At 37.4% G+C, this 72,089-nt stretch overlaps 2 protein-coding genes, 1 non-coding gene and 1 pseudogene across 4 annotated transcripts; 3 read left to right on the top strand and 1 right to left on the bottom strand.

The window, feature by feature from the left end:
- Nucleotides 1-1,289: 1,289 nt before the first annotated feature.
- On the bottom strand, nt 1,290-4,583 carry LOC107609899 (replication protein A 70 kDa DNA-binding subunit C-like). Its single transcript, XM_088493863.1, has 11 exons — nt 4,434-4,583; nt 4,053-4,320; nt 3,862-3,966; nt 3,650-3,763; nt 3,467-3,551; nt 3,239-3,371; nt 2,950-3,104; nt 2,697-2,830; nt 2,404-2,600; nt 1,964-2,269; nt 1,290-1,857 (listed from the first exon to the last, which is right to left on the bottom strand). Exons 1-11 carry the CDS (start codon nt 4,581-4,583, stop codon nt 1,753-1,755), a joined length of 1,752 nt encoding a protein of 583 aa, XP_088349989.1. The 3' UTR covers nt 1,290-1,752.
- Nucleotides 4,584-10,797: 6,214 nt separating this feature from the next.
- Nucleotides 10,798-23,261, top strand: MUS81 (Restriction endonuclease, type II-like superfamily protein). Of its 2 annotated transcripts, XM_016311722.3 has the most exons (15): nt 10,798-11,235; nt 11,493-11,581; nt 11,701-11,779; nt 11,881-11,967; nt 12,062-12,187; nt 12,700-12,910; nt 13,683-13,884; nt 13,967-14,082; nt 18,508-18,656; nt 18,823-18,880; nt 19,856-20,014; nt 20,196-20,275; nt 20,661-20,898; nt 22,636-22,722; nt 22,891-23,261. In XM_016311722.3, the coding sequence occupies exons 1-15, from the start codon at nt 11,042-11,044 to the stop codon at nt 22,993-22,995; spliced, it is 1,980 nt and encodes a 659-aa protein (XP_016167208.1). In that variant the 5' UTR covers nt 10,798-11,041; the 3' UTR covers nt 22,996-23,261. The 2 variants fall into 2 exon arrangements, with proteins under 2 accessions (XP_016167208.1, XP_088350383.1); XM_088494257.1 differs by lacking the exons at nt 13,683-13,884; nt 13,967-14,082 and having other exon boundaries at nt 10,844-11,235.
- Nucleotides 23,262-31,341: 8,080 nt separating this feature from the next.
- On the top strand, nt 31,342-31,445 carry LOC148552802 (small nucleolar RNA R71). Its single transcript, XR_015893326.1, has one exon. It is a non-coding gene; the product is annotated as a small nucleolar RNA R71 (small nucleolar RNA).
- A 17,765-nt stretch (nt 31,446-49,210) lies between these two features.
- LOC148552803 (uncharacterized) lies at nt 49,211-50,908 on the top strand (annotated as a pseudogene).
- The last annotated feature ends 21,181 nt before the right edge of the window (nt 50,909-72,089 follow it).

The raw sequence follows: 72,089 nt of genomic DNA on the forward strand, positions 1-72,089 counted from the left end.
ACCTCTACTCCTTGTGTATGTTTGAAAGAACTATATAAATTAAACCTATCTACTGATCTAAACGATTCAATAAAGAATTTTATAATGGCATTAATTATGTTTACTACATACGATAACTGGTCTGGCTTACGGTAGCTAATCTAATTACCTTCAATAACTGTGCGCTTTGAATCAATTATTAAGTACTTCAATAACTTTCAGCCATGTAAACAACAACAACTAAACAATTTCACGATTACGTTACCTAATTTAATAACAACTTATCACAATTTAGGGTTATTATAATTACCTTACATCACGTTTGATTCTAGAAATATTAATTGAGTTGTCAAATTAAAAAGAGACCAAGTACAGAAGTCTAAACATATGTTTAATTATAAATTCTCTGGGCTACTAATAGTTAAAATAACCCTTTTAGGTGTAACAGCATAAAAAAACAATAATAAATGACTTAAATACATTTGCTATTACATATAAACCAAAGAAACTTAAAATATAATTTAACAGAAAAGAATCGAACTGGGATAAAATACTTAAATATATTATTATACCTGACAAAATAAGATTTGAACTCTGATTAACATTCTGGGACACCTCAAATAAATTTTCTAAAACATAAGAAGAAATAGAGATATTGAAAACATATAAAATAAAAAGATAGATTATTAGAAACACAAAGATTAAATACAAAAATATAAAGAGAGCAATAAAAATTACCCATATAATCATTCAAAGAGAGAACAGGCATCGAGGAATCAAGGATCTCTAAAGCATTACAAAACAAAACAAAAAAATTACAAACAGTCGCATATATATCAAATCACTAAAAATTGGAGTATAAACCACTAAAAATATCATGAAAGTCAATTCAGAACTGACCTCTTGCATTTCGATGATGAGTTTGTGTTCGCTTTCTTTTCAAACAAATTCGCCTATACTCTCTAGCACGAACTGAGTTATGAGACATCTTTGTTACTCGTACTAAACAGAAAAAAAAGGTTGAAACATGAAAGCCAAGGAGTAACCCTAATTCATTGAAAAGAGAGATGCACATCGTTAAGTTCCTATAAGCAACAAATGAAAAAAAAAAGGGGGAGGAGGAGGGGAATGAATGGGGGCAAAAGATGTGAAACACACCAACAAAAAACTCATATAACCATGCACACCTTTGATAACAGACAAAATGAAGGAAATAAAGTATTATAATGAACACCAATAACTAATCGACATCAACATGAAAAGATAAAATTGTACAACAATAAACAAATACAAAATAAGAACTGCTGCATTTCATTAAAATTTCACTGATAATGATCTACACAAATACATATGGCTATCTCCCCTATGATAAGGAGGATTCCAACATCTGACTACATATCCTAGTATGTAACCTAAAGAGGGTACAACATTGAAAATGTGTCCAATCCCTAGCAAAGTCACTATTACAAAAGGAGGAGTTGAGAATAGACATACTTGGCACATTACCCGAGCCATCACAAAAGGAAAACCCCTATATCTGACAATCCTATTTGTTGGACACAATCCAAAAAAGTCAAATCAAAATACCATCCAGCCAGCATGATTACATGTCCATCTATTTGGAATCACAAGCCTTCCTAAATACTTATAGATAAACTATATAAGACACCTACACCTAGACACAGCAGCTCAATTCCACACCTTCAATCAAACTCCATTAACCTTGGCAACCTTGAACCCACGCCCATCTGCATCAACAGCAGCCTCTTCAAATTAAGGATTCAAATTCCTCTTACTCTTGGAGGTGACAACATGATTTTCATGGGTAAGCTTTTCTCCATTTTGTGAAGGTGCTTCAAGAACATCGGACAACAGCTCCTATGACAAAGAAATTGAAAAAACGTATGAATCTCACTCAAGAATGCAAAATACAATTAGAAACAGCACACATAAGAATGAGGAAAAAAATATTATACATAAGCACCTGAGTTTCTTTTTCTGCTGAGCTAAGCAATATATCTAGTTCAGCAGAAAGATCATCACTAACAGTATCATTGCTGGGAGTTTTATCTTCTTTTCCATGCTCACCATCAATTAAGCCAACAAACTCAGTCCCTCCGGAAACAACAGGCTGTTTTTCAGCCAAAAAATCTATAAGAACGGGAGATTTACACAAAATCCCAGAACACTCACAAGCATCTTTCTCACTTTTGATAAAACTATTAGAAGACTCCTTCTTAATACCAACATCCGCTTTTCCACGAGGAACAGATTTGTGTAAATCATGCTCCTATTCATATGCCATAAGAGTTTAAAAATACATAAGACCATAACAGAAATTGACCATAGCACAATAAAGAAACAAAATATATGAAATTAATGATGAATTAACAGGATCTATCAACATTTGTATGTATATGTAACCTTTTTTGGAGTAGACTCATCATCAGCATCATAATTGGGAAGTTCAAACATCGCAATAATGGTAGAATCATCACAAATTCTCCTAACTCGGAAAGTCCCATAAAATGTATCATGTGGGACACCTTTGGTATCAACCTTGAGCAGCAACTTCTTTCCAATGAGCCCTTGGAGTATGGGAGGATAAGTATCCCCACATATAAGATATTTTGAAAGTAACACATAAGAAATATAGAGTTTGAATAAGGAACATGCCATCCCATAAAGTGAACAACACATGAAAGAAAACTAACAACATACACTTGCATCTCTTTGAACCTCAGTAAACAAGTCAGCACATGATTTCTTAAGCAAATAAGAAGCCTCACGATCAAAGAGAAGGAAAATACCCTCCCCAGTATGATCTTCAACTGTTACTTTAATTTTAAATCTGGAGAAAGAGAAAAAAAGGGGGAACACAATCATTCAAATACATAATACCAAGAAACCTTATTTTTATAAACAATCTACTCTACAAAATGAGAACACATTTTCAACAAAAATTCTGACCTTGGAGTGACATTAGTTATGTGCTTCAAACAAAAATCACAGTAATAGGCACCATTTTGAGGATAGATACCCTTTCCACACACACAAGCAGAATACCACCAACCTCCATCCTCAACAATACCTTGGATTGCACCAAAAATGATAAAAGAACCCTCCTATCTAATGGGCATTTCAAAGTTAATTAACAACATGAATGAAAAAACAGATCTGGAAATCCTTGTTTGATTTTCTTTTTCGCTCACTTGTGTATAAAATAAACAGAAACACAACTAACTCAAAAGAAAATAACCTGATTGTTATCTTGAAGCTCTTCAATAGTGCATTTTCTAATTAAACGCATGAAATCATCTTCCAAGGAGAGAACTTTACCCTCATTTGCAATAAACAGTGGCTGGGTACCACTGACACCTTGCTCAATCATACTAAAAAAAAATTAATGCAAATAGTTGTACTTGTTACTCCAGATTGCTTGTAAATAAAAAATACAATAAACATCAACAAAATAAAGCATGCTAACCTTTGCCTGAATTCAACAACTTCAGGAATGTCAGGATTAAATAACATTTGAGTGGCATACATCACATTTTGAAGACCTACTTGACCTACACAGAAACAAAGAAAGAGTCTAGCAAAACTTTATTGGAGACAACACCTAGAGCAGCCATGAGATGTACAGAAAAAAAAAACAACAACAACATACCCCTAAAGAACTTGACTTTTGCAAGTTGAATGACTACAACAGGCTGCTCCCCATACCCAGAGGCAAGGAAATGATTTACTTGATTAACATAATCCCCAAACAATGCGCATCGCACTGTAAGACTGAAACTCAAAAGACGACAAAGAATCAAACAGAAAATAAGCAAAAAAGATAATTAAAAGATAAAGAGAAAGCACCATAAATGACTTAACGAACATACTCTTTTGAAGTTAATTCCAATGCAATCATTTTCACAATTTTCCCCTCTTTTGCATATTCTTTCTCTTCTCCGACTGAAGTTAAAAGACCAATGACATCTATTCCAAATAAACACAACCTATTAACTATTCAAAGGATTTGTTTAAAAAACTTCAATAACAGAACAGCAAGAAGATATACACACCAACTAAAAAGTCATAATCTTGGGTCATGTTCAGCAGCTCAGAAAAAGGAAACATGTTGAAACAAGTCTTAGGGATAACATCTTCATCAACAGCTACAACAGTGGTTCGGTGAAGGAAAACCAATTTGAATTCATGAGAAGTTGCTCTATAACTACCATGATTTGACACAACAGCAAAATATGCCATTCTATAAACTTGTCCTTCAACTATATGATCCCTAAACCTATTAAGGAGTGGTTTCTTGACTGTAGCTTGAATTTTTCCACACTAGAAATGGAACAAAAGAACAAATCAGATTAATGAAACACATAATTTAAATTTGAAAACTTAAAAAACAGCAAGTAAGACCATATTTAAAAGAGAAGCTAATAAGGGCTAACATGCTCATCAAGGAGAATCATCTCCATTGAGTTAGGAACCTCATGGTTACCAAAAGAGGGTACAACCCAAAGCCTTAAAACCCTAACTTTCAGCCTCCAAGCCTCTCTAGGAGGATGCATCTTAGAAATCATATCAAATGGTGGAGGCATTACAGTAAAAAGAAAGGAGATAAAGAGACTTGATGAAATAGATCAAAATGTAAACAGTAAAATTCTGAAATAAATATAGCTTAGGAGCAAATACAACACATCAGAATGTTTGTGCATTGAATGTGCTTCACCAACCATCCTTTTATAGAAAAAATCCAGGACACAATCTCACCTTTTTGAATTCAAATCAAATTGAGGAGGGAAATGGAGGGTAGTGGAGTTGAATAACCAAATTTTTCATTTAATGAGGAAGAAGAAATGAATCAATTGATATCAATCACATCACCACTAACCAAATAGGTTAGATAGAAAGCCCATACCATGATAGGCATTCCCACATTCTCATCCCCATTTAATGGAACATAGACAACTAATCATAGCAGCAAAAGATGAAACAACACAAAAACAGGAAAAAGAAGTGATACTTTCAAGAAATAATAAAATAGGCAGTCACCAACTACCCTCAACAATGATTCTAGTGATGGCAATTAGAGTTGGTAAATGTCTTAGGTAGGGATACATTGGAAAAAGCAGCTAAATGGGAACAAAAGTATAAACAAACATGAATAAAAATCTGTCAATCACATCAACATTCATGAAATGGATGATAATGAAACCTCATACTAGTGCTGGATACTTTTTTTTTTTGGCTAACGACATGTGGTAGTTAGACAAACAATAACATGAACCCATTCTACTTGCACAAGCGCATTCTTTTCTCAATGAACCTCTTAACTTAAGGACAAGGAGGTGTATGTCCATCCAACAGCTGAGATATGAAACACATTTAACACAATCAACAGAAAATGTAATCCAATTCAGTTGAACTTCAAAAAGAAATAAATAAACAACAGGCTACACATCAATTTTTGTGATTCACATCACCACTAATAGAATAGATTAGGTACGAAACCCATTCTTTCATAATCATCGAGACAACCCACATGCAACCAGAAACACAAATAGTAGAGTATGCCATAATTTTTTTCTCTAATTATCAATAGAAAATAGGCATGAAAAAAATTGTGAAAATTAGTTAAACTTTGGGGCAGTCCTAGTAACACAAATAGTGGAGTGATACCATCTTACTCTAACAAAGCCACTTCCTTTGTGAATTACATCTCAAATTCAGCACAAAAATCCCATGTCTTTTCAAGGGGTGAAATACAAAACAATTTTTACATAAATAAATAATTAAAAAAATAGACAATGAAATTGAATTGAATAACCAAATCTTTCATTCAATCAGGAAAAAGCTATTAATCAGTTCATATCAATCACATCACCACTCACCAAATAGGTTAGATAGAAAACCCATACCTTGATAGGCATTCCCACATTATCATCTCCATTCAATGGCATAGAGACAACTAATCATAGGAGCAAAACCTGAACCAACACAAAAACAGTAAAAAAAAGTCAAACTTTCAAGAAATCAAGAAATAGGGATCAGAAATTGAGATATGAGACCACAACTACTACAGTAAACCTACACGTCATAAGACCATAGGGAAGGCAGTAATCATATACCCCAAACAATGATTCTACTCATGACAATGAGAATTGGTATAAATTGGTTAGATAAGGATACATTCAAAACATTAGATGAGTGGGAAAAAAAAGTATAGACAAACATGAGTAAAAATCTCTCAATGACATAAACATTCATGCAAGGGATGAGATTGAAACCTCATACGTTGATAATGATTCCCAAATTTCGAATTATCAAATGAAGAATATACAACACAACCTTATTATGTATCCATACCACATTTTCATGCGAATACTACATCAAACATAGATAACGGGACATGTTTCTATATACAGAAAACAGTTTAAAAACTCAAGGGATTTCTTGAACATACAGAAACTAAAAAATTTAAAAAGATATTCATGAAAAAAACAAAACACATGCAACAAACAATATAACAGGTAACAAAATGGAGATCTGATAATGAGTTCAAACTAAAAGTTAACACCAACTCCCAATAATTGTAACCAAGAAGATAAACCCACAAAAGAATTGAATAACCAAATCTCTCATTTAATGAGGAAGAAGCTATGAACCAATTCAAATCAATCACATCACCACTCACCAAATAGGTTAGACAGAAAGCCCATACCTTGATAGCCATTCCCACATTCTCATCAACATTCAATAGCACATAGATAACTAATCATAGTAGCAAAAGCTGAACCAACACAAAAACAGGAAAAATAACTGAACCTTTGGAGAAATCTAAAAATAGGGACCAAAAATTGAGAGTTGGTAATCACTAGAGCACATGGAAGGCAGTCACCAACTACCCCAAACAATGATTCTAGCGATGGCAATCAGAGTTGGTAAATGTGTTAGGTAGGGATACATTCAAAGCAGCAGATAAAACGGAACAAAAGCATACACAAACATGAATAAAAATCAGTCAATCACATCAACATTCATGAAAATGATCAGACTGAAACCTCATACCTTGATAATGATTCCAAAATTTCCAGTTTCCAATAAAAAATATATAGCACAACCTTATTAGGTGTGGAGAACACAGTTTCATGGGAAGACCAACTGCTGGATACTTTTTTCTTTGGCTAAACACATGTGCTAGTTAGAAAAAGAACACCATGAAGCCATTTTACTGGCAAAAGGGCATTCTTTTCTGAATGAACCTCTTAACTTGGGGCCAAGGAGGTGTATGTCCATCCAACAGCTAAAATATAAACAAATTTAACACAATCAACAGAATTTTTACATAAATAATAAAAAAAACTGACAATGCAATTGAGTTGAGAAAAATAATCTTTCATTCAATGAGGAAGATGCTATGAATCAATTCATATCAATCACATCAATAGTCACCAAATGGGTTAAATAGAAAGCCCATACCTTGATAGGCATTCCCACATTCTGATCTCCATTCAATGGCATAGAGACAACCAATCATAGGAGCAAAACATGAACCAAGACAAAAACAGGGAAAACAAGTGAAACTTTCAATAAATCAAGAAATAGGGACCAGAAATTGAGATATGAGACCATACCAACTACAGTGCATCTACACGCCATAAGACCATAGGGAAGGCAGTAATCAAGTACCCCAAACAATGATTCTACTCATGACTATAATAGTTGGCAAATATGTTAGGTAAGGATACATTGAAAACAAGAGATGGGTGGAAAAAAAAAGTATATACAAACATGAGTAAAAATCTATCAATGACATCAACATTCAAGAAATGGATGAGATTGAATGTACAAAAATTAAAAAATAAAAAATATATTAATGAAAAACACAACACACATGCTACAAAGAAGTGAACAAGTAACAAAAGCACATTTGATAATGAGTTCAAAATGAAACTTAACAGCAAATCCCAAAAAATGTAACCAAGAACATGAACCCACAAAAAAAAAAAGAAATCAGAAACACAATTTGCAAATTAGAAATTTCACAAATCCTACACATAACATGTGCGTTAAACATCGAACAGATACCCAAAACAATCACAAATTGCAACATTCGGAATTTCACAAACCCTAGAGAATAAAATGTCCCTTAACCATATAACAGATACCAAAAATCATCAGAATTTGCAAAATTAGGGATTTCAAAAAGCATAGGCAATAAAACCTGTGTCAATCGTGGAACAAAATTTGAAAGATTAGGAATTTTACAAACCCTAGAGAATAAAATGTCGCTTAACCATAGAACAGAAACAAAAAAACATCAGAATTTGCTCAATTAAGGATTTCAGAAACCATAGACAATAAAACCTGGTTCAATCATGGAACAGATGCCAAAATTCATCACAAGGATCTGAGATCTTGAATCTGAGTGGAAAATTGGGAAATCAATAAATCGGATGAACGGCGACGAACAAACTCCCAGGAGAACACGGCTCGTAGACACAGTTTCGTACGGAAGATGAAACGAAACTTGGAGAGAAAGCAAAGCTCCTAGGGTCGAAAGAAATCATTACCTATTCAAACAGATCCATCAAGAAGGAAGGTTGCCTCAGTGATTCGGTGAAAAGGATTGGAGGTTGCGTGAGAGAAAAGCTGAAAGCGATGGCTGACGACTGCTGTCAGAGGAGCACATGCACCCCCCAAAGAAAGGGGCCAGGTAGAGGAAGTGCCACTGTGGAGGAGAGCCTCCACCTCGGACTGGAACCGGCGTGGGTTGCGGGGAGCTCTCCAGCTCGAAAACGAAACCACGCGTATCTAGTGTTTAATGATATTTGATACTTATAAGATTTAGAATTAAAATTTATATTAGAATTAATAAATGAAATGAAACTAGTCTCACTTTAAAAAGATAATATCATTTTGATAAAAAAATTAATAAATTTTTGTCACTTATATAATTATTTTAATAAAATAATTAAAAATAATATAAAATTTAAATTAAATTAAATTGAGATCAAATACTAGAGTGACAAATTATATATTTAGTTTTAAATTATTATTTATAATATATGATCCACAAATACTAACATAATATTTTATGAGATCCAAAATAAAATTAGAGTTAAAGTTTTAACATTGAAATTGTACTAACTCTTATTTTTATTTAAAAAAATTTTCTAGACATATGAAAAAAAAAGAGTGAACACCCAATCTGGTCTTTGTTTTTTTTCTCGATGGACATCACGACTTTTGTCCAAAAAAAAGGGACAAATCGGTCCTTGTTCCATACTTCCGTGACACGTCGCGGTCCTTCCATCATCTTCCCTAATCAAAACAAACGGAAATTGCCTACGTGTTAGTTAACGTTGCTGATGTGGAGGTTAACACTCTGTTAAGTTCCACGTTGGCCATTAGAGAATGGATAGGGATCGATTTGTCCCGCTTTAGAAACCTAAAATTACGTCATTTTTGGGTTTCACTCCACATTGGCTATTAGGGAATGGACATGGATCGATTTGTCCCCCTTTAGAAACCAAAAACTACATCGTTTTTGGTCTTCACTAAAACAGAATGGTTTGAAAGTGATTCCACGCAGCTAATCTCTCACTCTTCTCCCAACCCAAATACAAACCCTAGGAGACCATGATTGATAATGGAGAGCGTTGTTCATCATCAAACCGACGAAATAGAGACAATTTAGGCTGGAGCTTGAATTCTAGTGGGAGTGTTAGAACTCCGAAGAAGAAGAAATGGGTTGTCCCAATTTGTTATTGTGGTTCTCATGCAAATTTGTTCATGTCAGGGACAGTGAAGAATCCAGACAGATTATTCTTTCGCTGCCCATACTTCAAGGAGGTTGTATTCACTTTAGCGAATTTTTTGTTTTCAATTTCTATTCCATATATGCTAACGATGTTAAATATTTTCGTAGACTGAAAAATGGCATTGCAACTTCTTTGCATGATTAGATGATTATGTTTTTTCATGTGGTGAGGATGCTAACAAGGCTGTCTCCGTTGGGGCATCAAAGCAGCAGCAGAATCGATTGGAAGGCCATGGTTATGTGGTGGATAACAAAGTTAATGAGTTGGAGGAAAGATTAATTGGTTTGGAAGACTAGTTAGATAAGTGTAGATTGAAAATGAATGAAAGTAGATGTATTATGTATAGGTTTAATTTGTTAGCATTTTTTGGTGGAGTTATAATTGCGTGGAATCACTTTCAAATCATTTTGTTTCGGTGAAGACTGAAAACAATGTAGTTTTTGGTTTCCAGAAGCGGAGCTAACTTTAATGTGAGGGAGGGGCCAAAAAAATAATTTTATATTTAAAATAAAATAAAATAAAATATTTAATAGGAGCTAAATTAAATTTTATGTATAATTTATAGAGAAAAATTGATGGTTGGGGGAGGCCATTGCCCCCTTACCTTTTATGTGGCTCCGTCCCTGTTGGTTTCTAAAGCGGGACAGATCGACTCCTGTCCATTCCCTAATGGGCAACGTGGAGTGAAACCCAAAAACGACGTAGTTTTAGGTTTTTAAAGTGGGACAGATCGACCCCTATTCATTCTCTAATGGCCAACGTAAAACTTAACAGAGTATTAACCTCCACATCAACAACATTAACTAACACAGGCAATTTTCGTCTATTTTAATCAAAAAAGATGACAGAAAGACCGCGGCGTCTCACGAAAATATAGGACATTAACCGACTTGTCTCTTCTTTTCGACAAGAATCGCGATATCCATAAAAAAAAGTACAGGACCGGATTAAGTGTTCACTCAAAAAAAAAAAAAAAAAAAATCCCACCGGCACCTGATTTCTCATCTATGCACCCGAGAAGGAAAAAAAAAAAAAGGATGGATGTTCTTAATTGAAGATTTGAAAAAATTCCCTCTCTAACTTGGTAGCCCTCTGACGGCGACCACTTGAGCGGCAGTGGCGGAGAGCTCTCTGTTCCTGTCTTCTGTGCCTCTCTCCTTGCTGCTTTTGTGCACTGTTCTCCTCTGTGCAAACCCGTTCCAACCTAGCCGCATTTTAAGAACTTCACAAGAATGAAAAACCCGACCGGGGTTCGCTGCGCGGAGAACCAAGAACTGGCGTCATACATGGCGAACAAGTGGAAGGAAATGGCGGAGCAGCCGAAAGGGATTTCGGATAACATAGAGATGGCCCTCTCTAAGGCTCACTTTAACGTCTGTAACTCAAAAATCCCAATTCGAACCATCAAAGATTTCTCTCAGGTCAAGTACGTATTCTAAAATCCCAATCCTTCTCTATGCCGCGCTTTATTTTTCTTTTCCACTTCTCCGAAAAGTTTAATCTGATAGGGAAAAAAGCAACATGGATGATTATATTTCTAGCGGGGTTTGGTCTGTGTTAAAAGTGCTTAGTTTATTCGTCTGTCTCTTTCTCTCATTGATGTGTTTGTAGATTGATATAATGTTGCCTTTTATAATGTACAAATCTCATGGGGTTCCTTGTGCTTTTGTGATTGTGTAACAGGGGTGTGGGGAAAATGATCTTGAAGCTCATGCAGGGTTTTTTTGGGACTGGTGCAGGAGGTTCTGAATCAGAAGACTTGAAGAGAAAGGGTGCGTGTGGATAGGTGGTGCTATGCAGTTTTCTTATTTTCTGTTACCTTGAGTAGGCTCTACATATTTCGGTCCGTTGTTCTATTCTTCATCTTTTCCTTTTTTATTCAACTTTATAGGAAAGAAAAATAGAGGAATGAAGTGCTATGTGCCTCAGAGGAACTCTGTGGCATATGCTCTGTTGATAACCCTTTACAGGTATATGTGCTTCAATTACTGATGCATTTTTGAAACCTTAACCACATTTAACATCATGGTATAATTTGTCTTATTTTGAAGTTTTATTCTTGTTTTAATAGGAGGACTGTAAGTGGGGAAGAATTTATGCGAAAACAAGAACTTATTGATGCTGCTGAAGCTAGTGGGCTATCTCGAGTGCCAATTGCGTATGTTCAATATGGATTCTTCTCTGTCCAATTAGACTAATGTCTTAGTGTACTAAAATCTATGTAACTTTTGACTGACATATTGAATGTTCAGGCCAGAAAAAGGGAAGGGAAAACCTGGACGATTTGGAAGTTCTCCTCGGGATTGGTATAGTGGATGGAGCTGTATGAAGACTTTGATAGATAAGGGATTAGTTGTAAAATCAAGTTGTCCAGCAAAGTATGTTTTTTCTATTGTGCATCTTGTCTTTGACTAGGAGATATTAGTTTTCGACGTAAACCTTTTTCCTAAATATTTTATGTCATATTTAACATATTGAAATCAACTGGTTAAGGGAGCCTCATTATTTTGAATGTGTAGTTAATTGCTTTATAAAGTTAGATTTTGTGGCGTTGAGCATGTTTGTCCCTTCATCTACTTCTATTTCTTAAACAATTGGCCATGGCATATGTTATGCTTAGAAATATTTTTAGGCATTTATTTTGGTAATACATTACCCTTGACCAATGTGGCTGTAATTTGTTTAAGCATGCTTTGCTTATCAGAGCTAAGATACATATACCATATAGTTTATAGTTTAAGAGAGACAGTTTTATTTTTAATTTAATTTTATCCTTTTTTATTCAAGACCAGCAAATTTCAAAATGTTTCCTTTTTATTCATTTTACATGACTAGGGTGGTGGTCTTCAAATTCTGCATATTTGTGAAGATGATTATGTTTTGTTTTCAGATACATGCTAACTGAAGAAGGTAAGGCAGCAGCATGTGATTGTCTTTCAAGGTCTGGAATGGCAGAATGTCAAGGAAAGTCTGTTTCTGTTGATACTCCATCTAATATGTCAGATAGGGAAGTCAATGGTGATGATTTGGAATCAGAAGTTATGTCACCATTGACACAACAAAAGAAGCCAATGGATGTTTCTCTTGAATCTCTTTTGAAGGTATTTTTCCTCCTATTTTGAATTCTTTTTGCTTCTTTTGTTGCTTTTTATTCATATATTTGTTCGTTTTTTCTTCTTTCTGTGGAAAGTGTTGAAATGACGCTTGCATCTGATTTTCGTGTTACACAAAATGGTTTGTTGTTCATGTCGTCTTGTATGAATTTATCGAAACTGCAATTGGATCATTTGGTTGTAGCTACAACTAGCTTTTTCATTGCAAGACGTAAGCCAAAATAACATTATAATTTTTGGATCCTCTAAAGTAAGGATTTGGACTCTTTAAATTTTAAATTTCACTTTAGAAGGTAAAGTGTAATCTCTCACCATTTATAAGTGGGACCAAAAGAAAATATCAGAGAGAAACTATTTAAGGGGTAGAGATCACACTTTACCTTCTCAAGTGAAAATTCAAAATTTAGAAGATCTAAATTCCTAAAATAAAGAGGGTTGTAAACTTATAAAGTCACAGAACAGCCACCATTGGGTCATTTGGTTAAACCCACTTCTAATGGAAGTTACTTATTCAATAGTTATCTGTTCTCTTTATATCTTTACAACTCTCTTCACTTTTGAAGATCTAATTCCATATTAGTTTCATGCTCCTACTCCCCTCAGATACGTCCCGCATCTAATTCCATATTTTCCATGAAGTTCAAGCACAAAGTTTGCATGATTTAATTCATTTGCTGTGTCACTTGCAGTTTGTTCCTCTTTCACCTGATAATTCGACATGTAGTATTTCCCTGATTATTTATGGAATCTTCTTTTATAGTTCACAGGCATGGGTTTCTCAAAGGAACAAATTGTTAGTTCTTTTGCTGAAGTTTCCAGAAGCCATCCAAATGAAGATGTCTCATCTTTGTGGCCGGCTGTTTTGTGTCATCTACGAGAGGAGCAAATCTATGGTTCACATCCAAAGTCTTTGACAGCTATAAATGATTGCCATGATACTAGTGCTAATACTGTTCTATCTGGTATTTCTTTGTCCCTGGCATTTAGTAATGGCACAAATCACTGATGAAATTCGTATCTCAGCATGCTGTCATTGATGGTCAGGTTCCAAAGACCTCATTGGAAACAAGAGCAGAACTGCGAGTTCAGCCTGCAATGACCATGTGCCAAATTTCTCTTCTGATATTCCATCTTTCCTCTTGAGAGCTTGCCCATCAGCTGTACGGTTTGTTCCATTTGCCAAAATTTTTATCGTTTAATTCTTTTGACATTCTGCATAATTTTTAATGAGCATAAATCCTTAATGAGATTGCGATACTATGCCAAGAATATCACTCATGGAAAGGGAGATGATCATAAGTACAGACATTGTTTCGATTGCATGAGTGGTACAATATATTATCTAAGCATCATGTAATATTCATTTAACTTAAAACAGCATTACACTTTTATTTTTGGGTACATTTAGTCATCACTCATCTGTTTAAAAGAGGTGCTACGAAATTGCTGATATAGCAATATAACAACAACAACAAAGCCTTGTTCCACTAAGTGGGGTCGGCTACATGAATCAAACAATGCTATTGTGCTCTGTCATGTATCATGTCTACAGAGAGACCGTTTACATGTAGATCTCGTTGGACTACTTCATGGATGGTCTTCTAGGTCTTCCTCTGCCTTTCGCCCTTTGTTTATCTTCCATCTCATCCACCCTCCTAACTGGATGTTCTATTGGTCTTCTTCTCACATGTCGAAACCACCTGAGATGTGATTCAACCATTTTTTCCACAATGAGTGCTACTCCAACTCTCTCGCTTATATCTTCATTCCTTATTTTATCCAATCGCGTATGACCACTCATCCATCTCAACATCTTCATCTCTGCCACACTCAACTTATGTTCGTGCTCCACTTTAGCCGCCCAACACTTCGTACCATACAGCATAGCCGGTCTTATAGCGCTGCGATAGAATTTACCTTTAAGTTTTAAAGGCACTTTTTTGTCGCATATAAAACCAGATGCACTCCACCATTTTGATCAACCTGTTTGGATCCTATGATTTACATCCTATTCAATCTTTCCATTATCCTGTATGATGCACTCAAGATATTTAAAACTTTTAACTTTTCGTAGGATGTTTTCTCCAATCTTCACCTCTATATTGGGGTTTTCCCTTCTCAAACTGAACTTACATTCCATATATTCCGTCTTGCTACGTCTTATGCGTAGACCATACACTTCTAGAGCTTCTCTCCATAACTCCAACTTCTTATTTAGGTCTTTCCTTGATTCTCCCATAAGGACGATATCATCGGCAAAAAACATGCACCATGACACAGGCTCTTGGATGTGCTCTGTGAGTACTTCCAAGACTAATGTGAAAAGGTATGGATTTAAGGATGATCCCTGGTGTAATCCTATACCAATAGGAAATTCCTCTGTCACACCACCTTGAGTTTTCACACTAGTTGTGGCCCCATCATACATGTCTTTAATTGTCCGAATATATGCGATCCTTACTCTCCTCTTTTCTAAAATCTTCCATAAGACCTCCTTTGACACTTTATCATACGCTTTTTCCAAATCAATAAACACCATATGTAGATCCCTTTTATTACTATGATACCTCTCCATCATCCTTCTTAATATGTATATCGCTTCAGTGGTAGATCTGTCTGGCATAAATCTAAATTGGTTCTCTGTTACTTGTGTCTCTTTTCTCAACCTCCGTTCTATCACCCTTTCCCATAACTTCATAGTATGACTCATAAGTTTAATCCCTCTATAGTTTCCGCAACTTTGTATATTCCCCTTATTCTTGTAGATAGGTATCAAGGTGCTCTTTCTCCACTCATCAGTATCTTCTTTGACCTTAAAATCTCATTAAAAAGCATGGTTAACCAATTCATGCCTTTTTCTCCAAGACCCTTCCAAACCTCAATCGGAATATTATCAGGTCCTACTGCCCTGCCATTTTTCATCTGCTTTAGAGCTTCTTTTACCTCGAAGTCTCGAATCCTTCGATAGTAGTCAAAGTTTTGATCTTCTTCCCTTGTGCATAATCGACCAAGGCTCGGAAGAGTCTTCTGTTCCTCATTAAATAACTCGTAGAAGTAGCTCTTTCATCTTTCATTAATCTTCTCCTCTTGAGCCAATACCTCTCCATCCTTATCCTTTATGCACTTAACCTGATCCAAATCTCTCGTTCTTCTTTCCCGGCTCTTTGCGATTCTATATATACCTTTTTCTCCTTCTTTCGTGCCCAAAGATTGGTAGAGACCCTCATATGCTCTTGTTCTTGCTTCACTTACAGTCACTTTTGTCTCTTTCTTAGCCGCCTTATATTTTTTCCAATTATTTGCATTGCGGCATAAAGACCACTCTTTAAAGCATTCCCTTTTTATCTTTATCTTTTCTTGTATACTCGCATTCCACCACCAGGATTCCTTGTCTCTTGGTCCTATTCCTTTAGATTCACCAAAACTTTTTTTTGCTGTTCTTCTAATAACTTCTGCCATCTCCCTCCACATCTCTTCTGCGCTTCCATTTCCATCCCACTTTGCCTCTTCTCCTACCCGTCTTAGGAAGTTTCTTTGTTCCTCACCTTTCATCCGCCACCACCTCGTCCTTAGGTTCTTCGTATGATGTCTTTTCCTCAATTTTTTCTCAACGTGAAAATCCATAACGAGCACCCTATGTTGTGTTGTCAAACTCTCTCCCGGGATAATTTTACAGTTAATGCAAAATTTCCGGTCGACTCCTCAACAAGAAGTCGATTTGAGAGCTTGTCATGCCACTCTTATAGGTTATAAGATGTTCTTCTCTCTTTTTAAAACATGTATTTGCGATGAGAAGATCAAAGGTTGAGGAAAAGTCTAAAATAGTTTTACCCTCGTCATTGATCACTCCGAAACCATGGCCTCCATGAATACTCCCATATCCAGTCACTTCTCTCCCAATATGGCCATTTAAATTTCCTCCTAAGCAAATCTTATCTCCCAAAGGTATGCCTTGAACCAAACTCTCTAGATCCTTCCAAAACTTTATCTTGTGTTGTTCGTCCGAATCCACTTGCGGTGTATAGGCGCTAATCACATGGAAAGCACCTCCCTCCACCACAAGTTTGATAGAGATGATCCGATCTCCCACCCTCTTGACATCCACTACGTCCTTCTTCCACTGCTTATCCACAATTATTCCAACCCCATTCCTATTCTTCACATTTCCTGTATACCAAAGTTTGAAACTAGAAGTATCCAACTCCCTAGCTTTTGCACCAACCCATTTCGTTTCTTGTAGGCACATAATGTTAATCTTCCTCTTTGTCATGGTGTCCACCACCTCCATGGACTTTCCTGTTAGAGTGACTATGTTCCATGTCCTAAATCTCAACCTTCTGTCGCTTTGACCTTTACCTTTTACTTTGTGAACTAGCTTATTTACCCTCGTCCGTTCACGAAAACGCGAGAATCCTTGCTCATTTAACACTACATCCGGGCACCGATGCAGCGGCTCTTGCTTTGACACTATACTCGAGCCATACGGCGCGTTGCTTCCGTGCAACGACCTAGCTTTAGCGCAATAATGTCTTTGATTCATGTCATGGGGGTTCGGCTATATTTTTATGTTGGTTGCCGAAGACCTAACACAACCCTCCTTCTTTATCCGAGTTTGGGACCGGCTATGTACCGCAAGTGTAACATAGGCGGAGTTTGCTGATATAGCAATAAGGTGGGTCAAATATAATTTTATTCTAGGATTTAACATTCTCCTTGACTCCTCCATTACATCCAATATAGTTGTTAAAATTGATAAAGTAAAGTAATAAATAAACCTATATGTGCTGTTTGCAGAACTTGATAACATGGAAGAAGGCTTTCCTTGTTTATGGAATTTGAGGTTTTCTATATTTTTATTAAATAAAAATTCCCAGAGGCTTACAAAGTCTAGGAACGTCAGTATGCAGCTGCAAACACCTATTGGCTTTTGTACATCGTACCACCAGTCTTAAACTGTTCTTCAAGTTTCTCAGTCTTGCCAATGTTGAATCTTTTCTCCTCACTCAGTTAAAAATTTATAACATTTTTATGCTTTCATTTTCTAGTTTTATGCTTTGAATGACATTTGACATGCTCATCGTTGTGAAAAACAGACCTAACAGCCTTGTGTTAACCTCATGAACTCCTAGCCCTGATCGATGAAAATGGTCTTTTCTAAGCTATGATCATGTGAGCTCCTTGTTATCGGCATTTTGAATTTTGAATGCTGTAAATAAAATAAAAGAAAATAAAAAATGATAAGATTCTCAATGAAAAGAAGGTATGCTTTACACTGATAATTTTATTGTTTTATACCTATAGGCTATATAGCTAATGTGTATGGCATGTGCAGTTTATTATGTTGATGTATACAGCTAAAGTGATGGACATAGGTGAAATTACTAAAGAGATTTAGATAATTAGATGTTAATTTTTTTTTTTGGGTGGCAAACAAAAAAGATGACTCTGACATTATTTGGGTCTGTAGCTGAACCCACTTTGTGAGATATTGCTTAATAGTTGTTCTAGATATTGTAGTTTGCTATGATTTTTGCTGTCTTCAAAATGTGTCTAAGAATTGGTATTTGTTTTGATGAAAACGTTAGGTTGATTCTGTGCAAATGCCAAGGAAGGATGAGCTGTCATCAAAGATGACCAGTTTAAGTGTTCCACCCTTGAGCTTTGGTGAGAAGTTTGAGGAGGTATATCAAGTCATTTTAATATTGGATGATCGGGAGCAATTTGCCACTCAAGGGTTAGTAACATATGTAAAGTTACCCTTTCCAATCAGGATACTATATTATATACCTGATTTAGTATTCTCTTTAGACATTGTCACGTAACTATAATTATCATATTTGTGGCACTCTTGTACTTTCTTGTTGCTAATGACTTCAAATGAATAACATTGTACTTTTTAGATCTCGATCTAGGAAAATTATTGAGGAAATTCGGATCCAATTCAAAATCCAAATAGAGGTGAGTTTGATGTCTTTACCTGTAGTTCATATTGCTTCTGAGGGAAAAATTGGTATATTGTTTTAATTTTTAAGTTTGCAATTTTAATTGTGTCATTTTATTGTGCTGTAGTGCTGGTGCATAAGATACCAGAGTCTTGCCACTATAGAAGCTTCATCATGAAGTATTTTTGTGTTGCACTAGTTGTAAAGGAGATTGTAGGGTGGTGGGGAGAGAAGAGGGTTGGTTTGGTACGGTTGGGAGAAAAAGAGACGGGCAATTTTGTTCTACAGACGGGTGGAGTGTAGTTAAGATAAACGTCATGGGAGGTTAGTGTGATTTGCCCTAAAATCAATAGTTGGAAAGGAGTTGAAAATCCTAGTTTCCATAGGATCTTTGCTTCTTTCCACAATCCAAGACCTTTGAACTTTTTAAGCAAAAATTGAAACAAATCCATAGGCCAAATCCATGATTCTCCAATGATACCATAAGTTTTATCCAAAGGGATCTAAATGATGAGACTTCATTTCAGAATCTAAGTTAGTAAGGTGCATGTAATACACATATTAGGGATAAACAATGAGAGGCCTTTGCTGTTGAAGCTTACAATTAGTGTTTATTCTATTAAGTACTATAGTTAGTGATGAACTATGTCAATCTTGATAGTCCTGTAAAGTTAAATCTGTATTAGCGTTCGTCAAGGATATACAACCATGATCAGATTAGAAGTTAAATACTTTTGTTGCTTCTAATTCATCATATCATGTACCTGTGGTATGCTACCATGATCCCATCAGGCCATTACCATTATTTTGGTTTTTATAATGGAAATCGGGAACTCAAGTCTAGTTTTGTTCAACTAATTATGTCATTTCAAACAAATTAGGTGTTATTTGTGTTTTCTTGTTGGACTTGAATGACCCATACATTTACATATTGAATTCACTCTATTTAGAAGATTGAAAAAAAATATCATGTTCAAATTGGTTCATCCAGGTACGACGATTGCCTGTTGGAGATGGGATCTGGATAGCACGTCATAAAATTCTTAAGACTGAATATGTATTGGATTTTATTGTTGAGAGGAAAAACATTGATGATTTGCGCAGTTCAATCAGGGATAACCGCTACAAGGATCAAAAACTAAGGCTTCTGGTAATTATTCCTTCTTTCATGGTCAGAATTGTTTATACATGTATAATTGTATAGTCACTGAATAATGTGTCTGTTGCTGTCGCTGTTGCTGTCACTAATAGTTTTTGATATATTTTGATATTTATACTAACATAGCTTGCCAATCCCCACATAATGTTTCATTCCAATTGCACATTGATAGAGGTGTGGATTGAAGAAGCTGATATATTTAGTGGAAGGTGACCCAAATTCTTCCGAAGCTGCTGAATGCATAAAAACTGCGTAAGTATGGTTTCTATGTTAAATTAATGTGTTTGGTAATGCAGGGGCTAGAAACCAAGTTTAGTGTTATTTATCTACTTCTCTCATCATTTCCTGCACTGTTATGGCTTATTAACTGTCAGTTTTGTCTACCTCTGTCTGCCTTATTTCTTGTCTATGATAATTGAAAGTATTAGGTCTTGACAAGATTTTGATTGCACAGCATTTTATTATTTGTAACGGATTGGATGGTAGTCTTATTGATTGTTAACGAGCTGGTTGAAATGAGGTTTTGTTACCAGTTAGTTATGGGATGCTAACGTTTGCTTTAGCTGAGGTTACTTTGTCTTGCTGTTTGTGCGAAAATTATTCACCATTTCAGATCTTTTCAACCTGCCATTTGCAGCTGTTTTACAACAGAGATTCTGGAGGGATTTGATGTGCAGAGGACGAGTGGTTTAGGTGATACTCTCAGGAAGTATGCTTATCTCACCCAAGCAATTTCTCAATGTTACAAGTCAAGAGATTTTGAAGGCCATGTCGTAGGTTTTGCACCATGTCCTCCTTTCGATGAATTTATTAAACAGTGTCAAGACTCTGGAAAAATGACAGTCAGTGATGTATTTGCCATCCAACTTATGCAGGTATTAACCATCTCAAAAATTAATTTTGTTTTGTTTTCTAATGGCTGTTTTTTTGTCTAACTGTTGTATCTATGATCTTTTGAGTATCCTTTTAATTTATGAAATGTTGCTATAGTGAACCGTGAGACTGAGGAAGATATGAGTAGGGGAAGAAGAGGGATTTGGAACCTTGGCCTTCTACCATGGAGGTGGGAAGCCAGGAAAAAATATGAGCTCGCATGAGGTATTAGGAAGAAGGGGAACGGGAGCGGTATCTAAGAGTGGTATATAGGAAGTCTTTGACAGCCTTGGTTATATATATTTCTTTCCCGTAGGTATATATGCATAACTCACCTAGTGGGAAAATGCTTTTTATTGATGTCTTGATAAATAGATGAATAACACAAGACAGAGGATTAGAGTTCCTCTATACATTAACAACAGAACCACCAAAAAGTGTTATCTGTAAAGCATTGCATAGGTATAAAATTGGGATCTGCATAAAATTGTCTGGTTTAGCTATTTCTTCACTCGTGTTCGTGTAACAAGCTATGAAGCACGGACGCTGATACAACACAGGATACACAAACACGAATTTGAATTTTTGGAGACACGGTGACACGATATATATAAAATATAAAGTATTTTTTAAATAAATTATAACAATATTTTGATATTCTATTAATATTAAAGCACAAACTAATTTTTTAAAATGTTTTTAATCTCTTTTTCAATTATGTAATTGATAAATAATAATATATATGATATCTAAACTTCATTTCAAGAATATAGATTAAGAATAGTATTAGAGATGCGGACAAATGATAGTATTTAGGTGTGTTTAGAGGTTTTTGGAGAAGTATTTTTTATTAAAACATTTACACACAGAAGACACGCATGTCAAAGGAGCGTCGTGTCCGAAATGTGTTTGACACGCAAACATAGCAACTTAACAAAGTGTCTTGTGCTTTACAGGTAATAAGTTTACCAGTTTGCACATTTGTTTAACACCTCCCAGTACTCCTCCAATTCTGTGTACATGATGAAAGCATAATGGCATAAAGACACATTTTGGAGAGATATACCAAATTTTTACAATGACGAGATAGAAATGACATATATGTTATATATTTTCATTTTAAATTTCCAATATTTATTACTTTTGAGGCTCTGCCTAAAATCTTAGTATTTTATATATAATTCATTGTGTCAATAGTTGATATTGTTGCTAAAGTTCATTTGACAAATTTGTAAAATATAATTTTATTGACTTTTTTTTAAACTGTATTTGTACTGTCCAAGCTGAAGTGCTTTTGAACTAAAAAGGAAAAAGTATTTGGTCAAATGTGGATAATGTATGATGTGCATCATTTGTGTGTCTATTTTAGACAGTAACGTGTGTCAAACACACGGATGCACCATGCTCTCTTGGTTTAAAAGCAATTATAAGAAACCACAACCTCTTCAATTTGCATACTTATATTTGAATCCATTTATTTCGGGAAAAGTTTGGTTCAGTTTTGCGATCCTCTAGTTTACCATAATTTACTTCAAAAAAATATAATTAGAAATTCCTAGATGTTCAGGTGCTGATTGACAGCCGTAATTTATCTGAGCAATACATTTTCTCATGCTTGTTTCTCACAATGAAATGCAATTTCTTTTTAAGTTGGATGAGTAGTTATTGGTCCTAGCCATTTCATTCAATGTACTTAATAGATGCTCTTTATTTTGACATCTGGAAAATTATAAATGCAGGTTCCACAGGTTACAGAGGAGGTTGCCATGGCGGTTTTAGATTTGTACCCCACACTTTTATCTCTCGCTCATGGCTACTCACTACTCGTGAGTCATTTACTTCCTCTCTAGAAATAATTCATCTGATTAGTGTGTTACAAATTATATTCTCTCCTATAGTCTTAATAATATGGCTACTTTTGCTTTCGTTTTTTATTCTTTATCATCAAACTACACCGTCCCCAATTTTTTTTTGAAATTCATTGTTGTGGTTAGGACGGTAATTCTTGTGCCCAAGAGGACATGCTTCGAGCACGGAGTAACAATGCAATCCCTGCGGCTGCTAGCAGGAACATTTTCCAGTTTATTTGGGGTAGCTGATTTGCATTCCTCCTGGAGTTGGATTTTTTAACCCCCTACCATGTAAATTCAGTAAGGAATGGTGAACAAGTTTTTTCTTCTTACAACTTTGGTATTGGTAGCATCGTATTATAGTATGTGTATATAAGGGAAATTAGGCGTATTTTTTAACCATAATTAGCAAGATAATATAAGGTGTCTTTTTCCGTTGATAAGGTGCAAAGGTCACTAGTTAAGTACCATTGAATTTCTTACGTAATAGAATTTATTGATTTAATGATGCTTAATCTGAGTGCACTTTAGAGGGAGGCCTTTGTTCGAATGGAAAAGCTTAGATCTAGTAACTAAAAAACTAGCAAGACGTATTTAGCATATCACACAGGATTACACTTTGCATATTCTGACAACTGATAACCTTTCACAGCCAAACATTGCTACTAAGGAAAATACATAAATGAACTTATGAATGAATCCATCCATCCCTCTCGCGTTGCTTTTATGTCTGGAAGACATTTGGAGAAAAGCAACCATCCCTTTCTGAAGGTGGATTTTGTCCTAAATAAAATTTCAAAACGTGAATCTCCTAAATCTATTAATATATAAATCGTCACAAGGTTGTGTATTAGATAATATGTTAAACATCACACATCCTAGGATGATTTATGCATATAACTCTTTCAAGAAATGCACATAAATCATCTTAGCACACTGAGCTTTTCAACTTGTATATAATTTGTCTCAGGTTAGTGAGTTACTCTTTTTTTACCTAAATCACTAGGGCGTAGCAATAATTTCGTGCAAAAAATAACAACCCTAGAACGACTAACGTTCAATACCCTACCCCACAATACCCTAGCACGATTTGCGTGCAAAAACATAAAGCTCAAGACTTTGGGACGATTTATGAAGACAAAAGAGCCTATAAATAAACGAGTATGATGTATAACGTGCCATAGATGAATTGAGAGTTTTGGAGGAGATGGTTGAGAGTGTGTGATAAACTCCTATTTTATACTTCATCTTGTGCTTAATTGAGTATTTTTATCAAGTCTTCACCCACTTATTCATGTAAATTGCATGGTTTTACTATTCCTTCCTTATTTTATGACATATGTGAAAACATGTTTTCTACGCTTTAAAATATTAAATTTAATTATCCTTTATTACCATTCGATGCCGTGATTTGTGTGTTAAAGTATTTTCAGGCTTCAGTGTGTTTTCGCTAGTTCATCACCGAGAAAAAATTGATGAAAACACAACTGAGGGTTTAACGTTCTCTAGTAAAAAGCAGATTGGAGTCTTTGTAAATCTTTCAACGAGTTTATTCGATTTACAAAATAGTATATTACAGAAATTAGGAAAGTGCGGTGGAATGCGAAATCGTGATTGTTCGTTCCCTGGCTACATCGCCAAAAACTTGGTGTGGGAGAACGTGATCTCATCTTTTACACAAATCCGCGCATCTAACCAGCAAGTGCACTGGGTTGTCCAAGTAATATACCTTACGTGAGTAAGGGTCGATTCCACGGAGATTGTCGGCTTGAAGCAAGCTATGGTCATCCTTGTAAATCTCAGTCAGGCAGATTCAAATGGTTATAAGGTTTTAATAATTAAAATATAAATAAAATATAAAATAAAATAGAGATACTTATGTAATTCATTGGTGGAAATTTCAGATAAGCGTCTAAAGATGCTTTGTTGCTTCTGAACTTCTGCTTTCCTATTGCCTTCTTCCAACCATGCGTTACCTCCTTCCATGGCAAGCTGTATGATCCTCTCGGATGAAAACAAATCTATATGCGCTGTCACCGCACGGCTAATCATCTGTCGGTTCCCGCTAGCGTCGAAATAGGACCATTGTCCTTTTGCACACTGTCACTGCGCCCAACATTCGCAAGTTTGAAGCTCGTCACAGTCATCCCTTCCCAGATCCTACTCGGAATACCACAGACAAGGTTTAGACTTTTCGGATTTCAGGAATGCTGCCAATGGTTCCAGCCTATACCACGAAGACACTAATCGAGTCCGTGTATTAGATATCCAAGAGAGTATACTCCATCTGTCGTCCAATGACTACGTTGAACATCATGTAGATCGCTTTGTGGTTGTCAGGCACGCGATCTTGGCTAAGCGAGTAACGAAGATTGGGTGATTGTTAAGGGTCACCCCTAGGGATGGCAACTCCACCCGAACCCGCGGGTACCCACCTCGCCCCTACCCGCTCGGGGCGGGTTTTTAGCGGGGCGGGTTCTTGGGCGGGGCGGGGCGGGGCCGGGTTTAGGTACTACCCGCCCCTACCCGCCCCGGTATATATATAATATATAATTTTAATATATAATATGTGTAATATATGAAAAATAATTAGTAAAATGATTGATAATATTGTATCATATTTAAAAATTTACTTTAATTTATATTATAAATGTGATGATGGTTAAATAAATTTTGAAATTTAATTTTATTTATTAGATTTTAATAATTATAGGGGTGGGTAGGGGCGGGGCGGGTACCCGCGGGGACGGATTAGGGTTCAACCATTTACTACCCGCGGGTAGGAGCGGGGCGGGTTTTATGGGGGTTATTGTAAGGCGGGGCGGGGTCGGGTAGGGCAAAAACCCGCCCCTATCCGCCCCGTTGCCACCCCTAGTCATCCCTTCATTCTGACTTAACTGAATTAAGAACAAGAGTATATTTTGGAGAAGAAGTAGGCGTGAATGGAAGGAAAAATAGTAGTAATTGCATTAATTCATGAAGAACAGCAGAGCTCCACACCTTAATCTATGGGGTGTAGAAACTCCACCGTAGAAAATACATAAGTGAAAAGTCTAGGCATGGCCGTGAGGACAGCCTCCTAAATGATAGTCTATGATTACATAAGATCAAAAACTAAAAGCTCCCTAAAATAATTCTCTAAAAGTAGTTTTTATACTTAACTAGTAACCTAGGGTTTACAGAAAATGAGTAACTGAGTGCAGAAATTCACTTTCGGGGCCCACTTGGTGTGTGCTTGGGCTGAGCATTGAAGCTTTTTCGTGCTTAGGCTGTTCCTGGAGTAAAACGCCAGCTTTGGTGCCAGTTTGGGCGTTTAACTCCAATTCTGGTGCCAGTATGGGCGTTTTACGCCAAGATGTTTTAGGCTGACTTTGAACGCCAGTTTGGGCCATCAAATCTAGGGCAAAGTATGAACTATTATATATTGCTGGAAAGCTCAGGATGTCTACTTTCCAACGCAATTGAGAGCGCACCAATTGGGCTTCTGTTGCTCCAGAAAATCCACTTCGAGTGCAGGGAGATCAGAATCCAACAACATCTGCAGTCCTTTTTCAGCCTCTGAATCAGATTTTTGCTCAGGTCCCTCAATTTCAGCCAGAAAATACCTGAAATTACAGAAAAACACACAAACTCATAGTAAAGTCCATAAATGTGATTTTTGAATAAAAACTAATAAAAATATAATAAAAAGTAACTAAAACATACTAAAAATTATGTAAAAATAATGCCAAAAAGGGTATAAATTATCCGCTCATCACAACACCAAACTTAAATTGTTGCTTGTCCCCAAGCAACTGAAACTAAATAGGATAAAAAGAAGAGAATATACAATGAACTCCAAACTTATCAATGAAGATTAGCTTCAATTAGATGAGCGGGACTTGTAGCCTTTTTGCTTCTGAACAGTTTTGGCATCTCACTTCATCCTTTGAAGTTCAGAATGATTGGCATCTATAGGAACTCAGAATTTAGATAGCGTTATTGATTCTCCTAGTTCAGTATGTTGATTCTTGAACACAGCTACTTTATGAGTCTTAGCCGTGACCCTAAGCATTTTGTTTTCCAGTATTACCATCGGATACATAAATGCCACAGACACATAATTGGGTGAACCTTTTCAGATTGTGACTCAGCTTTGCTAGAGTCCCCAGTTAGAGGTGCCCAAAGCTCTTAAGCACACTCTTTTTGTTTTGGACCACGACTTTAACCGCTCAGTCTCAAGCTTTTCACTTGACACCTTCACGCCACAAGGACATGGTTAGGGACAGCTTGGTTTAGCCGCTTAGGCCAGGATTTTATTCCTGTGGGCCCTCCTATCCATTAGTGCTCAAAGCCTTGGATCCTTTTTACCCTTGTCTTTTGGTTTAAAGGGTTATTGGCTTTTTCTGCTTGCTTTTTCTCTTTTTTTTCTTTTTTTTCTTTATTTTTCGCATTTTTTCTTTTTTTTCGCAAGCTTTATATTCACTGCTTTTTCTTGCTTCAAGAATCAATTTTATGATTTTTCAGATTATCAATAACATTTCTCCTTTTTGATTATTCTTTCAAGAGCCAACAATTTTAACATTCATAAACAACAAATTCAAAAATATGCACTATTCAAGCATTCATTCAGAAAACAAAAAGGTATTGCCACCACATCAAAATAATTAAACTAATTTCAAGATAGAATTCGAAATCATGTACTTCTTGTTCTTTTGCAATTAAAAATATTTTTCATTTTAAGAAAGGTGAAGGATTCATAGGACATTCATAGCTTTAAGACATAGACACTAGACACTAATGATCATGTAATAAAGACACAAACATAGACAAAACATAAAGCATAATTTTTGAAAAACAGAAAAAATAAGAACAAGGAAATTAAAGAACAGGTCCACCTTAGTGATGACAGCTAGTTCTTCCTCTTGAAGATCTTATGGAGTGCTTGAGCTCCTCTATGTCTCTTCCTTGCCTTTGTTGTTCCTCCCTCATGGCTTTTTGGTCTTCTCTAATTTCATGGAGGAGGATGGAATGCTCTTGGTGCTCCATCCTTAGTTGTCCCATGTTGGAACTTAATTCTTCTAGGGAGGTGTTGATTTGCTCCCAATAGTTTTGTGGAGGAAAATGCATCCCTTGAGGCATCTCAGGGATTTCATGATGAGGAATTTCCTCATGCTCTTGTTGAGGTCCATGAGTGGGCTCTCTTGTTTGCTCCATCCTTCTCTTAGTGATGGGCTTGTTCTCTTCAATGAGGATATCTTCCTCTATGACAATTCCAGCTGAATTGCATAGGTGACAAATGAGATGAGGGAAGGCTAACCCTGCCAAAGTGGAAGACTTGTCCGCCACCTTGTAGAGTTCTAGGGATATGATCTCATGAACTTCTACTTCCTCTCCATTTATGATACTATGGATCATGATAGCCCGGTCTACAGTAACTTCAGACCGGTTGCTAGTGGGAATTATAGATCGTTGGATGAACTCCAACCATCCCCTAGCCATGGGTTTGAGGTCAAGCCTTCTTAGTTGAACCGGCTTGCCTCTTGAATCTCTCTTCCATTGAGCGCCTTCCACACAAATGTCCCTAAAGACTTGGTCCAACCTTTGATCAAATTTGACCCTTCTAGTGAAAGGGTGAGGATCTCCTTGCATCATAGGCAAGTTGAATGCCAATCTCACATTTTCCGGATTGAAATCCAAGTAATTCCCCCGAACCATTGTGAGCCAATTCTTTGGGTTCGGGTTCATACTTTGGTCATGGTTCCTAGTGATCCATGCATTAGCATAGAACTCTTGAACCATTAAGATCCCGACTTGTTGAATGGGGTTGGTGAGAATTTTCCAACCTCTCCTTCGAATTTCATGTCGGATCTCCAGATATTCACTCTTTTTGAACTTGAAGGGGACCTCGGGGATCACCTTTTTCTTGAACACAACTTCATAGAAGTGGTTTTGATGGACCTTTGAGATGAATCTCTCCATGTCCTATGACTCAGAAGTGGAAGCAATTGTCTTCCCTTTCCTCTTTCTAGAGGTTTCTCCGGCCTTAGGTGCCATTAGTGGTTATGGAAAACAAAAAGCTTTAGCTTTTCCCACACCAAACTTAGAATGTTTGCTCGTTCTCGAGCAGAAGAAGAAAGAAAAGAGTAGAAGAAGAAGAAATGGAGGAGATGGAGGGGGGATGTAGGTTCGGCCAAGGTGGGTTGAGTGTGTATGATGTGTGGAAATGAAGGTGGTAAGGAGGGGTATTTATAGGGTAAGGGAGAGAGGGTAGCTGTGTATGAGGGGTTGGGTTAAGGAGGGAAATTGTTTGAATTTGAATGGTGAGGTAGGTGGGGTTTATGATGGATGGAAGTGAATGGTGAAGAGATTATGGAGAAGAGGGTAAGATTTGATAGGTGAGGGGAATTTGGGGAAGAGTGTTATGGAAGGGTGTGAAGAGGAGAGAAGAAGAGGAGGGATAGGTGGGGATCCTGTGGGGTCCACAGATCCTGAGGTGTCAAGGAATTTGAGTCCCTGCACCATTCTGGCGTTTAAATGCCCATTGTGTGCCAAAGCTGGCGTTTAACGCCAGCTCTGCTACCTTTCCTGGCGTTAAATGCCACTCTGCTACCCATTTCTGGCGTTAAACGCCAGCCAGATGCCAGACAGCCTTTTCTGGCGTTAAACGCCCAGAGTGTTGCCCATTCTGGCGTTTAACGCCCAGAATGCTGCCAGGCTGGGCGTTAAACGCCCATTCTGCTATCCTTACTGGCATTTAAACGCCAGTAAGCCTGTCCTCCAGGGTGTGCTATTTTTGATGTTGTTTTTCATTCTGTTTTTGATTTTTCAGTTATTTTTGTGACTTCACATGATCATCAACCTAAAGAAAACATAAAATAACAATGGAAAACAAATAAATATAATTAGATGACATTGGGTTGCCTCCCAACAAGCGCTTCTTTAATGTCAATAGCTTGACAATAAAGCTCTTAGAGAGCTTCACAGAGACTCAGAGCTTAATGATGGCCTCCCAACACCAAACTTAGAAGTTGAGTGTGGGGACTCTGTTTGACTCTGTTTCGAGAGAAGGTTTTCATGCTTTCTCTCCATGGTTACAGAAGAAGATCCTTGAGCCTTAAACACAAGGTAGTCCTCATTCAATTGAAGGACTAGCTCTCCTCTGCCCACATCAATCATAGCTCTTGCTGTGGCTAGGAAGGGTCTTCCAAGGATGATGGAATCATCTTCATCCTTCCCAGTGTCTAGGATTATGAAATCAGCAGGGATGTACAGGCCTTCAACCTTCACTAAGACATCCTCTACAAGTCCATAAGCCTGTTTCCTAGAATTGTCTGCCATCTCTAGTGAGATTCTTACAGCTTGCACCTCAAAGATCCCTAGTTTCTCCATTACAGAGAGGGACATGAGGTTTATCCCTGACCCCAGGTCACACAGAGCCTTCTCAAAGGTCATGGTGCCTATGGTACATGGTATTAAGAACTTTTCAGGATCCTGTTTCTTCTGAGGTAATTTCAGTTGAACCAGATCATTTAGTTCATTGATGAGCAATGAGGTTCATCCTCCCAAGTCTCATTACCAAATAACTTGGCATTCAGCTTCATGATTGCTCCTAGATATTGAGCAACTTGCTCTTCAGCAATATCTTCATCCTCTTCAGAGGAAGAATACTCATCAGAGCTCATGAATGGGAACAGTAAGTTCAGTGGAAATTTTATGGTCTCTGTATGAGCCTCAGATTCCTTTGGTTCCTCATTAGGGAACTCCTTGGAGGCCAGTGGACATCCATTGAGGTCTTCCTCACTGGAAATCACTGCCTCTCCTTCCTCACTAGGTTCGGCCATGTTGGTTATATTTATGGCCTTGCACTCTCTTTTTGGATTCTCTTCTGTATTGCTTTGGAGAGTACTAGGAGAGAGTTCAATAACTTTCTTACTCAGCTGACCCACTTGTGCCTCCAGATTTCTAATGGAGGACCTTGCTTCAGTCATAAAACTGAGAGTGGTCTTAGATAGATCAGAGACTACAGTTGCTAAGTCAGAGTGGCTCTGCTTAGAATTCTCAGTCTGTTGCTGAGAAGATGATGGAAAAGGTTTGTTATTGCCAAACCGTGCTCTCCGACCATTATTATTATTGAAGCCTTGATTAGGCTTCTGTTGATCCTTCTATGAGAGATTAGGATGATTCTTCCATGAAGGATTGTAGGTGTTTTTATAGGATTCTCCCATGTAATTCACCTCTTCCATTCCAGGATTCACAGGGTCATAGGCTTCTTCTTCAGAGGAAGCTTCCTTAGTACTGCCTGTTGCAGCTTGCATTCCAGACAGACTTTGAGAAATCATATTGACTTGCTGAGTCAATATTTTGTTCTGAGCTAATATGGCATTCAGAGTATCAATCTCAAGAACTCCTTTCTTCTGAGTTGTCCCATTATTCACATGGTTCCTTTCAGAGGTGTACATGAACTGGTTATTTGCAACCATTTCAATGAGTTCCTGGGCTTCTGCAGGCGTCTTCTTCAGATGAAGAGATCCTCTAGCAGAGTGGTCCAATGACATCTTGGACAATTCAGACAGACCATCATAGAATATACATATGATGCTCCATTCTGTAAACATGTCAGAAGGACAGCTTCTGATCAATTGCTTGTATCTTTCCCAAGCTTCATAGAAGGATTCACCTTCCTTCTGTCTGAAGGTTTGGACTTCCACTCTAAGCTTACTCAACTTTTGAGGTGGAAAGAATTTGGCCAAGAAAGCATTGACCAGCTTTTTCCAAGAGTTCAGGCTATCTTCAGGTTGTGAGTCCAACCATGTCCTAGCTCTGTCTCTTACAGCAAAGGGGAAAATCATAAGTCTGTAGACCTCAGGATTAACCCCATTGGTCTTAACAGTGTCACAGATTTGCAAGAATTCAGCTAAGAACTGATGAGGATCTTCCAATGGAAGTCCATGAAACTTGCAATTCTGCTGCATCAGAGAAACTAATTGAGGCTTAAGCTCAATGTTATTTGCTCCAATTGCAGGAATTGAGATGCTCCTTCCACAGAAGTCAGAAGAGGGTGCAATAAAGTCACCAAGCATCTTCCTTGCATCTCCACCATTGTTATTGGGTTCGGCCATCTCTTCTTCTTTTTCGAAAAATTCTGTTAGGTCCTTTCCAGAGTGTTGTGCTTTAGCTTCTCTTAGCTTCCCCTTTAGAGTCCTTTCAGGTTCCGGATCAGCTTCAACAAGAATGTTCTTATCCTTGCTCCTGCTCATATGAAAAAGAAGAGAACAGAAAGGAATATGAGTCCTCTATGTCACAGTATAGAGATTCTTTTATGTGAGTAGAAGAAGAGAAGAGTAGAAGAATGAGAAGAGAAAAATTCGAACACAGAGAGGGAGAGAAGGTTCGAATTTTGAGAAGAAGAGAAGTGTTAGTGATTAAAGAAATAGAAAGAGATGAGAGAGAGAGAGAGAAAATTCGATTTTTAACTTAAAATAAAAGAAAAATATTTTAGTTTTTATTTTAATTATTAGTTAGTATTCGAAAATTAAGGGAAGAAATAAAATAAAATTTGAAAACTAAATAAATTAATTAATAAAAAAGATTTTTGAAAAGGTGGTTAGTGATTTTCGAAAATTTGAGAGAGAAAAGTAGTTAGGTAGTTTTGAAACAGATATGATTGAGATAGTAAACTTTTAAAATCAAACAAAAAGTCAAGTAGTTAATTGAAAAAGATTTGAAAATCAATTTTGAAAAGATAAGAAGTTAGAAAAGATTTTGAAATTGATTTTGAAAAGAATATGATTGAAACCTTATTTTGAAAAAGATTTGAAGAGGAAATTAAAAAGATTTGATTTTGAAAATTAAAGTTGATTACTTGACTAACAAGAAACCAAAAGATATGATTCTAGAATTCAAAGATTGATCCTTTCTTAATAGGCAAGTAACCACTTGAAATTTTTGACTCAAAATATTAGATGTCAGTATTAATTTCGAAAATATGAAACAAAATTAAGAAAAAGATTTTGAAAATTTTCGAAAATAATAAAAAAATTGAAAAAGATTTGATTTTTGAAAAAGAATTGAAAAAGATAGAATTTTTTAATTTGAAATTTTGACTTGACTAACAAGAAATAACTGAATTTAAAAAATTTTTGACCAAATCAATTCAAAATTTTGAAAATTATGAGCAAAATAAAGGGAAAGATATATTTTTTTATTTTTAAAATTAATGAGGAAAGAGAAAAACATCAAACAGACACAAGACATAAGAAATTAAAATCAAAACAACTAATGCATGCAAGAACATTTTGAATGTCAAGATGAACACCAAGAACACTTTGAAGATCACGATGAACATCAAGAACATATTTTTGAATTTTTTTTAAGAAAAGAAAAACATGCAAGACACCAGAGTTAAAAGTTTTTAATGTTTAGACACTAATAAATTAAGAATGCATATGAAAAACAAGAAAAGACACAAAACAAGAAGAACAGAAGATCAAACAAAGACAATCATCAAGAACAACTTGAAGATCATGAAGAACATATGCATGAATTTTTCGAAAATTTAAAGAAAGATTAAAAAGATGCAATTGACACCAAACTTAAAATTTGACACAAGACTCAAACAACAAACATGAAAAGTCGGCAGCTCGTTTTGTGTTAGCAGATAAAAGCATTATTACAGTGGTTGGAATTGCTGAAGATGTATTAGTGAGCATTAAGGGGCTCAGATTTTCCATTGACTTCTATATCTTGGAAATGCCCCCTAATGACTCAGGAAGACCATCATCAATCCTGCTTGGAAGACCATTCCTGAAGACTTCGAAGTTCAAGCTGGATGCATTCTCAGGAACTTACTCCTTTGAGATAGATGGCAGAGCAGTGAGTTTCAGTTTAAATGAAGCTATGAAGCACCCTTCGGAAGATCGTTCTATCTTCCAGTGTGACATCATTGATGAAACTGTAGCTGAAGTTCACCAAGAAGAAGTATAAGAGAAGCACATGGAGCAAGGTCCAAGTGTGGGGACACCCTCTGAACATAATGAAGACACATTGCCATTATCACTAGTTCCAGATAATCCAGAGCCTAGCCATGAGCAGACATTGGAATTAAAGCCACTTCCTCCCCACCTCAAGTATGCTTACCTTGAGGATAATCAGAAGTTCCCAATTATCATTGCAAGGGAACTCACTTCCCAACAAAAGGAGCAGCTGCTTAGTGTGTTGAGAAGACACAAGAAAGCAATTGGGTGGAGCTTGGCGGATATAGTAGGCATCAGTCCTCAAGTTTGTGAGCACAGAATATTCTTAGAAGAGGGAGCAAAGCCTATCCGTCAACCCCAAAGAAGATTGAATCCCACCGTCTTAGAAGTTGTCAAGAAAGAAGTGACCAGGCTACTTGAAGCAGATATCATTTACCCCATCTCAGACAGTGAATGGGTTAGTCCAGTACAAGTGGTGCCCAAGAAGTCTGGAGTCACAACAGTAAAAAATGAGCATGGAGAGCTCCTGACAACTAGAGTGCAGAATTCATGGAGAGTTCATTGACTATAGGCGTCTCAACCAAGCTACTCGCAAGGATCATTCCCCCTTGCCATTTATTGATCAGATGCTTGATCGCCTGTCAGGTAAATCCCATTACTGCTTTTTAGATGGTTATACAGGCTATTTTCAAATTCATATAGCTCCTGAAGATCAGGAGAAGACTACTTTTACATGTCCCTTTGAAACGTATGGATACAAAAGGATGCCTTTTGGCTTATGTAATGCACCGGCTACTTTCTAAAGATGCATGATGAGTATCTTTTCAGATCTTATTGAGAACTGTATGGAAGTTTTCGTGGATGATTTTAGCGTATATGATGATTCCTTTAACCTTTGCTTGGATAGTTTAGCTAGAGCATTAGACAGGTGTGTTAGTTCAAACCTTGTACTGAATTTTGAAAAGTGTCATTTTATGGTAAAACAAGGGATTGTTCTAGGACATGTTGTGTCTAATACTGGTATTTCTGTAGATCCAGCAAAGGTAGATGCCATTTCTAGTTTACCTTACTCCTCCTCCATGAGGGAAGTCCGTTCGTTCCTTGGCCATGCAGGTTTTTACAGGAGATTTATTAAGGACTTCAGTAAGGTAGCATTGCCTTTATCCAGACTACTGCAGAAAGATGTTGAGTTCGTGTTCAGTGAGGATTGCATGCAAGCATTTGATAAGCTGAAGATTGCCCTGACTCAAGCTCCAATTGTGAGAGGACCAGACTGGAGTCAGCCTTTTGAGATTATGTGTGATGCCTCCAACCATGTGGTAGGAGCGGCGCTGGCTCAGCAAGAAGGTAAGGATCCTTTCGTAATTGGTTATGCGTCTAAGACCTTAGATGCTGTTCAGTCTAATTACACTACTACTGAAAAAGAGCTTTTGGCTATTATTTCTGCTCTGGATAAATTCCAAGCCTATTTTCTTGGTACTAAGGTGGTAGTGTACTCAGACCATGCAGCTCTAAAGTATTTATTAGCTAAAAAAGAGTCCAAACCAAGGTTGATACGTTGGATACTGTTGCTGCAAGAATTTGACTTAGAAATTAAGGATAGGAGTGGTAACCAGACTTTAGTGGCAGACCACTTGAGTCACCTTGAGCACATTAAGGATGACTCCACTCTTATAAATGATGCTTTTCCATTTGATAGCTTGCATGCAGTATCTGAAGTAGTTCCTTGGTATGCACCTGTAGCTAATTATCTAGTTAGCCATACTTTCCCTCCCAATTTTACTAAGCATCAAAGGGACAAGTTGAAAAGCGAGTCTAAATATTATATATGGGATGATCCATATTTATGGAGGTGTGGTGCTGACCAGGTAATTAGAAGCTGTGTGCCCCAATCAGAATTCCAGTCCATTTTAGAGGCCTGCCACTCATCTAAGAGTGGAGGACATTTTGGCCCTCAAAGAACAGCTAGAAAAATCTTAGTCTGTGGATTCTGGTGGCCTACTCTTTTTAAAGATGCTGATGCTTTTTGTAAATCTTATTTTCCATTCCAAAGGTTTGGTAATATATCCAAGAGGGATGAGATGCCTCAACAGATTATGCTTTTTTGTGAAATTTTTGATGTTTGGGGCATTGACTTCATGGGTCCATTTCCAAACTCTAGTGGTTACCTTTATATACTGTTAGCTATAGATTATGTCTCTAAATGGGTGGAAGCAATTCCTATCCGTACTGATGATGCTAACACTGTTGTTTCCTTTGTTAGAAACCATATTATCTGTCGCTTTGGATCACCACGAGCAATCGTGAGTGATCAAGGCACTCACTTTTGTAACAGGAGACTAACAACATTACTGAAGAAGCATGGGATAGTTCACAAAGTAGAAACAGCTTATCATCCCCAGACTAATGGGCAAGCAGAAGTATCTAATAGAGAAATAAAACGCATTCTGGAGAAGATAGTAAAGCCTCATAGGAAAGACTGGAGTGCCAGGGTACAAGATGCGCTTTGGGCCTATAGAACAGCATACAAGACACCCCTTGGGATGAGCCCCTTCCGCTTAGTGTACGGAAAGGCTTGCCACCTTCCAGTAGAGGTGGAACACAAGGCTTTCTGGGCTGTAAGGGAATGCAACATGAATTTTGAGGAAGCTGGTGCTGAAAGGAAGCTACAACTAGCAGAATTAGAGAACCTTCGCCTAGAAGCATATGATAACTCCAGGAGATACAAAGAGAAGATGAAGGATGTCGATGACAAGCACATAAAAAGGAGAGAGTTCAGACCAGGAGAGTTAGTTTTTCTTTACAACTCTAGGCTGAGGCTTATGCCAGGCAAACTGAGATCAAGATAGGAGGGTCCCTACGGAGTAGAAAAGGCAGAGCCATACAGAGTTTTTCACCTGCGTCATCCTTCTAGCTCCAAATTCATCAAGGTCAATGGACATCGCCAAAAGCTTTATCATGGTGAGAAGATGAAGGATCACTTAGAACTAGAGGGATTTGATAAACCCAAATTTTGTGGTTTATATTGTGTAGAATTTGGAGGTTTTTGTCAATATTTTTCACACTTATCCACAAGAAATGCATGGTTTTGTGTTCTCTTCCTAATTTTGCTTCATGATGAAAAACATGCTTATTTTGCCTTAGAATTGCTATATTTTGATCCTCTTTTATTGCCATTCGATGCCGTGATATATTTGTTGAGTGATTTCAGGATTTATAGGACAATAATAGCCTAGAAGAGAGAAACAAAGCATGCACAAAAGGAAGGAACATGAAGATTTGGATTTTGGGAACTTCAGTATGGGCACACACGCGCACTTCACGCGCACGCGTGGATGTGGATAGCTGGAAGCGGCACGCGTAAATTAGCGCATCCGCGCAGATCAGAGAAATCCCACCGACGCGCATGCACACATGGCGAGCACGCGTGGATCACAAAAGCAATCGGCGTGCACGCACGCATGGCGCGCACGCGCGGCAAGCTGCACGTGACTTCATTGAAGGAAATCGTGCCTGGTGATTTCTGAGGCTCGTCAGGCCCAAATTCAAGCTGATTCTGCATGGAAAAGACCCAAGGATGCTAGGGGAAAAGGGGGGATCATTCATTTTACACTTAGACACAATTTTTAGTTAGTTTTGGTTCTTGTTCTTCTAGAGAGAGAACCCCTTGTTCCTCTCTAGATCTAGCTTTAATTTGATCTTCCCTTGTTGAATCTGGATTGGATCTTGTTAATTACTAGTTTTAATTGTTTAATTTGAATTCTCTAGTATACTTGTGTTTAGATCTTTTGTTAGTTTTATGTTTCCTTGTTATTTGTTATTTTATACCCATTTCATGAATCTTGTGGATCTTGATTTGTTATTGTTGCATTGATGATTTTCATGATTAATTGTGTTGTTTGAGTGATTGTATATTGATAATTGTTAGTGGGTACTTGTCAATTTCAATGTGATTGCAATTTGAACATGTTCTCTATGAATGCTTACCATGTATTTGATGATATGTTTCCTTTGATTATGGAGTAGTCCTCTTTACTCTTGGCCTAGGCTAAGGGAATTGGGTAAACTTGAGTCATTGGGTCTAATAGATTTGATGATTTAGGAACCCTTAGTGGTCAATTTGATAACCATTGACACTAGCCTACTATTAAGTCAATTAGTAGTGAGGTTGGACCTTATGAGTTGATGTTGACTAAACCATTTAAAATACTTCAAGTATAGAAGTACACTTAATGAGTTTGGTTCCTCATAATTGTCAAGATATGGTTATTAGACAAGGATAGGGACCTCAATTCCTGATGAGCGGATAATTTATATGCTTTTTGGCACTATTTTTACATAGTTTTTAGTATGTTTTAGTTAGTTTTTAGTATATTTTTATTAGTTTTTATGCAAAATTCACATTTTTGGATTTTACTATGAGTTTGTGTATTTTTCTGTGATTTCAGGTATTTTCTGGCTGAAACTGAGGGACCTGAGCAAAAATCTGATTCAGAGGCTAAAAAAGGACTGCAGATGCTATTGGATTTTGACCCTCCTGCACTCGAAATGGATTTTCTCAAGCTACAGAAGCCCAATTGGCGCGCTCTCAATTGCGTTAGAAAGTAGACATCTTGGGCTTTCCAGCAATATATAATAGTCCATACTTTGCCCGAGTTTTGATAATGCAAACTGGCGTTTAAACGCCAACTTTCTACCCTTTTCTGGCGTTAAACGCCAGAACTGGCATAAAGGCTGGAGTTAAACGCCCAAACTAGCACCAGAGCTAGCGTTTAACTCCAAGAAAAGCCTATGCACATGAAAGCTTCAATGCTCAGCCCAAGCACACACCAAGTGGGCCCCGGATGTGGATTTCTGCATTATTTACTTATTTCTATAAACCCTAGGCTACTAGTTCATTATAAATAGGACCTTTTACTATTGTATTTTGATCTATCTTTAGATCATTTTTGAGACTATCTTTGTATCACTTTTTATCTCTTGATCACGTGTTGGGGGCTGGCCATTCGGCCATGCCTGGACCTTCATCACTTTTGTATTTTCAACGATGGAGTTTCTACACCCCATAGATTAAGGTGTGGAGCTCTGCTGTTCCTCATGAATTAATGCAAAGTACTATTATTTTTCTATTCAATTCAAGCTTATTCTTATTCTAAGATATTCACTCGCACTTCAACCTGATGAATGTGATGATCCGTGACACTCATCATCATTCTCACCTATGAATGCGTGCCTGACAATCACTTCCGTTCTATCTACAATAGCTTGAGTGTGTATCTCTTAGCCTCCTAGTTCACAACGCATGGTTGCCTCTCCTGACAACAGAGCCCTCCATTCCATGAGATCAGAGTCTTCATGGTATAAGCTAGAATCAATTGGCAGCATTCTTGAGATCCGAAAAGTCTAAACCTTGTTTGTGGTATTCCGAGTAGGATCTGGGATGGGATGACTGTGACAAGCTTCAAACTCACGAGTGTTGGGCGTAGTGACAGATGCAAAAGGATCAATGGGTCCTATTCCAACATGAGTGAGAACCGACAGATGATTAGCCCTACGTAACCCGTAGCCGGACCATTTTCACTGAGTGGACGGACGTAGCCATTGACAACGGTGATCCCCCAACATACAGCTTGCCATGGAAGGGAGTACGCATGATTGGATGAAGGCAATATGAAAGCAGAGGTTCAGAAGCAACAAGCATCTCCATACGCTTATCTGAAATCCTACCAATGAATTACATAAGTATTTTTATCTTAATTTCTGTTTTACTTATATTTTAATTATCAAAACCTCATAACTATTTGAATTCGCCTGACTGAGATCTACAAAGATGACTGATAAACCCATATTTTATGATGTATTTTGTGCTCAATTTAAGTGATTTATTCAATCCTTCACCCACTTATTCATGTAAATTGCATGGTTTTACTTTCCCTTCCTTATTATGTGATATATGTGAAAAACATGTTTCCTATGCTTTAAAGATATTAATTTTAATTACCCTTTATTACCATTCGATGCCGTGATTTGTGTGTTAAGTATTTTCAGATCTCCTAAGGCAGGAATGGCTTAGAGGATAAAAAGGAAACAAACAAAAATGAAAGGAAAGTACAAAAATGGAGTCAAGAAGAAAAGGTAGCGACGTGAACGCATGGACGATGCAGCCGCATGCCTAGCGCAAAAAGGCAGCGACGCGAACGCGTGACTAACACGGACGCGTGCCTTGAGCAGAACCCAAATGACGCGTACGCGTGACCGATGCGACCGCGTGGAAGAGCAGAACTCCAGATGACGCGACCGCGTGACCTACGCGGACCCGTGACAGACGCCACATGCAGAATCTGCAGAAAACGCCCCCAGCGATTTCTGGACCCTTTTTCGGCCCAATTCTGAATCCAGAAACATAGAATATAAGCCAGGAAATGGAGGAATCAAAGGGGAGAGATATACATTCATAATTTTAGGATTAAATGTAATTTATAGAGAGAGGTTCTCTCCTGTCTCTTAGGTTTTAGGATTAGGATTCCTCTTAAAGGATTTAGGATTTCAACTTCTTCTCAGGTTTAATATTCCTTTTATATTTTTATTTACTCTAATGCTTTTATTCGTATCTGACTCATGATTACCAATTTGGCTTTTGAATTCTTCGTATTTAGATTTGGATGTTTTATTTAATATAAATTGAGGTATTTTAGATTTGACTTTGCTTTGCTGTATTTATATGAATGCTTTTAATTTAATTTAGATTTTTCTCTTTTGGCTTTGGTTGATTAATTGGTAACTTTTGAGTTGTCAAACTCATCGTGATTGATAACTGTTATTTTTGCTAATTGAATTGAATTCCACTAACTCTAGTCCTTTCTTAGGAATTGAATAGGACTTGAGGATCTAACTAATTAGTCCACTTGACTTTCTTTTACTTTAGTAAAGGGTAACTAAGTGGGATTAAAACTCAATTCTCATCACCATTGATAAGGATAACTAGGATAGGACTTTCAATTTTCATACCTTGCCAAGAGTTTTATTAGATATTAATTTATTAATTCCTGCAATTTATTTTCCGTGCTCAAACCTTTCAAAACCCAAAATTCTACCTTTTCCATAGCTAATAATAAGTCATACCTCCCTGCAATTCCTTGAGAAGACGACCCGAGGTTTAAATACTCGGTTATCAATTTTATTGGGTTTGCTTAAGTGACAAACAAAACGTTTGTACGAAAAGGATTTTCTGTTAGTTTAGAAGCTATACTTGCAACGCGATTATACATTTGTGAATTTCTTTACCGATAGGAAATCCGGATCGTCAATGACTATAGCTTGCTTCAAGCCGACAATCTCTGTGGGATCGACCCTTACTCATGTAAGGTATTACTTGGATGACCCAGTGCACTTGCTGGTTAGTTGCATCGGAGTTGTGAAAAGTGTGAATCACAATTTCGTGCACCAATTTCCATGTCTAGCCAAGAGTTGCTTTTATCATTCTTATTTGAAAACCCAAAAATCTTGATTGCTTTGTCTTTGTTGTAGTTACTTGTTTAGTTTAGAATAGAATTACATTGGATGTTATTTTATTAGTTTGGAATTAATTACATCTTGCATTAGTCAATTCAATTAGTTTCTTGCATTTCAAGATTACTTGCTTGTTAGGATTCCTAGTTTAATTTCTTGCTCATGACTTGCAACCCCGGATTTCTAACCAATGTTGAAGCACATGTTTGCCCATTCCTTGTGAGATGGCCTGAGGTTTGAATACTTCGGTTACTTTTATTGGGGTTGAACTTGTGACAACCAATTCCTTCTAAATTTGATTCGCGGATTATTTGTCGGTTGAGGACTATTCTTGCAATGCGAAAAAATCTTGTGAAATTCCTTATTGATGGTATTCGTGCTCAATTAGTCTTCCTCTTGGAGGACCCACCAGCAGAAGCAGAATAAGCCTGAAGATCGTACAACTTAAGGATCGTTCTGTTTCAGTCTTAGTTTTGTTTTATTTTATTCCACTTTATTTTTCTTAGTGACTCTTCTCATAATCTCTGCATATAGTCTGCATTTTCATTTGCATTCTGCATGAAAAAAAAAAATGCACGCGATGCGCAAGCGTCGCTGACGCGTACGTGTCATATGTGCATTCGGAACAATTAAGAAAAGAAGCAGATAGTTATGCGGGAGCATGGTTGAAGGCGTGCCTTAGGCACAAACACGCCCACACGTACGCGTCTCTGACGCATCCGCGTCTCTTGAAAAATCAGCCTCCCACGCGTGCGCGTCACCCACGCGCACGCGTGACCCTGCAAAATCGACGTAAAGAGGTGTATGGCAGAGAGTTATGATGGAGTGGAGCTGGAATGGTACTGGAAGCACAAAACCCATCACGCGTACGCGTCACCCACGTGCACGCGTCATTTTTCCAAAACAGGCCACTCACGCGTGCGCGTCCCTCACGCGCACGCGTCAACCTAAATTTTGGCATTGTGCGTATGAAACAGAGAGTTGTGCGTACGCGAGGCTGCTCTCGCGCCAATAGCACAATTCAGGACACGCGTTCGCGTCACTTGAAAATAGCGCAAAACGCGCGTCCGCGTGCCCCACACGTCCGCGTCGCCTGCGCCGCACAGTTTATCCAGATTAGTACCAGAATCCTTATCTTTTCTTCCCCAATCCTAATTTTTCTTCTCCCTTTTTATTTATTTCTTCTTCCTTATTTCTTCTTTATTCCTTCTCACTTTTTACTTTCTCCCTCCTTCTTTTTCACATCCATCATCAAGGTTCTTTTCTTTTCTTCTTCCCTTTTTACTTTTTCAATTATTATTTTTATTTATGTTTTCTTCTTTTTTTTTTCTCTTTTACTTTCATTATCTATGTTTCCTTTTTCTTTCTTTTTCTTTTTGCCTTATTTTAATTGGTGTAAGAGATTTAATTGGGTGATTATTTTCTTCTAATTGCTTGTGGATTATTAAGGAATTGTTTGACAATTATCAATAATTATTTCTTGGGTTTTTGCATGTTCAAATTTAATACTTTCAACAACATATTTACTATGCATGCTAAGTGTTTGTGAAAAAGCCCGTATGGTGTTGTGCATTCTCTTTAAATTATTCTATCCTACTACTCTACCGCCTGTTTTTCACAAAACCCCTTTTTATATATTATTGATTAAATATAATTATAAATAAAAATAGATTGGTAGTTTAAAACACTTGATAATCAAATTGGGCAATTAATGCTTGATCTATGCTACTCATGCCTTTGCCAGCATGCCAATAAACATCTTGCATCTACTTGCCATAACATGCACTTGCTATATTTCCATTGATGAACTTATCACATGTAGTCGCGACCATGTGTTAATGACATCCTTCTTTACCGTGCATTGATTATCACTTGTACCATCCTCTTCCTTGCTCTAACCCTTAGCTTCAAATGTTACATACTTTTTCCCTTTTCAGGATGGCCACCAAGAAGGGTAAAGAGAAAGCTACTCCCAAACCATCGGCAAGGAAAGGAACAAAAAGAGCATTAGCTGCGGAACTATCTTCAACAGTAGTAAAACCCTTAACAAAGCAAGTCAAGAGGATCATCAAGGTCGATGAAAAAGAGAAAGCCTTTCCAGCAAAGGACACTGCGCGGTTCACTAACCGCTACTGTGAGCAGATGTTCCCCATCCTAGCTGAGCGGAACTATAACAATGAGCACCTTCTCACCCTCCCGACCCACATTGTTGATTTTGTTGAACCCTGCATTGAGCGAAGACAATGGGGATTCCTACGGAGACAGCCACGACAGGTTAACCTTTCATGGGTAGTTGAATTCTACTCCAATTTCCACATGCCAGCCATGTAGTCTGTCTATGTCCGTCAGAAGCAAGTCCCCATAACTGAAGTGGCCATTCAGCAAGCTTTAGATCTTCCCCCTGCTCTAGATGGATTAGACACATACCAAGAAGCCTCTTTCAAGCGCCAGACATACAAATTTGACTAGGACGCCGTTCTTAGAGTTATAGCACAACCTGGCAGCAGATGGACCTATGGATACCATTGATCCTGACCTAAGGGCATATTGGCTTCAACACTCACCTTGGAGGCTCGAGTATGGGCACAGATTATGTCCCATTACGTTTTTTTGAGCACTCACGAGTCCTCCTTTACTACAGATATGACTGTTCTACTCTGATGTATCCTTACAGACCAGCCTCTCAATTTACCAAGACACATCCGGAACGCTATGGGACACGTACAAATTGCGAGCAACCTATGATAAACCCATATTTTATGATATATTTTGTGCTCAATTTAAGTGATTTATTCAACCTTTCACCCACTTATTCATGTGAAATTGCATGGTTTTACTTTCCCTTCCTTATTATGTGATATATGTGAAAAAATATGTTTCCTATGCTTTAAAAATAATTATTTTAATTACCTTTTATTACCATTCGATGCCGTGATTTATGTGTTGAGTATTTTCAGATCTCCTAAGGCAGGAATGATTTAAAGGATGGAAAGGAAACATACAAAAATGGAAGGAAAGCACAAAATGGAGTTTTTGAAGAAACTGGCAGCGATGCGAACGCATGGACGACGCAGCCGCATGCCTAGCGCGAAAAGGCAGTGACGCGAACGCGTGACTGACGCAGACGCGCGCCTTGAGCAGAACACAGATGACGCGTACGCGTGACCGAAGCGAACACGTGATAAGGAAAACTCCCAGATGACGCGACCGCGTGACCCACACGGACGCGTGACAGACGCCACGCACCAGAAACTGTAGAAAACGCTCCCTGCGATTTCTGAAACCCTTTTTAGCCCAGATCCAAGTACAAAAAGCTCAGATTAGAGGTTATAAGGTGGGGGAATGCATCCATTCAAAGGAGGCTTTTTCATTTATTCACTTTTCATAATTTAGATGTAGTTTTTAGAGAGAGAGGTTCTCTCCTCTCTCTTAGGATTTAGGATTTTAGGATTTGTATTAGTTTAGTTCAATTCATCTTCAGTCACAGGTTCAATGTTCTTTTTATTTATTTTCTCAATTTAATTTATGAATATCCATGTTAAATTTGATTTCTTTTATTAATGCGATTTGAGGTATTTCAGATTTAATTTTGCTTTGCTTTATTTATATGGATGCTTTTAATTTAATTTAGATATTTTCTTCCTTTTGGCTTTGGTTAAGTAATTGGTAACACTTGAGTTGTCAAACTCAGCAGTGATTGAAATTGGCAGATTACTAATTGATCTAAATCGCTCTAAATCTAGTTTTCCCACAGGGATTGACTAGAACTTGAGGTTCAAACTAATTAGTCCACTTGACCTTCCTTTGCTTTAGTAAAGGTTAACTAAGTGGGACTAAAGCTCAATTCTCATCACCATCGATAAGGATAACTAGGATAGGATTTCTAAATTCTCATACCTTGCCAAGAGTTTATTTTACAGTTATTTATTTATTTTACTTGTCATTCAAATTACTTATTCCTTACTTTCAAAACCCCCAATTTACAAAACTCATAACCAATAATAAGAACACCTCCCTGCAGTTCCTTGAGAAGACGACCCGAGGTTTAAATACTTCGGTTATCAATTTTAAAGGGGTTTGTTACTTGTGACAACCAAAACATTTGTACGAAAGGATTTTCTGTTGGTTTAGAAGATATACTTACAACGCGATTATATTTTTATATTTCTTTACCGATAGAAAAACCCAATCGTCAAAATGGCGCCGTTGCCGGAGAATCGCAAACGTGTGCCTTATTATTGGTTATGTAAATATTTTTCTTTTATTTGTTTATTTGTTTTTGTTTTTTTTCCTTTTATTTCTATTAGCTACTATGAATTCTCACCCCTCTAGCTTTGAGTTTGGTTCTAAATTTGTTGAAAGGAGTGGAAGCTACAATAGGAATATGCATCAAGGTCTAAGCAATCAAAGATGGATGGAGCCAAGAGGCCCTGATCAATCATTTAGGCAACAACACCCTCCAATATATCGTGGGCAAGGACCACTCTACAATGCATACCAAGCTGATAGACATGGTGGACCCCCTTGTAATTACCAACAAGCCCCACCCTGTGCTTATAGACCATCCTCTCAACGTGGCTTTGAACCACCACACTCACAAGCTTCTTTTCATCATTCACCACCGTGTGACCCTCACCACCACAATTCCAATCCAATTACTCCCAAGAACCACCACATTCTTATTTTGAACCCTCTTCCCCAACCAATGAACCCTCATACCCACTCCAAACTCCAATGAATGACAAACTTCGTGTTCTTCTTCAAGGGTAAGCGATGATGCAAAGGGGCGTATTGGAACTCACTACTGCCTTAACTGAGGTAGTAAATATAATAGCTTCCCGACATCTGAGCGCTCAAAATACTCCCATGGCTGCATGTGGAGAATCAAAAGAAGAGCGTAGCATGAAGGAAACACTAGAAACTCTGGTGGACAATGAGGAGCATGGCTTTGTATTGGAACAAGTGGAGGAAGCCATGATAGCTGTAGAGGAAGAAGTGGTTGAAGATTTAGGAGATGTTGAACCTCCATGGGAATCGAGAGCTGTAAAGGATTCTGTTCAGAAGCTCGAAATTGATGCCAAAGAGGACAGTGCACAACCTCCAAAGTATATACCTTGTGAAAAATTGGACGGAACAGACCAAGAAGTTGATTCCATAGGCAGTGACGATCATGAATCAAGCTCTCCTAATCACGAACTCACATCCGCAACTAAATTCCTTGAGCCTGAAGAACCTTATCCAAGTGAATACAAAGATGATGTCGAGGTAGATTTCTCTCAACCTCCAACGTATGACTTGAGTGACGAGGAAGACATAGAAGACTTTGATCAGGACGCAGTTTCAGTTGAAGATTTTTGCAAAAGGAATTCACAGAAGAACACAAGGGAGTAGAACTTACAGAACCACTGGAAACACCTGTCCCAAGGCCATTACCACCTAATACAAGCTTCAAGTGGGTACAATCCTTAACCTTTATCTTTACTTTTCCACTTGAATATGGTTTGCTTGAAACAGATGGCCACCTTAGAGCTCTCTGCGGCTTTAAGAGTAAGAGGGAAATGACTCGTGCTCAGAGCTGGTGTACAAGGTTCAATAAGGTTCCACGCTTCAATTCGAAGTGCACGGATTGGTACTAAGTTCAATTGGATGGGTCTCGGAAGCCATTTGGTCATCTTGGTGAGAATACAATTTCTAAACTGTCCGGATCGAAGAATATAAATCAAGACAAAGGCGGATTTAAAAGCAAAGTTTGGGATCCTGGAATCTATTCTAACATTCGTCACCCCGGGAGCCTGAGAACCTGTTTGAAGCTGCTCAAAAGCTTTACATGCATAGTTTGGGACCCCGGAGGCTGTTGGCATTCCAAACATTGGTGGAGATTTCTGGATGAATTTAAGCATAAGCCACCATAACAGGAAGCTCATCCAATGTCCAACTTAAGGCCTTTAACTAAAAGTGCTAGGTGGGAGACAACCCACCATGGTATGGTCGTTTCTTTTTCAATTTTATTTCGTGTTGTTTGTTTTTATATTATTTTCATTGAACCTGAATATTATTCATAAGCATCGCATACTGCATAATTGCATAAAAAAATCCTACCATGCGTCTGTGTCACTCACGCGAACGCGTGATCTGGAAATCGGTGTAAAAATCCAACTCCCAATAATCTGGGCTGGAAGCGTGCGGCTGGTGTGCGTTTAGCACAAAATAGGCCACGCGTTCGCGTCCCAGATGCGAACGCGTCACTTGCAAATCACCCATCCCACGCGAAAGCATGAGCGACGCGTCCGCGTCGCGTGGATAGCATAACACCCTAAATGAAGATAGAGAGTTGCGCTGAAACGACGCTGAAATTGTGCGTTTAGCACAATTTACAGCGACGCGGTCGTGTGCCTCACGCGTCCGCGTCATCCATCTTTTACCCATTCCATGCGATCACGTTAACCACGTGACCGCGTTAACCCTATTTAACCCTGGTCACGCGATCGCGTGCTCTACGCGTTCGCGTGGATTCAAAATCACTAACCCCCTATCACGCGAAACCCTACCCGTCGCGCCCCCCATACCCCCTTCTTCTTCCTCTCTTCTTTGCAACCCTCCCTCCTCCATCACCTAACCACCAACACTTCCAGCCACCACCGCCGACCATCGCACCACCCCAACCACCACACCCCATCGCCGAAAACCACCCCCTCTCTCCTTCTCTTCTTTCTTTTCTCCCTCCACCACTCCCAACCTTCCCACTCACCCACCGACCGCCCTCCTCCGCCACTGCCCCCCCACCGCGGCCAGCCCCGACCACCCCGCAGCCAGTGCCACCCCTCTTTTCCTCTCCCCCTCACCCAACTCAAACCCCAGCCTCCAACCCCCCTGCTCCGCCATAGCGCCGCCACTGCCCCCCAGCGTCACCGTGCCCCCTCCCAGCACCACCACTTCACAACCGCCATCTCTCTGATCCCTACCTTAGTTCATACGCATACCAGGTTCCACCGAATGCCACTTTTCTTTCATTCGTAGTTAGTTGCATATTTTTCGGTTTATGTTCAAAATTAGGCTAGTTAGAGATGCATGTTTGTAGTGGATTCTAGGTGGTTAGGTAGCTAGGATGTGGTTAGTGGATTTAGGCCTGTTAATTATGCCGTACTTGTTGCTTGTTTTACCTATTCTGCAATTTTGGTCTGGCTGTGATGTTAATACTGTTCATATGCTGTTCTTCACTGTTTTATGCTGCTGTTACACTGCTCTTTCATGTTCATATTACTTATGTGTATTTGCAGCATTATTTTACCTTATATGAACTGTTTTGCTTGCTGTTTATTACCCGGGAACATCTAATTTTAGCCGAAATGCTGCCCAATTTTCTGCAAATTGTTTCATTTTTACATTCAGGAATTGGTTTTGGCAATTTTCAAATTTGCCCTACTTAGCTACAACTAAACCAATTCATGAAAGCACGGGCCAGCATTCTCTTTCCTTTCAATTTCCCGGTTCATAAATTACACTTTTGATTAATCGATTTGAATTTTTGCTATTTCTATATCCATATGATTCATCATCAATAACCTGATATCCTTGCTTGAATATGAGTTGACTGTTGCTTACAATTGTGAAATTCTTGTTACTTAGAAACCGATCATCATGCCACTTACTCTGACTTTCTTTTTACTAACTCAATGATTTCCACTTTCTAACCACTTTCTCAATCCTAACCAATCTAACTTTCAAACTTCTCTTTTTGGTTTTTAACTATTTACTTTAACTTTCTAACTCAAGGCATGATTATGGTTTTTCCTAATTAACATGAATTCTATTTATATCACATTTTGGATTGTGATTTTTCATCTCAAATTCCTAACTCAAATACAATCCATAATGCACATATACTTAACTCATCTCATAATTCTACTGCTCTTTTACCACTATGTGCTTATATTGTTATTATTCTCTTTGCCTACTTGTTTTCCTGCTTTGTTTATATCCTGGAATTTCTGCTTTTCAGGATGTCTGACCCTCAACGAAAAGGAAAAGGCAAGGCAACCACTGGTAAAAGGAAAAGAGTTGAATCCTCTATGTCTATCATGGATATTATGCATGATGACTCCTGGCGGGAAAAGCACTTTACCCTGCAGGAGAAGGCTAACCAGCTCCTCCCTGTCAATGATCCGGTCAAATTTGCAAACAGATACTGTGAGCTGAAGTATCCAGTGTTTGCCACCTCCAGGAACCTGTACCTGGAGAGAACTCTGAAAATTCCAGAAGAACTACAGCAGTACACCTCCAATCAGATAAAACAGAGAGGCTGGTTCTTCTTGGAGAGAAACTTGACAGAGGTCAATGCTTCCTGGGTAAGAGAGTTTTACTGCAACTATTTCAAGACTACCCTGGATGCAGTGCACCTCAGAGGGAAACAGATATTGGTAACTGAGGAAGCCATTGAGGATATTCTGCAGCTTCAGCCTAAATCAGATCAGCCTGACGGTTACCAAAAGGCTGAAGAGGACATGCGCTTTATGCGATTTGACTGGGATGCTGTCAAGCAGCAGATAGCCCTTGACCCTACTGTCCCATGGGTCATGGGAAAGAACACAACAATGCCTAAGGGAATCAAGCTGATGTATCTGAATGATGAGGCTCAGCTCTGGGACCAGATCCTGAGTAACTTTGTTATGCCGAGTACTCATGAGACAGAGCTGCCTGCTGCTATGATCACCCTCCTCTAGTGTGTGATGGAGGGTAAGGACCTGTGCCTCCCACGTTTCATCCGGTACTACATGGCCAGGGTCCATGTCCGAGGCACTCTCCCTTTTCCTTATCTGATTACACAGCTCGGCCGTTGAGCTGACGTACCTTGGGAGCTGGCTGATGAGAAGCCACCTGCTGCAGACTGCAAGAAGATTATCCCTCACAGCAGGAAGTTTCGGGCTTTGGGTTACAAACCTCCATTCCTCACCGCTTCTGATGAGACAGCCACACCTTCAGCTGCCCCTTCTTCATCTACTGCTGCACCAGCCCCATCCACTATACCTCCACCTGCCTCAGAGCCCGTTTACCACCTCGTGCACTGCTTATTTCAGCAGCTGGACCAAATGGAGTGCCGCAACCGGTGGCGATATGAGAGATCTGAGCGTCGCAACAAGCGACGCTATGAGCACCTCAAGTTGATGATCCGATCTGGCGGCGACATCCCCTCCGAGCCTGACACACCATCAGAGCCATCTGAGGAGGAGGCGGACGAGCATGAGGCTGAGACACATGCACAGAGAGAGGCTGAGCAGGCAGGACCGGAGCATGCTGCGCCACAGCAGGAGGAGCCACATCAGATTCAGGCTGCCGACCCAGAGATCCCTCTCTAGTCAGCACCTCCACTGCAGTAGACAGATCCTCCTACCCTTATCCAGTCTGCAGATCCTCCGGCCACCTCAGACACTCCGGCAGCCCATCCTTCCAGTGATGACACTCCTTCACACCCAGCTTGAGTGAGCATCGAGGACAATGCTTTATTTTAAGTGTGGAGAGGTCGCCATCCCAGGCGTATTTTTTTTGGTGAACCACTACAGACTCTTTTATCTTATTTTGTTATTTTTCTGTATTTTTATCTTTATTTTTATTTTTATTTTTCAGTACTTATACATTGTTCTTTTGCTATATTTTTACTTTATTTCCACATTTTTCACTTTAGTTATATTTTAGCCATTTAGTCTAGTTTGCAATTCTAAGCTTATTAGTTATCGAATATGTGGATTAATTAGTATAGTTTACCCTTTTAGCATATAATAGTTTGATTTAATTGAAAATAAAAAGGAAGTAAACTAGAGACTTTAGTAAATTAAAACAATCCACACACGTTGTATATATAGCATTACATGTTAGTTAGTTAACAACATTTCATCAAGGAACAACACTAAGATTTTAAGGGCCACCTTAAAAATTACATTGAGAATAATGGGAACTCTTAATTTTTACTTGCATGACATATATAACTGATATATGATCTTTGAGCTGGAGAACACACATCCTGTGAGTCTTGAGCTTAATTTTATGGTTGCATTCAGACCATAAAATGCATTCCTGTGTGTTTTGCCCTTCTTTTTTATTCTGATGTTCTTTATTTTGTTTTAATCTATATGTCCAATAATAGAATATAGATACATACCAAAAAAAAGTGATTGAGGCCATCATTTGAATTTTTCCTCACTTATCCCAAATTAGCCTACCTTTTACATCACCCTTGTTAGCCCCCTTGAGCTTTTTAATCCCCTCTTGCTCTACAAACCACATTACTAGCCTTAAGCAGAAAAAACAAAATAAAAATCCCAAGTTGAATCCTTGGTTAGCTTAAGATAGAAATTGTGTATTATTTAAGTGTGGGAAACTTTATGGGAACATGGGATGATAGAAACAAAGTAGGAATTTAAAAAAAAAGAATAAGATGTTTCAAAAATAAAAATTTGGGAAGCATGCTCATGTGAAGTCAAAACAATTGAACTACCAGGTGCATTGAAAAAAAAAGGAAAAAATGGTAAATATATATATATATATATATATATATATATATATATATTTATTTATTTATTTATATATATATGGGGATACAAAAAAAAATTCCCCAAATGCAAAATAAAAAGAATCAATGCACATGGGATAAAATTAAATTTAATACATGAGTTTGCAATACAAAGTGGAAAAATTTGCGCAAATAGGTAAAGAAACTGTGATTTATATAGTATGTATGTTAGGTGAGATCTTAGACTAATCAAGGATTCACTTATTAGCTCACTTAGCCTTATACATATACCCTTACCTTTGCCTTGGCCCCATTACAACCTTGAATAATACCTCATGATTTTTGTATGTCTGTATTCTATAATTGTTGATTGGTTAGATGAAGAACAAAGTTATAAAAAATAAGGATAGAAAAAGAATAGAGTGATTAACCCAATAAACACTGAGTGACTAGAGAGTAAACACAAAATCCAGTGAGGGTTCAATAGCTCATCACCATATATCTCTGCTTAAATTGTTAATTGTCTTGCAAGTTTTTGAAATATTTTTACCCATCTCAATTGTAAAAGTGCTTTAACATTATCTAAGGTTTGGCTATGTATATATGATTCCTTGAGGATATGAATTAATTTAACTACATGTAAGCTTTATATACAAGTGAATAACAATTAGAATTGCATGATTCATTTAGGTAGTTGCATTTAGAATAGATTGCATTGCATGAGATTCCACCACTTTAACCTTACCTTAATCTTTATCTTGGATTTAGCATGAGGACATGCTATTGTTTAAGTGTGGGGAGGTTGATAAACCCATATTTTATGATATATTTTATGCTCAATTTAAGTGATTTATTCAACCCTTCACCCACTTCTTCATGTGAAATTGCATGGTTTTACTTTCCCTTCCTTATTATGTGATATATGTGAAAAAACATGTTTCCTATGCTTTAAAAATAATTATTTTAATTACCTTTTATTACCATTCGATGCCGTAATTTGTGTGTTGAGTATTTTCAGATCTCCTAACGCAGGAATGATTTAAAGGATGGAAAGGAAACATACAAAAATGGAAGGAAAGCACAAAATAGAGTTTTTGAAGAAACTGGCAGCGACGCGAACGCATGGACGACGCAGCTGCATGCCTAGCGCGAAAAGGCAGTGACGCAAATGCGTGACTGACGCGGATGCGCGCCTTGAGCAGAACACAGATGACACGTACGCATGACCGAAGCGAACGCGTGATAAGGAAAACTCCCAGATGACGCGACCGCGTGACCCACGCGGACGCGTGACAGACGCCACGCACCAGAAACTGCAGAAAATGCTCCCTGCGATTTTTGAAACCCTTTTTGGCCCAAATGCAAGTACAGAAAGCACAGATTAGAGGTTATAAAGTGGGGGAATCCATCCATTCAAAGGAGGCTTTTTCATTTATTCACTTTTCATAATTTAGATGTAGTTTTTAGAGAGATAGTTTCTCTCCTCTATCTTAGGATTTAGGATTTTATGATTTCTATTAGTTTAGTTCAATTCATCTTCAGTCACAGGTTCAATATTCTTTTTATTTATTTTCTCAATTTAATTTATGAATATCCATGTTAAATTTGATTTCTTTTATTGATGCGATTTGAGGTATTTCAGATTTAATTTTGCTTTGCTTTATTTATATGGATGCTTTTAATTTAATTTAGATATTTTCTTCCTTTTGGCTTTGGTTAAGTAATTGGTAACACTTGAGTTGTCAAACTCAGCAGTGATTGAAATTAGCAGATTACTAATTGATCTAAATCGCTCTAAATCTAGTTTTTCCACAGGGATTGACTAGAACTTGATGATCAAACTAATTAGTCCACTTGACCTTCCTTTGCTTTAGTAAAGGTTAACTAAGTGGGACTAAAAATCAATTCTCATCACCATTGATAAGGATAACTAGGATAGGATTTCCAAATTCTCATACTTTGCCAAGAGTTTATTTTACAGTTATTTATTTATTTTACTTGTCATTCAAATTACTTATTCCTTACTTTCAAAACTCCCAATTTACAAAACTCATAACCAATAATAAGAACACCTCCCTGCAGTTCCTTGAGAAGATGACCCGAGGTTTAAATACTTCGGTTATCAATTTTAAATGGGTTTGTTACTTGTGACAACCAAAACGTTTGTACAAAAGGATTTTCTGTTGGTTTAAAAGCTATACTTACAACGCGATTATATTTTTAAATTTCTTTACCGATAGAAAAACCCGATCGTCAACCTACCTTTTCTCGCCTTGGTTTCAGATCTAGTCTCAGCAGCCGGAGTTTACTACAGAGCTGGGGACACTAAGGCCATGATTCCACGGAATGATCAGTACGTCCCTAACGGGAAGTACATCAGAGCTCTAGCAGCCACTATCAACCGGACCACAGAACCGGCGGAAGATATCCCTTCTCCTTCCACATCACAAGAACCTTCAACAAATCAGCGACTCCTACAGATAATTCAGAGGTTAGACCAGCTTGACCGGTAGGGAAAGCAAAGAGAGCATCGTAACAAGCGCTGATTTACATACCTCAAGGAGCTGCTTGTTGGTAACCACCCACCTGAAGAAGACCCAGACATCCCGAACTCCACTTCATTTACCAGCACAGGAAGCCATGACGGTCCCGATTGTGGAGATGCTGCTACCAGCCCCCCTTTGTTCCTGACTGATAGCGCCGAGAACGGTGCCAAGCTTTAAGTGTGGGGAGGTCAGTCAGTACCTGATTTCCAGAGGTAATTTCTCTTTCTTAGCACCAATAAATTATTTATTTTTCTTTTGTTTAGGATATGATAGATTGCATAGTAATAAGTATTTACATGCATGTTCTAATTGGTTGAAAATTAATAAGTTTCTTTTTAAGACTCTAATTTTTTTGAAAAATTTCACTAATTTAAATCAAAACCTTTATGTTAAACTTGTTTGAATTCTGTAAATTGGAACATGGTTTAAAGCTAGAACACACAACCTGAGACTTGAGCTTAATTATATGGTTACATTATTTAACCATAATATTTTATTCTTGTGTGTTTTTCTTCTCTATGATTGTAATCTATATTTTGTTCCAGTCTATATGTCCAATGTTTAATGTGTTATATGCATGCATATGATTGAGGCTATTATTTTATTAGCTCACTTATCCCAAATAGCCTACCCTTTTATGTCACCTTTATTAGCCACTTTGAGCCTTTTTATCCCCCTTGTTTTATATTTTACTACATCACTAGCCTTAAGCAGAAAAACAAATTAATCACCCCGAATTGAATCTTTGGTTAGCTTAAGATAGAGATTGTGTGTTAACTAAGTGTGGAAAAACTGTGGGAACATGGGTTAATAAGGAATATGTTATGTTTTTACTTTGATAAAATATTAGAAATTTGGGTACCTACTCATGTAAGACCAGAAAAATTAAAAATCCATGTGCATTGATAAGTTATGTTTACTTTTATTTAAAAAAAAATTCAATAAATAAGTAAATAAATAAGGGGACAAAATTACCCTAGTGCTAAGTTAAGTTAATGAAAAGATCAATGCATATGCGATACAAATTAAAAGAAGGGTTGATGTATGAGTATGTAATGCAAAAGTGGGAATTTTGGGTAGCTAGGCATGAATTTAAAAGTATATAGAGTATGTATAGGTGAAAGCTTAGGTTGATCAAGGATTCAATTTATAGCTCACTTAGCCATATATATACCTTCACCCTTACCTTGGCCCCATTACAACCTTGAAAAGACCTCATGATGTTTGCATTGGTACATTAAATACTTGTTGATTGGTTAGGTAAAGAACAAAGTTTAGAAAGCATGACTAGGGAAGAGTAGAGTGATTACCCTATACACTTGAGTGATTAGAGTGCACATATACTATCAGTGAGGATTCAATGCTTGATTCTATGTTCCCTGCTTTCATGAGCTGTCTCTTACAAGTTCACTTGTTTTTACTGTATGATTTTAATTAGTGATATTTGATTTATATTTGTCTTGAAGAACTTATTTACTTTTAATCCAAGTAGGCAAAATCATTTTAGCATATAGTTACATTCATAGGTTGCATTGAATTGCATGAGTCTTACTTTCCCTTATTTAGTCTTTTAATCTCCTTGAGCTAAGCATGAGGACATGCTAATGTTTAAGTGTAGGGAGGTTGATAAACCACTATTTTATGGTTTATCTTTTGTTTAATTGAGTGGTTTCATCAAGTCTTTACCTACTTATTCATATTAAATGCATGATTTTACAATCCCTTCCTAGTTTTGTTTTATTGTTGAAAACTTGCTTCCTAGAGATCTTTAATTAGTATATTTTAATTCTCCTTTATACCATTCGATGCCGTGATCTGTGTGTAAAGTGTTTCAGGCTTTATAGGGCAGGAATGGCTTAGAGAATGGAGAGGAAGCTTGCAAAAATGGAAGGAACAAGAGAAACCAAGGAGATAACTAGCGAGCACTGACGCGTACGCATGGCTCACGCAAGCGCGCGGAATGGAGAAATTTGTAGCGATGCGTGCACGTGCCTGACGCGTACGCGTGGATTGGAGTTCTGCAAGATGACGCGTGCACGTGCCTGACGCGTACGCGTGACAAGGAATTTCGCCAAATGATGCGCACGCGTGACTGACGCGTACGCGTGACATGCGCGATCTGCAGAAATAACAGAAAATGCTGGGGGCGATTTTGGGCCGAGTTTTGACCCAGTTTCTGGCCCAGTGACGATCGGATTCTTGCTAATTTAGAATTTTATAAAAATAATCACGTTATAAATATAGTTTCTAAACCAACAGAGAATCCTTTCGTACAAAAGTTTGGTTGTCACAAGTAACAAAACCCAATAAAATTTATAACTGAAGTATTTAAACCTCGGGTCGTATCTCAAGGAATTACAGGGAAGTATGAATTATTATTGGTTATGGAGAAAATTATATTATTGGATTTTTAAAATAAGGAACAAGTAATTTAAATGGCAAGAAAATAAATTAATAATTATAAAATCTCTTGGCAAGGTATGAGAACTGGAAATCCTATCCTAGTTATCCTTATCAGGTGTGATGAGAATTGGATTTTGCTCCCACTTAGTTAACCCTTACTAAATAAAGGAAAGTCAAGTGGACCACTCAATTTGATCCTCAAGTCCTAGTCAACTCCTGTGGAAAGACTAGCTTTAGAGCGATTCAAATCAATCAGCAGTTTCCAACTCTTAATCAACTGCTGAGTTTGATAACTCAGGTGTCACCAATTACTCAACCAAAGCCAAAAGGGAAGAAAATCTACTTGAATGAAAATAATTTAGATTAATTAGAAGCATCAATGACATAAATTAAAAAAAGCAATCATAAGTCTGAAATACCTCAAATTATATTAAATAAAGAAATCAACTCTAACATGAAGTTCATAAGCCAAATTGAAAAGATAAATAACAATTAAAGTAATGGAATAAATAAAAGTAGAAAATAAATTAAAGGAACATTGAACCTGGAATGAAGAGAAGTAGCCTAATCATAATAGAAATCCTAAATCCTAAATCCTAAGAGAGAGGAGAGAGCCTCTCTCTCTAAAACTACATCTAAAACCTAAAATTATGAATTATGAATGTTGTATATGTTGTGTCTTATGTTATATGAATGCATTCCTCCACTTTATAGCCTCTAATCTGTATTTTCTGGGTCAAGAACTGGGCCGGAAATAGCCCAGAAATTGCTAAGCGTCCATGAACATTACATATTACATAAAGGAAACCGAAACCATACCTTGACCAATTCCCAAACACACCAAATACCAAATGAAGCCACTAAGCTTGATCCAAAGCCTCAACCAACTCCAACAAACATCCAAAACTCAATCTAACATCACATATATCACCAAAATCAAAACCTAGAAACCACAACATAACTAAACACAAGGGATTAGTGAAACCTTACCTTACTCAATGATATTAGGGATAAAATCCATCAATTACCCGCTACTAGAGATTACCTAAACAAGCAAAACCACAAAATCTACTAAAAACCCATAACCAAAATCGTGCAGAAACTTAGGGCAGAGTACTCGGGAGTGAGCTTTGAGTTATTACCAGAAAATCTTAGATAGAATAGAAGAGCTCGTCAAGTGCTTCACGTGGCCACAAACGGCTCGTCAATCGGAGGTCCGTAGCTCAAGTTATGGCTTGAAGAAGATGGAGGTGAATAGTGCCAAGTCTTCTTCTCCCTCTCTTCTCAAACCAGCGTGCCTCACTTCTTTGTGAGTGAGAATGAGCTGAAACGCTCATTTAATGAGCATATATATATATTGGGCCTTGGGTCCAGTTTAGGCCCGGTCCAACCCGTTAGCACTTTTAGCCCGTTTGGCTCACTTTGGGCCAAAACCTTTAAGATTAGTGCCCGGTTTTTAATTCTAAATTATTTTTGTCCTTTTAAAACAATAAGTCAATTTTCCAAAATATTATTTTTCTCAAAGCACAGTACCGGACAGGCTTAAACCGGTTCGACCGGTTCGGCTGCCGGTTCTCGATCTTTCGTAGAAAATACATTTTCTGACTCAGAAAAATTCACTAAAACCAATTTTCACATTTATATTTTCAAATTAAAACTTCTAAATTTTGAATCCATCTCAGGCACTTAAAATTATTATTTTATTAAAATAGTTTTGCGTAAAAAACTCGGGTTCTTACACTACCACCTTTTGAAGAGATTCTTTACTTTGAAGTTCTTCCTCACCGAATTTATCCACCTCTTCTCCGTCACTCAAATCATAAATGTGAGGTTTAGAAAAATCTACCTCAATGTTGCTTTCAATGTCATCAGGAGAAGGTTCTTCAAACTCAAGGGTTTCACTTGTGGATGCAGATTTATTAGTAGGATGGCTTGATTCATGATCATCATCACCAAGGAAACTTGTCTCTTGATCTATCCCGTCCAATTCTTCATAGGGAACATGCCTTGGAGGTTGTGCACTATACTCCTCAACATCAATTTCAAGCTTTTTGGATGAATACTCTACAATTCTAGATTCCCATGGAGGTTCAGCATCTCCTAAGTCTTCGACCACTTCTTCCTCTTCATCAATTACAGCTTCCTCTAATTGTTCCAATACAAAGTCACGTTTCTCACTTTGCACCATAGTTTCTAGTCTTTCCTTCATGCTACATTCCTCATTAGATTCTCCACATGCATCCATGGGGGTACTTTGAGTGTTAAAGTGCAGTGAAGCTAAATTATCTACTACCTCGGTCATGATAGCTATGAACTCTAGTGTCGTCCGCTGCATCTCTCTTTTCCCTTGAAGAAGAATACCAAGGGTGTCATCCATTGGAGACTGGAGTGGATATGAGGGTTCATCGGTTGGGAGAAGGGGTTCATAATAGGAGGGTGGTTCATCATGATAAGGATGTGGCAGTTTAACATTCTCCATCTTTTCCACTTGTTGTTCAACACACTCTAGTCCCTTGTTCTCAAGTTGAGATTCGTTAGCCATGAGAGCTTCGTGTGCTTTTCGGCTTTCCTCTCGCTCCATTTGATGGATGGTTACTTGAAGTCAATCCATTGCTTCCTTAAAATGATCCTGTGACTCTTGTTCCGCTTGGCTAACATAATTTGGATCATATTACTCTTGGATTGATGGATATGGACATTCCCCTATGGAGGGTTGTGGTCGAAAGGAAAATTCATCTTGTGGTTGAAAATTTTCATACATTGGAGGTGGCGTATATTGAGGTGGTGCTTCTTGGGAGTAATTGGGTTGGAATTGGGGTGGCTCTATGTATGGCTCATATGGTGGTTGGTATGGTGGATATGGGTGTGGGTCACATGAAGGTGTTTGGTAAAACGAGGTTTGTGAGTATGGTGGAAGGCTATATTATGGGGGTCTGGGGGATAAGGGTCATAGGTGTATGGTGGTGGTTGTTGATTGTCATAGAGAGGTCCACCATAACCATTGTCTTGGTATGCATCATGTAATGGCTCTTCCTCATAGTAAGTTAGAGGGGGTTGTTGCCAAGATGGTTGTCCATAAGCTTGAGGCTCCACCCACCTTTGATTGTTCCATCCTTGATGCATGTTGAACCAAACTCATAGCCAAAGGGGTGAGAATTCATAGTAACAAGAGAAAATAAAAACAGAAACTAATAAAAAATAATGAAAATAAACTCCTAAAACTAGAAACAACTAACAAAGAAACGAAAAGGCAAACATATTCACAATATTCCTAATAATCAATAATAAGGCACACATTTGCAATTCCCCGGTAACGATGCCAAAAACTTGACGGAGAAAAAATGTCGGTAAAGATTTTCACCAAAATATCGCGTTGCAGGTATAGTTCTAAACCGACAATTAATCCTCAATCAACGTTTAGATTGTTTGTCAAAAATACAAACCCAATAAAATTAACCGAAGTATTTAAATCTCGGGTCGTCTCTCAAGGAATTGCAGAGAAGTATGTTTATTATTGGTTATGAGAAAGTATATTTTTGGGTTTTTGAAATGAGGAACAAGAAAATATAGATTGCGAGAAAAATAAACTAATAACTAAGAAGGCTCTTAGCAGGGATTGAGAATTAGAAGTCCTATCGTTATTATCATCATCAATTGTGATGGTAAATGTGAATTGCCTTCACTTAGTTAACCTCTAACCAATGGAGGAAGGTCAAGTGCATACAATTAACTTGAGTTTACAAGTCCTAGTCAACTCACAGTGAGAGACTAGCTTTGGTGAAGTTCAAGCTAACCGGCAATCTCCAATTATCATTTAACAAAAGACTTTTGATAACTCAAGAGTTTCTAAATAATCAATCCAAGTCAAGAACATAAAAATGTAAATTAAAATCCACTAAAGCATTTTATCAAACACTTGGAAGGTGAAAAATAAAAGCATAGAAAAGTAATAAGAGAATGTAAAATCTAAGACCTACAATTGCAAGGAATCAATAATAACAAATGAAGAAAGAAGCAATAAACATGAGATACCTCAAATTGCATTAAAAAGGAAATTGAATCTAACATGAATAGTTCATAAATTAAATTGGGAAAGTAAAGATGTCAACAAGAGAAAACAAACTAAGATGCTAGAATAATAGAATGTAGAAGAGAAACTAAATTAAAACAAGATGGATTTCTGAATTGGAGAAGAAATAAAACTAAAAACCCTAAAACCTAGAGAGAAGAGAGAGCCTCTCTCTCTAGAAACCTACATCTAAACCTAAAGTGTGTGAATGAAAAGTGAATGATTCCCCCCTTCCAGCTCCACTCTGCAACCTCTAATCTTCACTTTCGGGCTTGAAATTGGGTCAAAAGCAGTCCAGAAATTGCCCCCAGCGTCTTTTGTTTAATGCAGCACGTGATGCTCTGTCACGCGTACGCGTTGCTTAAATTCGGCACTGACCATGCGTAGGCATCATATATCTGCTTCACCAGTCACGCGTACGCGTCTTCCATGCGTACGCATCGCTGCTAGCTTCTCAAAACTTCAATTTCTTGTTTTCCTTCCACTTTTGCATGCTTCCTTTCCATCCTCTAAGTCATTCCTATCCTATAAAACCTGAAAACACTTAATGCACATATCACGGCATCGAATGGTAATAAAAGAGGATTAAAAATTAGCAATTTTAAAGCCAAAGAAGCATGTTTTCAATCATAGCACAAAATTAAGAAGGAAACTTAAAAACATGCAATTTACATGAATAAGTGTAAGAATAATTGATAAAATCCACTCAATTGAATAAAAAATAAACCGTAAAATAATGGTTTATCAATCTTTCCACACTTAAACATTAGCATGTCTTCATGCTAAGCTCAAGAGAAGCTATAAAGGAGGTAAAGAGGAATGATAGAATTTATGAAATGCAACCTATCTATATAAATGCAACTAAATGCAAAATGCTTTTACCTACATAGTTAAAAGTAAATGAATCCTCCAAGATAAAATATGACTGGATTCCACTAATTTGAATTCCAAAATAAAGTACAAGTAGACGTGCCAGAAGAAAGCTCGTGAAAGTCGGGAACAAAGAATCGAGCATCGAACCCTCTCCGGAAGTGTATACACTCTAATCACTCAAGTGTTTAAGGTTCGATTCTCTCAATTCTCTACTAATCTTGCTTTCTAAGGCTTGCTCTTCTTTTACCAATCAACAAAAATTTAATGCACGAATACACATATCAGGAGGTCTTTTCAAGGGTTGTAATGGGGTTAGGGTCAAGGTAGGATTGTATTTGGTCAAGTAGACTAAAATCTGAATCCTTGATTAACCAAAACTTCCCACCTAACTTAAGACAATCCATGTAATCAGAATATAAAATCTAACTACCCATTGACTATGTTTTCCACATATTCATGCATCCGAATTTGATTACAACTCATGTGCATTGCTACCACCATTTACTTTGGAGCATTTTGTCCCCTTTTTCTTATTTGCTCTTTTTCTTTTCTTTTTCTCTTTTTTTTTTCTTTTTATTTTTTTCTTTTGTTTTTATCAATGCATATGATTAAGGTATTGAATGTAAGAATATGTGCTCAACTGTCTTTTTCTCATTTTCACCAAAAATATACAATACCCAATTTCTAGACCAAATGTTTCCAAACCCAACTTTCCCACACTTAAATCATGAACACTCTCACTAGTCTAAGCTAACCAAGGATTCAAATTAAGGTCATTATTGTTTTCCACTTGGAGTTAATGATGTGCTAAAGTAAAGAATAAATGGGGTTAAAAAGGCTCAACGCTGGTTTGCAAAGGATAATGAAAGAGTAAGGCCATATGGGTATGTGAGCTATAGTGAAACAAGGCCTCAATCATATAAGTGCATGCATACATCAAACAATGGAAATATAGAATTAAGCAAGACAAAGATCACAATTTTAGAGAGAACAACACATACCAAAGCAAAATATTGGTTGATAGGATGCAACCAATCAAATAAGTTCAAAATCTCATTGGTTTTGTGTGTTCGAGCTCTAAACCATGTTCCAAAATAAATTTCTTCAAGCAAGTTCAACAAAAATTTTAACTCAAATGAGTGAAATGCTCTAAAATAGTTTCTTGGAAAAGAATTCATCATTTCAACCAAGTAGCATATAAATGCAAGCAACTAACTACACATGCAATCTATTATGCAATGCAACAACTAATCTAACAAAGAAAATTTAGAATTGGTGTTGAGAATAAAGTAGTTACCCACGGAAGTCGGTCTCGACCTCCCCACACTTAAAGATTGCACCATTCTTGGTGCATGCAAAGATGTGCAATTGGACAGGTTGCTACAACTGTGGAATTCCTTCAAAAGATTGTGTAGAGGGACTGGTTGTTTGCCCTATTTAGAAGTTTTTCATTTTTCTTCTTGGTGGCCATCCTAAAAGAAGAGAAAATGGAAGAAGAATAACCCACAAATAAAGATATGCAAACAATTAAAATATGAGTGGGCTAATGCCAAATAATAATGAGGTTCTCAACTACATGGTAGCTACGACATGCAAGTGAGAAAACAGTATAAGCAAATGGCCTATCAACTAACACTTGATGCAAGAGTAAAGTCAAAGCATGAGTAAATGACAAGAATACTCAGAAACATCAAGTTAAAACAAGACTTGATACAGACAAGATTAGTGATAAGTATGGGAGCATTTGGTTCTATTCTAACTGAATGATAATGAAGCATAAAAACAAAGAATAATGAGTCAGAAGGGAAGAAAGCACTAATCTTGTGTGTGTGGGTGATAAACCCCGATTTCGTGGTTCATCTTATGCTTAATTTGGAGAATTTTATCACATTTTCCCACATTTATTCAATGAAATAGCATGGTTTTGCAATTCTCCCTTGATTTGTGCTTAAATGTGAAAACATGCTTTTTAGGCCTTAAAATAGCTAAATTTAATCAACTTTAATTCCATTTGATACCTTGATGTGTTTGTTGAGTGAATTCAGGTTCATAAGGCAAGTATTGGATAGAAGAAGTGAGGAGAAAAGCATGCAAGTGGGAGAACTCATGAAGAAATGAAGGAACCGTAAAGCTGTCTAGCCTAACCTCCTGGCACTAAATCGACCATAACTTGAGCTACAGAGGTCCAAATGAGGCGGTTCTAGTTGCGTTGGAAAGATAACATCTGGGGCATTGAAATGATATAAAATTTACCATATGTTGCTTCGTGTTCAGGGGTGCGCACGCGCCATGTACGCGTGCGCACCGATGATGCCCGTGGCCCACTAAAGTGATATCGCCCCCAGCGATTTCTAAAGCATTTTGGGCCCAATCCAACTCATTTCTGATGCTATTAAACCCAAGTATTGGAAGGGGAATGAACCAAGTAGTCATAGTTTAGTTTTCATCATGTTTTAGGGTAGAATTCTAGAGAGAGAGAGGCTCTCTCCTCTCTCTAGATTTAGGATAGAAATTAGGGTAAAATTAGGTTAATCACTCTCAAATTTCTCTTTCAATTCTTGTGTTGATTTCAATTCTCTTTGCATTTTAGTGTTCTATTGTCTTAATCTTCTTAGGTTCTCTTGTTAATTTCTTATTTTGCTCTCTCTTATGTTGGTGAACAATTGTTGGATCTTGATTTCTTTTAATGCAATTTTATGTTTCCATGCTCTTCTATGTTTATCTTCATTGTTATTGTTGATCTCTTGCTTATAATAGTTATGGGTTTTGTTAATTCTTGCATTTTATGATGTTTACTTTTCTTGTACTCTAGGTGTTTGATATAATGTTTCCTTTAGTTCTTGAGTAGTTTTCTTTACTCTTGGCCTAGGCTAAGGGAATTGAGTGACCTTGAGTCATTGGGTCTCAATGATTTGGTGATTTGAGAACCCTTGGTGATCAATTTGATACTCATTGACACCAACCCACTACTAATCTAATTAGTAGATAGGTTGGGAGTTATGGGTTGATGTGATCAAGCCTATTTGACGTACTTTAAGCCTAGGAGTAGATATTACGTACTTAAGGCTTTGGAAGTAGACTTAATAGGTTGGCCTCTCATAATTATCAATATATGGTTTGTAGACAAGGATGGTGATCTCAATTACCTATGTCTAGCCAAGAGTACTTTTCATTTCTTTTATTAGTTAATTGTTCATTTACTTTCCTTGCCTTCTATTTTCTTTCTAATTACCAAATCAAACTCCCCCACATCTTCATAGCCAATAATTAAACACTTCATTGCAATTCCTTGTGAGACAACCCGGAGTTCAAATACTTCGGTTAATTCTTATTGGGGTTTGTACTTGTGACAACCAATATTTTTGATTAGAAGAATTGTTTGTTGGTGTAGAACTATACTTGCAACGAGAATTAATTCATTTGAGAAAATTCTACACCACGACAATCTTCTTAGATCAAAATGGTGCCGTTGCCGGGGAGTTGCAATGGTGCTATGTTATTGGCTATTGTATATATGTTAATATGCTTCTTTGCTAGTTTTTGCTTGTTTTAGGAGTTAGTTTTTATTCGTTCTTACTAGTTTTGTTTTTATTTTCTCTTGCTATTATGAATTCTCACCACTTTGGCTATAAGTTTGGCTCAAATTATGTTGTAGGAAATGGGAGCTACAATGACAATATGCATCAAGGATGGAACAATCAAAGGTGGGAGGAGCCTCAAGAGATTGATCAACCTTCTTGGCAACAACAACCTCCGAATTCTTATGGGTATAACTCTCATCCTAATGCATATCAATCTAATGGATGTGGTGACCCTTATTGTGATTGTCAACAACCACCACCATATGTCTATGAACCACCTCCTCAACATAATTTTGAACCACCTTACTCACAAGCCCCTTTTCACCAAACACCTCCATATGACCCCAACCCATATCCACCATACCAACCACCTTGTGAACCATATGAACCATATGAAGAACCACCCCAATTCCACCACCAATACCCTCAAGAACCACCACCTCTATACCATTAACAAGATGAATCACATGCCATGTATGATAACTTTCAACCACATAATGAATTTCCCTCTCCACCATAACCCTCCATGGAAGAACACACACACCCATCCATCCAAGAGCTAATGGATTGTCTCAATGAAGTAATGGATCGGCTTCAAGCAATAATCCGTCAAAAGGAGCAAGAGGAATCCCAAAGGAGGAGGAATGAAGTTATCGAGGCTAATCTTGCCAAAATTAAAGCCAACTTGGACTCATGGGACTCATGCAACAAGCAAAATACCTCTACGGATGAATGTGAGAAATCAACCAAAGAGAAGAGTATGAAGGAGATTTTGGAATCCCTAGATGAGGACAAGGAGATGGAGTATGTCTTGCAACAAGTGGAGAGTGAAGAGATTGTTAATGAAGAAGAAGTGGTTGAAAGCCTAGGCAAAATTGAACAAGAGGTGGATTTCAAACTTGAGAGCACTTCCACACCAAGTGACATTGTTGATGATTTTGTGGAAGTTGTTGAACCTTCTTCCAATGAGCTTGAATTTGGTGTTGAGGAGGATAATGCGCAACCTCCTAAGCATATAATGAATGATGAAGAATTGGAAGAAGATGAGAAAATAACAAATCTTCCTCTTAGAGATGAGCTCATACCAACACATGATCCTTTGGTATTTGAGGAATCTTCTCCTCTTGAAATTGAGGTGGATGTTGAGACAAGTTCCACATTATCTCCAAGTTGTGAAATGAAGAATGGCGAAGAGCTAGAAGAGGTTGATGAGGAAGTAATTGGACATGAAGAGCCTTTTCAAGAGGTGAACATGGAAGAAGCTTGCCAAGAGGTGGAGGTATTCAAAGAAGAGCACAAGGAAATGGAACTTACAAGACCATTGGAGATGTCCCTTCCTAAGTCACCATCCAACATAACATTCAAGTGGGTAAAATCCTTATCTCTAATCTTTACTTTCCTACTTGAATATGATTTGATTGAGACGGATGGGCAACTTAGAGCTCTTTGTGGGGTTAAGAGCAAAAGAGAATTTATTAGTGGGTGGAAATGCCAATCAAGGTTCCTTATGGTTAGAAACTTAAAGTCTAAGTGCAATGGTTGGTATAATTCTCAACTAAAGGGGTCTAAGAAGATGCTTTGGTGTTTACTTGAGAATTTGGATCACTTCTCACCCAATTGGAATTGTGATGATCAACTTGAAGATGGGTGTAGAAACAAGATTTGGGATCCGGGAATATATGAAGGCCAATTTTGGAAGCCCTTAGCTTGTGTGGAACTTCATCAAAGCTTGGTGCCATTGATCTTGAATTTTGGAGCTTACTTGAAGTCCAAGCTTTGGTGGAGGTTCCAAGATGAATTCAAGCACAAGCCACCATAACAAGGAGCTTCCCAAATGTCCAACTTAAGTACTTAAACTAAAAGTGCTAGGTGGGAGACACCCCACCATGGTAAACTCTTTCCACTCTCTTTTAGATTTAGTTAATAAGTGATTTGAGTTGCCATTATAGGTAGTTTTTGTTATTTTCTATACTCTTATGCATTTTGCTTTTATTGATAGGTTGTTTGTTGCATTCATGTTTTGATTAGAATAGTTGTTGTTAGATTGCATTTTGTTTGTAGTATAAGTTTTATTTTTAGTATGTTTGAAAATTTTTCAAAAACTAAAAAGATTTGTTGTTAAATTTGATTTGTGGTTGCTTTAGAATGTTTATAGGTTAGGAGAGTGTTAAATTCTGTTTTTATGCTTCTTAAAAAAAAAAGGGCATCCACACGCGAGTGCACTGTGCGCACATGCCCCGGTGGTGCATATCACACTCCTGGTACAAAAACCAGAGAGTTGTGCCAAAGTTGTGCCTACTCCGTGTTCGCAACCCATGCGCAAGCATACATGACGCGTCCGCGTCAGTCGCCAACTTCACATCCACGCGTATGTGTGCTATGCGCGTCCGCGTCGCCTGTCTCGCCTACCCACCCACGCGCACGCGTGTGTGACGCGTACACGTCGCCCTCCGCGCCCTGTTTTTCCCCTGTTCTGCCCTGTTTTCTTTTTCCTTCTTCTCTTCTTTTCCTTCTAGTTTCTTCCTCTTTCTTTCTTCTTCTATCTTCCTTTCTTACTTTCTTTTCAAAATTTTCACTCTTTATTTTTCTTATTTTCATCTTCTTTTATATGTTGTATTTGCATATTATCATTCATTGCATTTTAATTTTATTTTTATAGCTTGTTCTTATTTTATTTTCTAAGTTTCTTATTTTAATAATGGTGTTGGATTCTTATGTTCAATTGTTGAGAATTTATTGGTTAATCTTGGTGCTTTGTGACTTGTTTGGCATTAATTATAATATTTGCTCTACACACAAGATTAGTGCTTTAGTCCGTCCTGACTCATGATCCCTTATTTTTGTACCTCATCATCATTGAGTTAGGATGGGACCAAATGCTCTCATGCTTATTACTAATCTTGTTTGTGTCAATTGTTGATTAAGCTTGATGCAACATGCTCTTCATGTCATGTACCCATGCTTTAACTTGTTCTTGCATCAAGTATTAGTTGATATGCCCTCTGCCTATATTGCTCTCTCACTTACATGCGTAGCTAACATGTAGTGAGAACCCTACTCTTATTTGGCATTAGCCCTCGCCTATGTTCTAATTACTTTTCTATCTTTGTTGTAGGCTTAATTTTCTTTCTTTTTCTTTCCTTTTAGGTTGGCCACTGAAAGAGGAAATAGAAAATCTTCTAAATGAGGCAACAAACAAGTTCACCCGCACAACCCTTTGAAGAAACTCATCAATTGTAGCTACTCGTCCACCTTGCTCTTCTTTGCATGCACCGAAGACGGTGCAAATTTCTAAGTGTGGGGAGGTCGTCCGACCGATCTCCATGGGTAACAATTTTCTTTTTCAACACCAATTTTTCAATTTTTGCCTTTGTTAGATTAGTTGTTACATTGCATGATAGGTTGCATGTTAGTTAGAATTTGTACATATTTCACCATTTCTTTTTATGTTAGGACTACTTGGTTAGGGTGATGATTTCTTTTCAAAGAAAAATTGTTTTGGGGCACCCTACCAATTTGAAAAATTTTTTTTGTGACAAACTTGCTTGAAGAATGTATTTTGGAACATGGTTTTTGAGCTAAGAACACAAGCATGTGAGTTTCGAGCCAAATTGTGTGGTTACATCTTATAACCACTTATTTTTCATTCTTGTGCGCATTATTCTCTCTCTATGATTGTAATTTTTGGTTTGTTTGATTCTTTATGTCCATTATTCCATGTATACATGCACTTATATGATTGAGGCCATCATTTCATATAGCTCACTTACCCAAATAGCCTATCTTTTATCAACCATTGTTAGCCAATTTTGAGCCTGTTGAATCCCTTTTGTTCTTAATTATAGCACATCACTACCCCTAAGTGAAAAACAATAAACATCCTTAATTTGGATCTTTGATTAACTTAGGCTAGTGAGGGTGTGTATCATTTGGGTATGGAAAACTTGGGACATTGGTTGAGAGAAAAGTGTGTTCTTGTGTTTCTATTGAAGATTTTTGGGAATTGGGTACATATTCATGCACTATATGTAAAACCATATGCATTGATACGTTTGTATATACTTTGAAAAAAAAAAGAAAAAGAAAAAAAAAGAACATATATATATAAAAGAAAAAAAATAGAAAAAGAAACAAAGAGAAAAAGAAATAAAAAGGGGCAAAAATGCCCCAAAGTAAAGTTCAATAAAAAATTAATGCATATGGAATGTGAATTAAAGAGAATGCATGAGTATGTGAAAAAGTGGGAATCATGGGTAGCTAGGTTGTGTATTAGAATTGTATAGGTTGTTATATGTGTTTAGTGAGAGCTTAGGTTAATCAAAGATACAAATTTCAAGCTCACTTGACCATATGCATCCTTACCTTTACTCTAGCCCCATTACAACTTATGAATAAGTCCTCATGATGAATGTATGCATGCATTGAATAATTGTTGATTGTTAGATAAAAAACAAATCATGGAAAGCATGATTAGAAGAGAATTAAGTGATCGACCCTATACACTAGAGCGACTAGAGCGGATACACTTCCGGTGAGGGTTTGATGCTCAATTCCTTGTTCCCGGCTTTCATGAGCTTTTCTTCTTGCAAGTCTACTTGTACTTCATTTTGATATTTGAATTGGTAGGATTCATGAGTCATCATACTACTTAGCCCTACTTGCTTATATATGTTCTTGGAGATTGATTTACTTTTAACCAAGTAGGTAGAATTATTTTGCATTTAGTTGCATTCATATAGATAGGTGCACATAGTCTATTTGCATTGAATAAATGTTCATACCCCTTTTCTTGTCCTTCTTTATTCTTAGCATGAGGACATGTTTAGTTTAAGTGTGGGAAGATTTGATAAACCCCAATTTCGTGGTTCATCTTGTGCTTAATTTGGGGAATTTTATCACTTTTTCCCACATTTATTCAATGAAATAGCATGGTTTTGCAATTCTCTCTTGATTTGTGCTTAAATGTGAAAACATGCTTTTTAGGCCTTAAAATAGCTAAATTTAATTCACTTTAATTCCATTTGATGCCTTGATGTGTTTGTTGAGTGAATTCAGGTTCATAAGACAAGTATTGGATGGAAGAAGTGAGGATAAAAGCATGCAAGTGGGAGAACTCATGAAGAAATGAAGGAACCATAAAGCTGTCTAGCCTGACCTCCTAGCACTCAATCGACCATAACTTGAGCTTCAGAGATCCAAATGAGACGGTTCTAGTTGCGTTGGAAAGATAACATCCAGGGCTTCAAAATGATATAAAATTTGCTATATATTTCTTCGCGCTCAGGGGCGCGCACGCGCCATGTACGCGTGTGGGCCGAAGCTGCCCGTGGCCCACTAAAGTGAAATCGCCCCCAGCGATTTCTGAACCATTTTGGGCCCAATCCAACTTATTTCTGATGCTATTGAACCTAAGGATTGGAGGGGGATAAACCAAGTAGTCATAGTTTAGTTTTCATCATGTTTTAGGGTAGAATTCTAGAGAGAGAGGCTCTCTCCTCTCTCTAGATTTAGGATAGAAATTAGGGTAAAGTTAGGTTAATCACTCTCAAATTTCTCTTTCAATTCTTGTGTTGATTTCAATTCTCTTTGCATTTTAGTGTTCTATTGTCTTAATCTTTTTAGTTTCTCTTGTTAATTTCTTATTTTTCTCTCTCTTATGTTGGTGAACAATTGTTGGATCTTGATTTCTTTTAATGCAATTTTATGTTTCCATGCTCTTCTATGTTTATCTTCATTGTTATTGTTGATCTCTTGCTTATGATAGTCATGGGTTTTGTTAATTCTTGCATTTTATAATTTTTACTTTTCTTGCACTCTAGGTGTTTGATATAATGTTTCCTTTAGTTCTTAAGTAGTTTTCTTTACTCTTGGCCTAGGCTAAGGGAATTGAGTGACCTTGAGTCATTGGGTCTCAATGATTTGGTGATTTGAGAACCCTTGGTGATCAATTTGATACTCATTGACACCAACCCACTACTAATCTAATTAGTAGATAGGTTGGGACTTATGGGTTGATGTGATCAAGCCTATTTGACGTACTTCAAGCCTAGGAGTAGATATTACGTACTTAAGGCTTTGGAAGTAGACTTAATAGGTTGGCCTCTCATAATTATCAATATACGGTTTGTAGACAAGGATGGTAATCTCAATTACCTATGTCTAGCCAAGAGTACTTTTCATTTCTTTTATTAGTTAATTGTTGATTTACTTTCCTTGCCATCTATTTTCTTGCTAATTACCAAATCAAACTCCCCCACATCTTCATAGCCAATAATTAAATATTTCATTGCAATTCCTTGTGAGATGACCCGGAGTTCAAATACTTCGGTTAATTCTTATTGGGGTTTGTACTTGTGACAACCAATATTTTTGATTGGGAGAATTGTTTGTTGGTGTAGAACTATACTTGCAACGAGAATTAATTCATTTGAGAAAATTCTACACCACGACAATCTTCTTAGATCAATGGGGCAAAAATTTCCATTAATGCTAAACAAATCACGAAGCACCAAAATGATTCAAGAAATTTTCAAAAGTTGAGTAGAAAATTTAACACCAATGGTAAAATAGGAAATGTAAGAAGGGGAATAAAAATAAGTTACAAAATTAATGTGAAAATGCAATGAATGGAAGTATACAAATGCAATAAACAAAAGAGAATAAAAGAGGATAAGAATGAGAAGGGAGGAGAAGAAAGTGAGAGAGGAAGAGAAAAGAATAGGAAAAAAGAGAAGAAAGGAAAGAAATGGGGAAGTGAAGTGAAACGACGCGTAAGCGTCGTCCACGCGCACGCGTGGGTTGCAGAATGGGGAGGCGACGCGTACGCGTGAGAAGCAGAAAAGATAGGATGACACGTACGCATGGGTGTGAATTGTGCTCCTCGCACAATAGGCGCACAGTTCC

The sequence above is a fragment of the Arachis ipaensis genome, chromosome B7 (assembly GCF_059453495.1).
Source record: "Arachis ipaensis isolate K30076 ecotype BB chromosome B7, ASM5945349v1, whole genome shotgun sequence".
In the NCBI taxonomy this organism is placed as follows: Eukaryota; Viridiplantae; Streptophyta; class Magnoliopsida; order Fabales; family Fabaceae; genus Arachis; species Arachis ipaensis.

Excerpts from the sequence above, each read along its gene's own strand:
- LOC107609899 (XM_088493863.1), bottom strand. The coding sequence starts at position 4,583 with ATGCCTCCACCATTTGATATGATTTCTAAGATGCATCCTCCTAGAGAG. Across the intron at positions 4,321-4,433 it reads TGATTCTCCTTGATGAGCAT|TGTGGAAAAATTCAAGCTAC; the intron begins GTTAGCCCTTAT and ends TTCCATTTCTAG. Across the intron at positions 2,270-2,403 it reads ATGAGTCTACTCCAAAAAAG|GAGCATGATTTACACAAATC; the intron begins GTTACATATACA and ends GCATATGAATAG.
- MUS81 (XM_016311722.3), top strand. The coding sequence starts at position 11,042 with ATGAAAAACCCGACCGGGGTTCGCTGCGCGGAGAACCAAGAACTGGCG. Across the intron at positions 12,188-12,699 it reads AAATCAAGTTGTCCAGCAAA|ATACATGCTAACTGAAGAAG; the intron begins GTATGTTTTTTC and ends TTTTGTTTTCAG. Across the intron at positions 20,899-22,635 it reads TTGCCATCCAACTTATGCAG|GTTCCACAGGTTACAGAGGA; the intron begins GTATTAACCATC and ends TTATAAATGCAG.